The sequence below is a fragment of the Calypte anna genome, chromosome 1, assembly GCF_003957555.1.
Source record: "Calypte anna isolate BGI_N300 chromosome 1, bCalAnn1_v1.p, whole genome shotgun sequence".
NCBI lineage: Eukaryota > Metazoa > Chordata > Aves > Apodiformes > Trochilidae > Calypte > Calypte anna.
The window spans coordinates 49,067,688-49,138,661 of NC_044244.1; the positions used below are offsets into that span (position 1 = coordinate 49,067,688).

At 44.7% G+C, this 70,974-nt stretch overlaps 3 protein-coding genes across 3 annotated transcripts in view; 2 read left to right on the plus strand and 1 right to left on the minus strand.

The window, feature by feature from the left end:
* The first annotated feature begins 5,617 nt into the window (after nt 1-5,617).
* On the plus strand, nt 5,618-26,796 carry FAM234B (family with sequence similarity 234 member B). The gene is made up of 13 exons (XM_008497006.2): nt 5,618-5,782; nt 11,721-12,113; nt 13,036-13,134; nt 14,212-14,400; nt 15,846-15,976; nt 16,627-16,774; nt 17,101-17,242; nt 17,902-18,045; nt 21,447-21,528; nt 21,751-21,906; nt 22,505-22,622; nt 24,156-24,382; nt 24,782-26,796. Exons 1-13 carry the CDS (start codon nt 5,650-5,652, stop codon nt 24,785-24,787), a joined length of 1,968 nt encoding a protein of 655 aa, XP_008495228.2. The 5' UTR covers nt 5,618-5,649; the 3' UTR covers nt 24,788-26,796.
* Nucleotides 26,797-27,620: 824 nt separating this feature from the next.
* GSG1 (germ cell associated 1) lies at nt 27,621-40,218 on the minus strand. The gene is made up of 6 exons (XM_030458895.1): nt 40,128-40,218; nt 34,563-34,881; nt 32,030-32,077; nt 29,260-29,412; nt 29,025-29,136; nt 27,621-27,936 (listed from the first exon to the last, which is right to left on the minus strand). The coding sequence occupies exons 2-6, from the start codon at nt 34,879-34,881 to the stop codon at nt 27,621-27,623; spliced, it is 948 nt and encodes a 315-aa protein (XP_030314755.1). The 5' UTR covers nt 40,128-40,218.
* A 25,520-nt stretch (nt 40,219-65,738) lies between these two features.
* The window catches only part of EMP1 (epithelial membrane protein 1), a 15,788-nt gene continuing 10,552 nt past the window's right edge, over nt 65,739-70,974 (plus strand). Inside the window, exon 1 of the mRNA XM_008497017.2 lies at nt 65,739-65,877. The gene's annotated coding sequence lies outside the window, so the exon portion shown is untranslated. The remainder of the gene's footprint in view (nt 65,878-70,974) is intronic.

Consider the following 70,974-nt stretch of genomic DNA (forward strand, 5'->3'; position numbering starts at 1 on the left):
GCACTACCTTTTAGTCAGCCATTTAAACCCACTCAAGAGGGAAGTCCAGCTGAGACGACGGTGTGGGGCATCTGCTTCTCTGACACCAGAATCATGTGGTTTTGGCTGCTCCTGATGCCCCAGTCCTGCTGGCTCTGTGGCAGGGAAATTTATGAGAAGACTGCCCTCTCTATGGAGCCTTGCCACTGAAACAGCGGGACACTCATTTGCAAAGTTATAAAACACCAGCTTTCAAAAGCAGCCCTCAAAGTACAGGCTTAACACAGACCAGCCTCCGGAGGAACTGGAAACCTTTTTTTTCAGGGCTCAAACAAGCAAACAAAATGTCCAGGCAACCGGCAAATAACCCAAACAATCAACTGTCTCCAGCTGTTCTCCATTCAGCACACGGTGAACGCAGCCCTGTTATGCTGTCTTTGCAAGTTCCTGCAAACAGGAAATTAAATGCTGATGGTCAGTGTGAGGTGGGGACACCATATGGAGAAAAGCTCCAAGCAAGAACCTATGCATGGAATGGCATGGAAACACCCACTGAACAACCCTGATGGGGAATCCCACACAAGCACAGAACACACTCCCAAAACCCCGGTCCAAATCCAACCTGTGCTGCTGAAGGGTCACATCATGAGCCTTTTGGCTTTGCACAGGCAGTGTGCTACCTCAGCATGGCTCTCAGGCAGCAATGCACATCATGGAAATTCCCTATTCACTGTGCCTCCTCAGGGATTAGTAGGGCATGCAGGACAGGAGGGACCTGTACCAATTCCCTTCTCTGTATCCATCCGCATTCCCAATGGATGTGAAAAGAACTCTGCCCAGCTCACTCTCAACACCATGGGTGCTTTCAGATAGCAGCACCCACTGTAGCAAACTAAGCAGAGACTGGGAGCTTTAATAAAACCAACTAGCAAGAAATTCCCTTTTTTTTTGATGTTGCTGCCACATTTCTCAAACTGCTACTCCAGAGGACTCAGGCTGCAACATAGGTTTAGACTGGACATTGGGAAAAAGAATTTCACAGAAAGAGTGGTCAGGAATAGGCTGCCCAGGGAGGTGGTTGAGTCACCATCCCTGGATGTGTTTAAGGGTCATTTAGATGTGTTGTTGGGGGATATGGCCTGGGGGAGAACTTTGTAGAGTAGGGATGATGGTTGTACTCAATGATCCCAAGGGTCTTTTCCAACCTGAAAGATTCTGTGATTCTATGATCTCTGTAACTGTCTTGTAAGCAATTGCAAGGTGTTCACTCTGCTCTCCTGAGTGAGGACTGCTGCTTGCAGTCAGTTTTCTGAACTTGAGTAGCTTAATCATGAAGCTTGCTTGCAATATGAAAACAGGCTATTGCACATGTCTGTCTCTGGGTCTGTCAGGACACAAAACAGCTCTGAGACAGCAAAATACCCCTGGCAAGAATGATGTCTGCTGAACAAATTGTGCTTATTTCCCCAGCCCCTGGTTCAGCTTGCAGCCTTTGGGCAGGTGTGGATTTAGTAAGCTGAGGGAAAAAGGGGATTACACCTTCCCTGCAACACCCTGTGCCTTGCAGGGTGTTTGTACAATGGGCCATATGGGAGAGTGGCAGCTCTTAGTGTCTCCCCAGTGTTACCATTTGTGTCCATTTTGTTAATGGGGTTATGGCTCCATAACCCAGGCTGGTCATGGTTTTTTTCATCTTTATTGTTTTCAGTAAAGCTGTGTAGTTTAGTTTCCAGCCCATAAGTCTCTTCCTTATTCTCTTTCCTCTCCATCTCTGAGAAGGGAGAGAGGTAAATAAAGAGAATCTGTCATTTGTTTATTTGCTGGCCCAGCATTAAACCTTGACAAATTTACAGCAGATGCTGCCTCCCCTTGTGCATAACATAACCCTTTAGCATTTACCTTCTCCCTCTCTTAATTTATTGCTTCTCCATTTCACACACCACTTCCCTCCAGGCTCTCAGCCACAGGGCTCCCAGCATGTAGAACAACACTGAGACTGGAAGAGTGTCTAGAGAAGATGGACCCATCAGGAGTTTGGTTGGGGCAGCTCCCCACAGTTAACTCCCTCAAGTAACACATCCCATGCCTGTTCCTGTGATGAGACAGGAGCCAGGAAGAAATAAAAATGGGGAAAAAGAGAAGACAGCTGCAACCTAGTACAGGACTAGAGTGTGTTATTTGGGATTTCTGGACAAGGCAAGTGTCCCCACACGCTGTGCTCAGGGACATCACCCCTCTCCTTTTGTGGGGTGGGACAGTAAGAACTTACTGAAAGAGCTGATGCTGAAATGGTCACCTTATGGTGTGTCCCACCATTTTTGAGCCAAGCACAGCATCTCCTGCATTGGCCCTATTAGGCGGACCCTGAATATCACTACAAATTTGTGTAGGTCAGGGGATTATTATGTACTCATGCAGAGACTTCAACACATCAGCATTTCAAAGTGCATGAATTGGGCATCTAGCAGGACACAAAAGATTTACCTCAGGCAGGGTCTTCACCCTACACTGGACAGAAGGTGCCAGGGCTGGACAGAGAGGGCTTGCACAGGCTTATCAATGATGAGGGGCTGGTGAGTGCATATTGTTATACTTTTTGGCTTGTATAATTTTTCTCAATGGCCACACTGCCAACCCAAAACTCTCAGACTCCCAAGCTTGACCTCATGTATCTCATTTGTCAGTATCTGACTTTTTCAAGCTACTTTGGAAAAAAATTAATAAAATGAACAGCAATATTCACATAAATGAATGATTTATTTGCAACTTCATTTTCATTTTCACAGATTTTTCATTGATACTAGCCCACTTGACAGGCCCTATTTATATGCAAATCAGCTTACATTCACAATGTAAAGAATGAAAACTTCATTTCTCATGCTTTGCAAATTGTTACATCCCTCTGAACACTTTATTAATCATATGTTCCTCAAAAGCATCAATTTTCAACACAAATCCCTTGCCTTTGCTATCCCATAGCCTCAGAGAAATCTCAAGGCTTGGAGAATGAGTCCATTTTTGTGGGGATGGATGAAATTAAGAATGGGTTATGCAGATGTACAAAGGTTGTAAACTATGGGTTCTCACAGTGTATGTGTGAGTGCCAGATGCTAGAAGATCACAAATGAGTACACCAGATTTTCCTGACTCTGCTGCCATACCTTTGCTCCCAGCTCTAGTAGGTGCCAGAAGCATTTTCTTAGAAAGCCGTTCTGCTGGACAGCTCTTGTTCCTCTGTATCACAGGCTTTGCTAACTGCTACTTGAAAAGGATCCAGGGTCTACCCTGTAAATATTTACATGGATACAGGATTGTCACTGCTCTTAAATCAAAAAAGTGAAGGAGGGGAAATGACACAAGAAACAGAAGGAGTCTATTTAGAAAGACCTGGAAAGGAAAGAAAAATAACTACTCTGATGGCTTCTCTAGAGTTTGCCAACTGGAACTGCCTCCACAAGTTCTGTGCTCCCTGGAGGGTACTGATGTGAAGCCTCGTGACATAAAAAATCTCTCTGGTACAGAAAGCTTTTATATCAGAACTACTATCTTTCCTGTTCTTATGTAAAAGAATTCCCTTCACCAGCTGGACCATTTGGTGTCTCTTTTCTGGTCCTTCTTTACTGTTATTATTTAAAGAATTCCAGGACAGACCTGGATAGGAAAGGGTAAGAACATTCTTTGCAGGAACAGTGCCTGAAAGAGGGGAAAGCAGCATCAGATGATGAAGAAACAAGACGTCTTCCGTAGCCAAACTCTATTTAGCCAATACTCCTTTCTTTTCTCTGTGACAGTCATCTTTGAGAGTTCTCACACAAATAATGACTTCAATAAGTGGTGGTTTTAGATGGCCTGTGCATGGGCCTGGGAATCTGAAAGCTGGAGCCTTGTGGCTTTGAGGAAGCCACAAAACCCTCCTTTTTCCACTTCCCCATCGTGAGAAAGGGAGAGTACACTTGTTCATTTACCCCAGAAGGCTGTGGTAAAGACTGAGGACAGCTTTGGAAAACGCCCTGGCGGTCTTTTGCAATTACGCAAAAACCCCCAACATTGCAAAATAAAACAAAATCAACAAGTAAGATCTATAGAATCATAGAATTTTCAGGGTTGGAAGGGACCTTTAATATAATCTAGTTCTAACCTCCCTGCCATGGTCAGGGACACCTCCCTCTAGATCAGGTTGCTCAGAGCCACACCCAGCCTGGCCTTAAAAACTTCCAGGGATGGGACTTCCACCACCTCTTTAGGCAACCTGTTCCAGTGCCTCATCACCCTTATGGTGGAGAACTTCTTCCTAACATCTAATCTAAATCTACCCTCCTCTAGTTTGAATCCATTCCCCCTAGTCCTTTCATTACTTGACATCCTAAAAGTCCCTCATCAGCTTTCTTGTAGGACCTCTTCAGATACTGGAAGGCTACAATAAGGTCTCCTCAGAGCTTTTTCTTCTTCAGGTTGAACAACCCCAGTTCTCTCAGACTGTCTTCATAGAAGAGGTGCTCCAGCCCTCTGATCCTCCTCATGGCTCTTTTTTGGACATGCTGCAGCACATTCATGTCTTTCTTGTAATAGGGGCTCCAGAACTGGATGCAGTACTCCAGGTGGGGTCTCATGAGAGAAGAGTAGAGGGGGAGAATCACCTCCCCCAACCAGCTGGTCATGCTTCTCTTGATGCAGCCAAGGATCTGGTTGGCTTTCTGGGCTGCAAGTGTACACTGACAGTGCTTGGGATCGCCACAACCCAGATGCAGGACCTTGCACTTGGTCTTGTTGAAATTCATGAGGTTGGCATGGGCTCACCTCTCCAGCCTGTCAAAGTCCCTCTGGATGGCATCCCTTCCCTCCAGTGTGTCAGTGTCAGCCACACCACACAGCTTGGGGTCACCAGTGAACTTGCTGAGGGTGCACTCAATGCCATTGTCCATGTTGTTGACAAAGATGTTAAACAGGACTGGTCCCAACACTGATCCCTGTGGGACCCCTCTTGTCATTGGCCTCCACTTGAACATGGACATGTTGACAGACACCCTTTGGGTGTGGCCATCAAGCCATTTCTTAATCCAGCGAGTGATCCATCCACCAAACCCATATTTAATTTTTTTTTTCACAGAATCAGCCAGGTTGGAAAGGACTTCTGAGATCATCAAGTCAAACCCTTAATCCACTACCACTGTGGTTACTAGACCATGGCACTGAGTGCCATATTTTACCATCTTGTAGACCAGGATGTCATGCAGGACAATATCAGAGGCTTTGCTCAGGTCCAGGTAAATGACGTCGGTTGTTCTTCCCTTGTCTAGTGATGTTGGGACCTTTTCATAGAAGGCCAAAAGGTTTGTCAGGCACTATTTTCTCTTGGTGTTGATTACATCCAGTCACCTCTTCATTATTCTTCTGTTCCAGCAGTGCCTCCAGGAGGATCTGTTCCAAGATCTTACCGGGCACAGAGGTGAGACTGACCAGCCTATAGTTTCCTGGCTCTTCCTTCTTTCTCTTTTTGAAAATGAGGACTATGTTTCCCCTTTTTCAGTCAGTGGGCTGCCCATCCCGTGGCCCTCACCTGCAGCTCCCGGGGACGGGGACCCCCGGGGCTGCCTGGCACCACCCCTGCCCTTCTTCCTCTGCAGAGCCAGGGAAAAGAGGTCCTGAGGATGGAGCGAGGCGGCCCTCTCCATGAGCTTCACCTTGCAGAACTACAATTCCCAGCGTCCCGCGGGAAGGAGTGGGTCGAGGAGGGGGTGGCGCGCATGTCTACTGCGTCTCTCCAGCATGGCTACGGTGCTGTCCCGGGCGCTGAAGCTGCCGGGTAAGGGGGTCTGCACCTGCGGGAAGGCGAAAGCGATGGGACGGGCTGAGCCGGGACGGGCTGAGCCGGGGCACCCAGGTTCGGGCCTGGCCCCGGCGGGCGGGGAGGCACGGTTGCTGCTGTCTGTTGGCGGCGGGGTGCGTCGCTATGGTGATGCGGCGGTGTGGGGTGAGGCGCTGGGGGCACAGGGGGTGCGGGGGTCCCGGCGGTCTCTGCCCGGGTACCGTGGCGGAGGAACGGCTGTAGGGGATGGGGCAGCGCCTCGGGGTTTCGGGGGAGTCGTGTGTGGTGGCGGAGTGAGGGGGGTGCGCTTGGCCTGGCCGTGGCCCTGTGATAAGCCGCGCAGCAGAGGCAGGTGCCAGGTCCGTCCAGTCTGCGCAGAAGTGGGCACAGGGCTCTAGACAAGCGGTACCACTGCGAGAAGGCGTTAGCCCTTCTCTGATCCGCTCCTGCCTTGGTTTCACCTCCAAAAGCCAGGGCAGGAGTTTAGTCAGTGGCACTGTAGTTACCCAAGTAAATGTTTTAAGTCTGCCTACCACCTCAGCGTGCCTTCCAGCCAGATCTTCGGCGAGGTGAAAGGATACTCAAGCATAAGGGACTATTGTTTTGGGGAACCAGATCTTTCGAAAGATAAGGCAGCGAGCAGGAGGCCAAGAGCTATTCTCTTCAGTGAGGAGATTAAAAGGGAGTGAAAATACATTGCAAAACCAGATCTTGCGAGTGTGTTAGTTGCTGCTGGATGGACTGGAGACAGCGCCAATACCCCCGGCTGCACTAACCCAATGGGAAAATGCCTCGTTTCCCCATCAGACCACATCTTGCCTTTGAGACAAGAGCCATGGGACAGAGATAGAGCTCAGCTATGTGCTGCTGGGGAAGGGCTCCTTCCAAGCACCACACTTTTTATGGTCCCCAGCCTGTGAATCTGCATTCAATGAACAGGTTGCACTTTCCTCCGCCATTAGTCCATAAGATCACAGTTATGTATTCAGGGCCCTTCTTATCAGCTTTTAGTAGCCCATATCAGGAAACATTATTTTTTATTTTAGGTAGTGCCTGTTAGTTCTCATTCAAAGAAGATTTGTTTGCAAATCAATTAACTCCTGGTTATGTGTTTTCATTAATGAGAAGGGATACATTTTACATTAAGTTTGCTTGGGAAAACTGCTTACTAGTGGTTGTAAGTGTGTGTGTTGGAGTGTAACCACTGGAGGACTGCAATAACAAGTGCAGATTTCTTTTGAGACCTCTGCAACCAGCATGATCTATCTAACTGTTTTTCAGAGGCAGTAACTTGGAAAAGAGCACAGGTCTTGCAACTACAGTTAAGAAAGGAGTTCTTGCATCAGTCCTTAAGTTAAACTGCATATGTCATATCTTGTTGGTAACATTAGCACTTGAAAAATGCAGCTTTCAACAGCAATGAGAAAGCTGAAAGCCTATTGCCATAGCTGTTTTTTCCTTCTTTTTGTCACTAAATTAATTGCTTCAATATGTGGCAACTTCTCTCCCCAGGGTTAGAGATAAGTCTTCAGTAGTCAGTGGCTGGTGCCTGCCAGCTGGGGAAAAAAATCAAAACAAAAATAAATGGAACATGAAGTGAGAATAAGGGATACTGGAGCCAGTATGTCATCACTGGAATAGTGCAGTGAAAATTATACTCATCTGAAGTCCAAGAGTTGCTCATTTCACTCCAAAGTGAATGCAAAGAAAAGCCTTTCCAGTAAGTCAAAACCAGAAATAGGATTACGATTAATATCTTTCAAGCCATCAGCACTAGAAATTAGTATTTCAATATGAATGAAACATGATTCCAACACTGATCAACTCACAGATGCCGCCTTTCCAAATCATGTTCACATGATTCATCTTTTCTTCTGTGAGAGGTCATGTTCTTCTACAGCAATAGTTGAAAGAGCAACCTGTGCAAAAAGTATTACTAGGCAAATGCACAGGTGATTTTCAAAGTCATAAAGTGAGGTTTAGAGTCCAGTTGCCCTTGAAAGTTGCTACGTTTGGGGCATTCTCTCCTGCCCCTGAAAACTTTCCTCTTCAGTATTTGCTTTTTCTTCCAGTGGCTGCAAAAAATTAAATCCAGTGCAACATGACCAGTAACTTAGACACAGACCATAAGAAACAGTCCCTCAGACTGGTTGTAACCACAGGGCGCTGACTGGGAACCTCAGTTTTCTCTCTGTAGGCCTGGAAAAAAAGAGAATACAGTTACAGCAGGACATAGATAAACAACTTGTTTATATAGCTGTAGAAGAGAACACAGAACAGCAGGGAAACTGACTTTACTGACTTTGTCACTGTAAGGTTGATGCAAGGTTTATAGACCCGAAGAGACCCTATGCAAAAGACAGATAACAAGATGTGTGTTATAACAAGATCTGTTACATACACAAGAACCGCCCAGGGTAGGTCTGGAGTCCATTTTCTTCACTGCAGGGACTAATTTATCATGAAGGTTATTCAGTGATTATCATTCAGGAGATAGGGTGGGAGTTTAACCAAGAGGCCAACTCAGGTCATAGTGTTTCTACTTCCGTGATGGAAAGCTGAAAAGTGCATGGGAGTACAGAATTTTCTGGCAGCTGATCACTTGCAGCAGAAGCAGTTTTAGCTTTTTCATGATGGACAAACCATCTTTCCCCAAGCCGAGCCTTCTTGATGACCACCAGAAAGAGAAGAATTTGACGTCTTACACACTTACCAATAAATCCTAATGCTTTAAATGGTGTGAGAATGCTCTTGTTTTCACATGTAATTTACTGCAGTTTATGTGTCTCTTATTTATGTTTTTCTGTTTAAAAATAATTCAGGAATGATTAGTAGAAGCCAGGTGTGGTATCCCTCCTTCCCACAGCAGGTGACCTAAAACTCAGATGAAGAGTCATATTTCTTTTGCTCTCTCTCCTGCCTGGTGAATCGTGAGTTATGTATTCTCTGCGCTGCAGAACACTCTCTGGAGGCCAGGCTGAGCACATCCTCACCAGCCCTCCAGACATACTCCCCAAAATACCTACAGGTTGATTGTTACACCTCTCTCCAAACAGCATTTGAATCCCCTTGATATAAGATATGCAACTGGGTTTCCCACATGCTAGGTGAGTGCTCCAACAGCTGTTGTTATAGGGCAATGTCTTCCATCCTTTTGGTTTATAAAATTCCAGCAGGGCCTTTTATCCCTGACCTTACTGAGCAGCTGTGTCGTGTGAAAGTGCCAACTGAACATTGAAGAAGGATGGAGAGAAGGGATGCCAGTTCCAGCTTCCTGGTCAGGTTTGGACATGAAATAAGACTGAGCATATCTTTGCTCTATAGCTTTCCTGTAACTCAATAGATGCTTTCCTATGTAGGTCACTGAAAGATTTAAGTCATTACTGTATAGTAGCTGTTTTCTAGCCTCTGATCACTGGATTTGGATTCTTAACTGGTTCTCAGCAGGAAAGATGTTTCTGTTACGGATCATCTGTGCTGGTTGATACCACCACTGGTTTTCCCAACATCTCAATCCTAGCCAGTTCAAGGAGTGGGAGAGCCATAGTTTCAAGGTCCTTTCTGTCTTCTAGAGATCCAGAACAAATCTGTTTCAGTTAAAGCTCATTTCTGCCAATGTTTTTAGTAGCCCCAAGGATGAACAGCTGGTTAGTCTTTTGGGCTGACTGTCTAGAATTAAAATAATCACAGTATATCTGAAGTGTAAGTATGCTGTTGAGATGTTTTACTCAAAGAAGCAAACCAGTTTCCAAAATTGGGAGCAGTCTGGTTAACATAACTGCAGGACCGGCTTCCCAGGCTAAATACCATTTACTCTTGGGCCAGCAGCTTTTCATACCACTCTGACCTGGCTTGAACTGGCACATCTGGAGCTGTAGTGAGAAGCTGCAAATAGACTGCTGTCAAAAGCTCTCTGGAATTTCTTGTTTTCACTGAGTACTCTTCAGCAATTTGTCAGCACAACCTACTGTGTAGACATCTGGGAAATTCACACTTCCCTGTCACTGCAATCTCTGAGCAGCTAGCTGTGTGCCACTGACATTGGTGGCCTTCCGTGCTGCTCACGGAATGGAACCAAGGTTATTAAGGCTTCCTGAAAAGTCCACACTTTGAATACACATTTAGGGCAGATTTATGTGAAACAATGCAGTGTCTCACAGGGACACACTGGACTGTCCCATAGGAATGTAGTATCTTTTAGAGGGGTGCTCTGCCTCCCCAAGGAGCAGCTTTTTGGGAATGTGTATGTGCACCAGGTTCTTTTGACATGAGTCTTTTGTAGACACCTTCAAAAAGCAAGAATCTGGTTTAGATATGTGCTCTCTTTGGGTATCTTTGTTTCCTTCTGTTTGGTGTGGGTGGATTGTCCTTGCTGCTCTACTTAGTGTGGTGCGTTTGGCCTTTAGTGGGATTGACAGTTTTTCTTAAATCCTAAAATTGTCACAGAACACCATTTATAAGTGGTACAGGAAGCAGAAGTGAAGGTCTTCTCACAGGGCAACAAGTGAGGAAGAAATGAGATCCACATTCCACAAAATAGGTTCTACATGAAGCAAAATAGGTGTGTTGCACGAACTAAATACTACACTATGTCTGTAAGTGTGAGTCTGACATTATTAGGAAAACCAGAGGTAAGGCATGGTATCTTATGCAGGAAGAATAATAATGAAAGCCCTTAAATTTCCACCCTGTAAAGCCTTCCAATCATGTTGGTGTCTGAGAGCAGTTACAGCTTGTGTACTTTTAGGTATTATTTATGTCTTGCCTGTGTTGCTTCCAGCATCTTTGAGCACAACTTGGCTCCTGTCTCTGGGTCTGCTTTAGGCAAAGGGAAATGAGGCAGATATCTGGGATATCAAAATACTGCTTTCAAATAGGAGAGAAGGAAATAGACCGAGACCCTGCAGACGTTGGAACAGTGGCCATGGCTCCATGCCCAGCCTGGTGGCACAGGGCAGCTCCCTGAGACGTGATCCTCCACTCGTAGCTCAGGGCTGTAAGTCTGCGTGATCTTCCTGGCTCCCCTAAACAGATGGCCCTGGCCTCATGCCAGCGTCTACAACTGGGCTCGGCACCTGCCCTCATCATGCTCCCTGTGGCTGTCTAGGACTTCTGGGAGAAGTCATCCATGTGCCTGGCATCTGTGGGGCAGACACCTAGAGCTAAGGTACTTTGTCCTACCACCACCTGAAGGCATCAATGCTAAGTTACCTGTCTTGGGCAAGGCCAGGCACAACCTGTGGCTGGAACAGCTTGAACAATGCTGTTCACCATTGTTTCCTACTGCATGCGCTGGAGCACTCCCTCTCGCAATGCAAAGAAGGTGGTGTCTTACTGAGGTAGTCCTGATCTCTTTTGACACCAGCATGTTGCTGGCCGAAAGGGACATACTGGAAGGCAGCAGTGCTGCTTGGACCAGGTAGAAGGAGCAGGGGGAAAATGAGCTGCAGAGGGTGAAACCCTCAGAGTGCAAATGGTTTGTGTTGGGATTAGAGGTTGGCAAATGCTAAAGGAATTCAGAGTCTGAAGTCAAGAGAGTGATGCAGCTTAGGTATTCAGAGCGTTAAGCAAGACTTTATGTCGGTATGTCCCGTTACCAAGCAAAAAGTGTTAGAATTACATCAGCCATGATTTCCATTTATATTTACATGCATGCATAAATGTTTGTATATTAATATACATAGCTTTATATATATATGTCTCTCTCGCTCTCTATATATATACACACACTTTTGTCTTGGACAAATTAAATGTGGACATCTTTTCTCCAGCAGCTTCTACTCTGAAACATGGACAGACCCTGCCTTTTCTCTCACACCTCCTACTTGCTTCTGTGAAAAATCTAGGTTGTGATGTGCTGCCTCCACTGCAGCCTTTTGTCCACTGCAAAAAGTTAGGGTCCCATGATTTATTGTCTCTCTATTATTTTCCTCAGGAAAGAAAAGCCCAGACCTTGGGGAATATGATCCCCTCACTCAGGCTGACAGTGATGAAAGTGAAGATGACCTGGTACTCAACATCCAGAAGAACGGGGGGGTCAAGAATGGGAAGAGCCCCCCGGAGGAGGTGCAAGACCCTGACTCTGATTTGGAGGTTGGGATGACAAAGCAGCATACGACAGAGAGTGCACCCGAGGGTTATCCTGCAGAGACAGCTGGAAGTTTGGAGCAAAAGGCTCCTTCTTCCCTTATGCCTTACCTGCGCACAGCTATCTTTTTGCTCACTGTGGTGATCTCGATGATTCTTGTGCTGGTGTGCGCGTTTCTAATTCCCTGTCCCCCTAGAGACTTGCATAACACCTGGAACCGCAACCTAGGTCAGGGAGCAGGTGAGAAAGCCCCAGGAACAACATCTGGCATGGGGGAGGTGGCAGCTCCAAAGCTGGGCATCAACGGGAGAGACCTATCTGGGAGAGCCAGTTCAGAGCAGAGGCCCTTCCTCACCACTGCAGATGCTCCGAGGTAATAGACAGGGGCCTGTATCCTGCTCACTCTTCAACCTGAGGCCTGTGAAATCTGGCATCAATAGATGACAGCACCACAAAATCTTGGGTCTGTCAACACCAAAAAACATTTTGACTCTTCCAAGCCTGCTTTTTTGACCAAATGGTGCACTCTGTTCCAAATGAATATGGCCTATCCCACTTGAAAACTTAGCGCCCCACTCTCTGTATCCTGAGTTTTAGCAGCACCTTCATGCTGGAATGTGTGGATGTGTTGAGGAGGAGAGGGACAGAAATCTTTGTGTCTCCTAACTGGCTTAACTAACCTTATTTCTTTTGTCTTGTCCTGCTTGAATCCATGAATCAACATTCACAAGCTTTTGTCATTCTGTACCAACCACTGGTAGTGTTTCTAAAGTATCTCCCATTCTGACCTCTGCAGTAAAGTAACAGTGGTTTGTGAAATTATGTCTGCCAGGTCTAGATATGTCTCTCCCTCCTAGCTTTCTGCCCCTGGCTTCTAAACTTTTATAACATATGTGGCTCCCGAATCACCACAAAAAGTGAGGTGGGAAGCAGGCATCTTGTTCTGTTGGCCCCTTCATTTTTCCCTTTCCTTTCTCTAACCCAGATGCTATATTTTTGCCTTTCTATGCAGTGGTGGGAGCTGAGTGGCGCTTCCCTAGTAGATTCAGTGAGGCTTGGCTGTCCACGAGTCTCTTTTCTGGGCCAGCCTCCCACTGGTGTTGAGACTGGGCTGGGTGGCCTTTTTTGACAACAGTGCTGTCAATCTGTGTGACTGTTGCAGGTGGTGTGTTATCCCCACTGGAGCTGTGTGATGTGAATGGTGATGGGCTCCCTGATATTCTCATTGTCTTCACTGCCCTGATGAACGCTAGTGTCATGGGTAAGCACCGTAGTTCCTTTCCATTCTTCTTTCAATACTTCTCAGTACAGACCTTTGTAGTTTTGTCTTATGCACAGGAAGAGTTCTTGCCACTGCAAGTCCACTGCATTGCTCTTTCCAGAGTTCCTTAAAATGTCTGATGTGCCTGTGCTTTGTCATGATGCTCATATTTTTTATTGCAAGCCTGTGCTACCATACTTGTTGGGTCAGCATCATCTGTTTCCCCTTATCTAGGCAAATCCATCTTTTTGGTCAAGTATTTGTACAGACTTGCTTTTGGGGCACAGATGAAGCGATCAGAAAGCTACTTGCTCTGCAAATAGCAATTGGAAATAAGAGTGTGTTTTTTCCCACCTTCACAAAAGAGCTGTGTAACTACCTCTATTTTATAGGAACAGAGGTGGAAGCATGAAGAAAGTAAGCAGCTTGACAAAGGCCACAGATGAGATTCAGTGGTAGAATCTTTACTCCGGTCCAATGTCCTGGCCACTACCAAGGATAGCTGTTAACAAGAGCAGTGATGGCAGAGCTGACTGTTGAAACATTCTCATTCTTCTGAGCTATCCTGTTGCTTGCCAACAGGAGGCATTATAGATTTATTTTTTTTTTGAGCAGCTGTAGGTTGGTGTTTCAGGAGACACCCTCACCTTTCTGCCTTTTTCTTCAAGTCACTTCATGTACTTGCCAGGCTCCAAATTGTTAATTCACAGAAAATAGACTAGCCGATGGTGGGGAAGCTACTATTCCTGACTATTTTGCAGATATCATCCTGCTTCTTCCTCTTAGCTACTTTTGCTTTTTCTTTTAACCCTCACACCCCTCAGGTAACATAGCAGCATCCTGCTTATACTGCCCACTGTTATACAGGAGCTACCAGGTTCAGTGACTTCCTATTGCATTGGGATCTCTGCAGGCAGAGAGACTTAGGCATGGGGTAGGATTTGACCTTTGCTTTCAGGCTAGCTTGAGCCACTCAACTCTAAGAGGTAGAGCTGGGACTCAAGCATGAAGACCAAAGGCAGCATGAGCACAGCCTCTGATGCCAAGGGATTTCACTCTCTTTCCTGCCTCTTCCAGGTGTCTCCAGGCCCTCTGTAACAGTGGTGGCCCTTTCTGGTATGAATGGTAGCACCTTGTGGTCCATCCAGCTTCCAGAGGAGACTCGAAGTGTGCACTGCAAAGGGCTGTCACTGGGGGCACCTACAGATCCTGTCTGCCTTGTTACAGGAACATCAAAATTCCTCAGCCTTTTCAGTGCCTCCACAGGTACAGTTAACTACCAGCATATTAGAAATATGCTTTTTTTTGTTTTCTTTAAAGGACTAATAAGCATGTATGATTCTGTACTATCCCTTCATGGTGGATGTTTCTTAGTGACACACAGGAAGGACTCAAAACACCAATGAGTTTCTAGTTACACAGGGGAAGAGAATCTAAACCATTGCTGCTCCATGACAGCATCTTCATCCTATCATCTCAGAACATTTCAAAGTGTTAATCTTATCCTGCAGCATCCCCCTGACATAAACGACATTGAGCTGAGCACTGTTCTTGGAGAAGTTATGTAATGACAGGCACTACAGCCTAGAAACCTTCTTGAGAAATTAGGCCCACAGAAGAATTGATTAGCTGTGAATCTTGCATTTTTAATCATTTGATCATTTGCACCTCCATTCTCTGATTGCTGTTTGTTCTACCACATTAATTCTCTGGCAACAGTATTCATAGATAGGCATAGAGATGTTTTTAGAATCAGAACGGAGAATAGAGAGGTACAAGAAAGCTTTCATTTCAATGACAGATGTGGTCAGTGAGCAGCAACCCTTATCTTTCAGATGCTTTTAGGGACCAGATTACTTGCACAGTGTTTGCATGGTCAGGGCCATAGGCTGTCTCCATTACCAGAAGCAGTAGGGTTATTAACGTGCACAAGTGTTTGCAGGTCTGGTCTGTGGTTTCCTTTGTCATGAAGGAGCAAAGCCCATCTTACAAAGCAGAAGCAGCAAAAAGGTGTTTTTAAACTATGACTCAAAAAGCAGAAGCACTGGCAAAAGAAGCATGGAAAAGTAAAAGTCTTTGTGAAATAGCCTGGAATTTCATTTTGCCTTTTTTTGTGAGGTTGTCCAATTTGAAAAACAGGTCTTAGTGAGTTTCCAGTTGCATCTGTACTGGATTGCTGAATATTTTGACATCACATCTGCTAACATGCTTTCACTGTGAGGTGGAGTGAGCATGCCATGCTAGAGTGGCTATTTGCTTCTGGGAATTTAACCGAGTCACAAATTTGCACTCTGACTATCAGAATTGCCCATCTGTTCCCTTTCCTGGCATCTACCTGCAGGCTTTACTGTTGGCTGAGAAAAACAACTGCTGTCCTGCTGAGCAGCACTCTCATTTAGGTTCTCCTTCCAAGAGTGAGCCTCAAATATTCCTGCAGTTTCAGGAATTTTGGGAGGCTCAGGTCTTTCTAGAGATATTAAAGAAGAAGCACAGCAGGACTTGAGGCATGACTCAAAGACAGCCTAAAGAAATGCTGGGGCAGGAACTTTGCTTCCTACTGCAGCTTGTCCCAGTTTGTAGGCTTGTCTTTCCTTTTCTCAGAGAATGAGGGAAACAATTTGCTCCATCCTTGAAGAAGGTTTTGTGGAACCCTCTCTGCATACCTGCTGGTTCCCAAGTGCTGCAGGTCTCTAATCCTGTTTTTTCCACAGGCAAGACCATCTGGACACTGAACCCCATCCACCTTTCAAGTGGGATCCTGGCTGCACCAGCTGCAACTCTTCCAGATGTAGATGGAGATGGGATTAGGGACATTGTTATTCTTGCTCTCAAAGAGACACAGGTACAGCATATCCCTGCTCAGGGTTTCAAATAACCTTGCCTACCTAGAGGAAAAACAGGGAGCCTAGTGTGGAAAGGCTATACCAGGAGCTACAGAAGCACCTAATTTTCATTCCCTTGGATTTCTCTGAAAAGCAAACTTTTTCAATAGGTCAGAGCAGTGAGATCAAGCAATAGTTACACTGCCTGCATTTCTTGTCAGCTGGGAATGAACAGAATTGTCATTATTTATCCTTGGCTAAGACTTGAGAATTGCTTGTTCAGGAAAAGCTGGGTTTGAAGTGAGTGTTAAGCATCAGTGTAGTGAGCCATGTTGAGATAGATCACTGGAGGAAGGAGCATTCAGTGTATCCAAAAGAAATACTTGTGGAATTAATTCACATGCATATTTTCTCTATGCTTCTCCCTCCCCACAATTCTATCATTAATGTTGTTATGGTAGTCCCTTCCATTTCTGAGGCATATGCAGTCAAAAGAAAAGCATGCATGTTAGACTCCCAGGATGCAAAACTGAACAAAGAGACTACTAGCTGGACCTTGCTATGGGGAAAGAGAGCAATGGAGCTTCATGCTGGTTGTGACCAGAGAAGATTCTGATAGCACAAGTGCCAGAGAGAACTGCTAAAAATCCCAACATCTCTCTTTTTACAGCCTGATGTGTTTTTCATCTTGGTGTCAGGAAAGACTGGGGCTGCTTTGGGTGGGCCTGTGAAGTACAGCACCAATGGAGAAGGGAAGGTGATTGGCCCCCAAGTCCACATCACCAGTCGGGGAGCCATCTACATCCTGTTTGGTTTTGGTAAGATTCACCTTACCTCTCCAGCACTTTACCTTGCTGACAAACCATTCATTTTACCATTGAAAGGGCCCAGATCATCCCTGAGATATCTCTACTGTGCCTTCTACTGTAAAAGCTAGGAGTAAACGACATGAGGATGAGTCTCACTGCCATAGTGTGGAAAAGTGTCAGAATACCATGGAACACCTTGGAGTCATGCCAGAGAAGTTCTGGCTGTGGGCATTTCTTTGCCTTCTGCCACAATTACAGTGGTCCCAGGGACCCCTTCATGCTGCTAGGGAGTTAACTTTTGCAGGAAGGATTCTTTATCTTTCTTTTCCTGGCAGGTAATGTTCAAGCAGTTGCCCTGAGGGATATCTTTACCCAAGCCAGAAACCGGGACAGCTTCCCTGCAATGCTGCAGCAAGAAGAGCCAGAGTGGGAAAAGCGCAGATCTGTCAACCTGTCAGAACTCATTGACATTTACAGGTAGGAGATGGACTTGTCATCTGGCTTCTGCTGAGACAGGAAAGAGAGAGTAGACATCTGTTAGTGCTCCTAGAGATGATCCCTTCTGCTTCAATACTGTCCTTCTTTTCATTGTCCAGTGGATAACAGCACTCTGGGGAACCCATTGTTTCCTCCCTGTCCCAGTGTCCTACCAAAAGAAGTACAGAGTGTGGTAAAAGGGAGTCATTTGCTGCTTCTCCTCCTTGCTCCTTTCTTCCCTATGCATACCTTGAGGAAAAAGGAGAAAAAAAAAAAAAGGTGTTCCAAACTAATGAAGTCCCTTTGGGAATCTCATTCTGTGTACAGAATTGTGGGCCTGGATTTCTCAACACCTTTTTCTTCACTGCCAGACTGGGGTCAAGGTCAGCTTGGGTAGGAAAAAAGGAAGGGAACAAATGTGGACCCCCAGACTGTATGCTTTTTATAGTAATTCAAGGTTCTCTGAAGACCCCACACCTGAATTTAGCCCACTTGAAGGAGGAACCCCCAGAGGAAACTGAGGTCCACTGGGGAAACGATGGGCTTCTGCAGGAATAATTAAAATCTTAGGCAGGATGAGTTGCCATGTGGACAGGAAGTTTGTGCTGAGATGTGCAGATACAAGCCTCACAATCCCCTCTGTTTTCTCTCTGTCCCAGTGGTGGGGTTGACTTCCTGCAGATGATAAAGACACCCGACATAAACTGCAGCAACCTGCTCATCACAACCAAAGAGGGCTTGATCCTACTTCGGGGACAGGACCTAGAGCCCCACTGGACCCTGGAACTGCAGAACATCAGCAGGTTAAATACTGGGAACATTTTTCTGTCCTATTTCTTCCTGTGCCGTTTGCTGCCTTTCACTTGTAAGCTTGCATGCTCCTTAGAATGTCTGCAGAGAAATCTAAGAGCTGGAGTTGTGCAGATGCCTGGATGAGCAAGTGAGGAGGGCAGGGGGAGGCAAAAACAGAAGGTTAGAAACCTGAACTGTATGCTTGTGAGTGATCACAAATAAGGGGCCTGATTCAGGTACCCAGCACTGATGGCACAGGAATGTCATGGCACTGGAATTCAGGGTGTTACTGGTGTGTGATCCAGCCCACCTTCCATCCAGGTCTGCCACTTGCTAGCCCAGTGGAGAGGAAAAGCTGTGTTAGTGATGTGAAATATTTAGAGGAGTGGTCTGACTATGACCCATGGAACTTAAAAGTTCCTTGAAAACTGAAAATGAGCCCTCTGATGGCAGTCAGCATGACATCTATACTGAATGTAAACCTTAAAATAATACTTCTTGTCCTCTAGTTTCACACATGGAAATTAAGTAATTTGCCAGATCTTGTAAATTTAACCAGAAATTTCGGCTTGCCAGTATTAAATATTTGCAAAGGGCAGTTGGGTGCAGTTGAACAAAATGGTATTGGAAACAAATTGCTTGTTCTGCTATTTAGAGGAAAGGAAGCAGCTCTCAGCTCAGTGTTAGCTGATAAGAGCATTTACAGGAAGAAGGCGTTGGAACTCAATTAGGCAAAAAAAAAAAATCAGATTTCAGCTAGATTTGACATCAAGATAATGCCCACATTCTTGAGGGTTGATGGGTGACATGAGCAATAGCATCAGGAATGGCTAGTTGCTAGCTGATCATGCTATGGGGAAAGGAGATGAACTGAAAGTGTTTTGGTCTCAGAGTGCAGTTTTTTGGATGTGTCTGGGGTCTATTTTAAAGTGTGGGTACTGACTGAACAAAGGCAGTTCATAGATGCTATAAAATCTGTTATACACAAGAAATTTCTGAATGGACCTACTAATGAATTGGAGAATCTCTGTTGAGTTCAAATCAAGAAAAATTGAAAACTGCTTTACCTGTTCCATTCCCAGAATCACACTATGGCTGAGGTTGCCTAGTCCAACCTACCTGCTCAGACAGGCTCAGCTAGAGCAAATCTGTCAGGGCAGCATGCTTTCAGGTTTTAAATATCTCCAAGGATGGAAACTCCACAACCTCTCTGGGCAGCTAGTATTCCAGGCTGCTTCACTGCAGCCCTGTTTTTTCTGGTTCTGTAACCTCCCGAGGGACAGAGTACAACATGTACAGGAGTTACCGTACAGGCACTGAAATTAAAACAATTCTTGTTCAAGACCACTGTCCCAGATTGCCTGTTTTCTCAGAGTTAAGAGAGATGAAATCTGGTAGACTGAACATGTTGCAGACAAGCATTTATTTAAGAGGCTATTTTTTTTTAGGACTTAAGAGAACTTCTGCTTAAGCAACACAGGCTGGGGGGTGTTCATGGGTGTCACCACAGAGTCAAGCAGACCTAAACCCAGTTCCTGATCAGACAAAGTTTATAGAGCCAACTGAGACCTCCCCTTTTCCTGGGCAAACCTGCCCCAAGGACACCACTCAAGCCAGGCAGACTGAGTCCAGCCCTTAGGGAACAGTCTTGAAAAAAACAAACTGGATGCTGCGGATGTGCTGCATTTCCAGATAGCTTCTGACACGATCCCTGGAAAACCATAAAGGAGAACCAGTAGTCATAAAACAAGGGCGAAGTTCAGAGACCATGAAATTGAGTAAGCGGTTGAAAATTGTGTTTTAAGTGGATGTTTCAGATGGGAGAGGATTAATAGCAGGTTGCAGTGGGGATTACTGTTGGGCAGGAATAATTACTAGCCTTCTGGTTCAATCCCCCTCCAGGGGATTTTTCAGTTGATTGGTAGCATCTAAAATACTTATGTCTGTGCATTCAGCTTGTTGGATCTGCTGCTGACTGTAACCCATAAGTGACATAAGAAGAGGCATCTTAGGAAGTGTTTTAAGTTTGTGTCCATAGGATAGAACTACCTACTACTTCCTGCTGCTACTGGAGAGCTCTGGAGATTTAGGAGTGTCCCCTGATACTGCCTTGAGTGTATTAGTTCTGGTTGTGAAAGGAGTCTTTAAAGTGAATGAATTTTTTTGATGTAGGAAGTATAAATGGTCAAGCCACATCTGTACTGTGGTATTGCTGTTCAGGAACCATTGTGGTGTGCATGTTTTAAAGGGGAGGCTGGAAAAATCAGAGAAAAGGGCTGGAAAAACTATATAAGCATAAAAGATTTAAGCAGTGGGTTTATATGGTCAAAGTGAAGCCCAAGAAGTGAATTAATATGTGTGTGTAAGTAAATGAGAGCTAACAGGCATTTTAATTTTGCCATAGCAAGAACAAGTGCCTTGGAGCAAAAGCCATTCGTGTTCAAGAAAATGAAAATGAAGGCATGTTTCTTTATGTGACATTGATCATTAGAACTGACTGTCACGAGAAGTGATGAATTCATCTCAACTTTGTATTTCCATAGCAAGCCCCATGGCTGGTAGATCTCAGCAGAGTCAGCTTACTGATACATGGTTAATTGTGTGAAATACAGCAATCTGTCATAAACAAGAGGAGGGTGCATGTATTCTGATGATCCTGCCTTGCCATTAAGTCTCTGATTCTGTGAATTTTGAGTTGTTTGTGCTTATTTAGAACTCTATGTCTAGCTGTGGAGAATTTAAGGAAGACAGAGATAAGACTCTGAAAGCCAAAGGCAAGCAAGATGGCTAGAAAACAGCTATAATGAGAAATATTCAAGTAATAGTGCTATGTCATCCAGAAGGGAAAAGAGGAGATAGGACTTCATTTAAACTGCTGAAGTTATAAAAAGGATTGTAAAACTGCCCGCAGTAAGAAAACAAAAGTTTCATGGGCTAATATTAATGGTGAGTATATTAAGAGCCATTTCACACAGCTAAAGCATCCTGGGAAATACACTTTCAGCAGCAGGTCAGATGTGCCAATGCCCTTTGAAAGGGTTGGGTAGGTTTTTATGATCACAGCAAAACTGTACAGGTTCTCATGATAGGGAAAGACTAATACAAAGTCATGTGACAAGGTGGTAAATAGATGTCTACACGGCCCAGTAAAGGATGTCCCCTAACATAGCCAGTTCTGAAGAATGGCTAAAAAGCACCATGGGCAGTTTGATAATTTTTCACTTTTCTGATCCACCAACAAATTGTTCCTTACAGTCAAAATAGTTCTGAGTAGATAAGAGATCTTTTTTAGCACAGCAGATCCTACCTTTTTAAGAGGCAGAATGGAGGATGAAAGATAGTGTGCTGCCTCCATCTGAAATCTGCTGGTTTTCTACCATCAGGCTGAGTGTTTGTTTTTCCAAATTTGCAGCCAGCCTGTACCAGGTTACTTCACTGCTGACCAAACTCTGGACTTCATGCTGCAAGCACAGACCGGAGATGGGAACAAAAAGGTAAAATAGGTGAAGGCAAGGAGGGCAGTGGCAGCACATGAGTGAGGGAGTTTGGGGAGAAAGGGACAATTATTCCCTGCTCCTCACTCTTTCTGTGCCTAACACTCATCACTGTGTGGCCACAGGCATGAAAGGGAACTGCACGGGCCTGCCACTGCAAGGGGGTTGTCTGTGAGCCCATACCTGGACATCAGTTAACACTGCATCTCTCCCTGACTTGAGGTGGTGGTGATAGATGGCAAATCAGGTCTTCCTATTTGGAACCAGCAACTCCCATGGCAGAAGCAACAACTTGATGCACTGACAGTCATGACTTTGGACAAGAAGTCTGTTTTTCTCTTCTGGGCAGATGAAGCACAGCCTGTGTTACAAAGTTCGGTGAGCAGTTATCCTTTCTTCACTTTGAGGTTTCTCTATGAGGCACGTGTAGTCTTTGTCTTTTTTTCCTAATGTAACAGAACTTTAAACCTGCTGTATAAGAAGGCTGTCAGGAACATCTTTTTTCTTGCTTTGACAGTTTGACTTTTCTGAGCCTGAGCATGGGAGTTTTTGTATGCAAATTCTTCACCAGAGAGCTTTCTGGACAGAAAGTTCACATCCACAAAACCAAAATTTTCTGCACTAATGTAATTTTCTTCTGTAACACTGAGATACTTTTACTGCAGGTACTCCTAACCGCAGAGTGCTTCTTCTTTGCATGCAGGCACACAGGTCAACATGGAGACTTCCAGACTGTAACTCTGCATATTAAGCTAGCTTTGACAGAGCCAGATCTCAACCTCAGCAAACAGAAGTTGTGGAGCAAATACTGTTTTAGGAAAAAAAACAAAACTGCAGGATTTCACCTCTGTGAAACCACAGAGCTTTTGATCCTCTGATTCGTGTGAAGACAGTGCAGTGTCAGAAAATTTCTGTGTTTCTTTAGCAAAGTTAGAGTCCTCTTTACTACTGCTACTTCTGTCCTTCATCCCACCAGCAACCTGGTCCCAGACCTGAGCGCCCAGGGCTACACCACCTGTATCTCCTCCATCCTGTTTTTCCTACAGTCCTTTTGGACCTCACTAATGCAACAGACAAAGTCATCACTTCAGCAGGTGAGTACAAATGGAGGAGAAACTACCTAGACTAAAAGAAATATGGAAGGAGAGGTAGCTGTGAGAAACAATGGAGTGTAGTTGTGCTTTTAAAGGTAGCACCTGGGGTCCACCCACATAGGCCAACAATGGGAAATAAGATTTATCTGAAGGAAGGTCTTGTCAAACCCCTACTTTCAGATAAAAGACTGAATGTGCAAGTTCAACGTGCAAGTTGTGTGCACATTTTTAAACAAGGAAAGGTCTGACTTTGATTTTACATCAGAGAAGTCCCTTGGCTTTCCGTGGACATTTTTATGATTTAAGACACTGCATGAAAAATCACTATGGAATTTCCCTCTATCACCTTGGGTACACTTCTACCTTCGTTGGCCATCTTCTGCTCTCTGGAAGAGCAACTCTGATGCTTCTTCCTCCTTATCCAGGGAAGGGCAATGAGGCTCATTAAGGGCCTGGTGCACAAGTCCTATGAGGAGTGGCTGAGGGAGATGGGGTTGTTTAGTCTAAAGAGGAGGCTGAGAGGAGACCTTATTACACTCTACAACTAACTCGAGGTTGGAGTAAGGAGGGAAGCAGCCTCTTCTTCTTAGTGAACAGTGATAGGACCAGAGGAAATGGATGGAAGCTGCACCAGGAGAGGTTTAGGCTGGATGTTAGGAAATATTTTTTATCCAAGAGGCTTGTCAGGCATTGGAATGGCCTGCTGAGAACAGTGGTGGAGTCACCATCCCTGGAGGTATTTAAGAGGTGTTTGGACCTGGTCCTTAAGGACATGGTTTAGTAGTTAGTTTATGGTGTTGTTCAAAGGTTGGACTGGATGATCTTGGAGGTCTCTTCCAACCTAAAACATTCTGTGATTATTTTTGAAAAGAGGAATGACAAACGTTTAAGCCTGTGTTTTCAGCGAAACAGGTCTGGATTTAACATCTATACAAGATTTTACAATCCCTGTTGGATATCTTTCTTCTTTCTAAAGCAGGTCAACTAGCAGCTAGTCTGTTAAGCATGGCACCTCTGGGATAAAAGATCAGTTCATTCAGCACAAGAGCAGTAGGCCAAGAAGCATAGAAAAGCTGCTACATAGTAATACATCTAATTGGATGTGTATCAAAATCACATGTAGGTCAAGAATGAATAGAATACAATTTTTAGAAGTTGTTTTTTTTTTAAGAAATTGGCCTTTCTGAGGTATGTGCATATCATTCTGTGGTGACTGTAGTGAACTGACTTGCCTGTGCTTTACCTGTTTCCCCTTCCGTAAAGGTAAAACAATAACTGCTGAGAGATGTGGGAAGGAAACTTTGAAAGTGAATTGTGTTGATGAAATACATGCATCTCCTGTGTTAAGCTCAATAACATAACTGGGACCAAACCTTTCATTTTCCCTGAGTAAGATACATGCAATTGTAAAATCAGACAGAATATACCATTGGTCCAGTAGATGTTTTGACTGAGTAAAGACTAAGGTTTCTTTTGGAAGAGATGTGTAATCACTCCTCACCAGTATTTTCTCTCCCTTTTCTGTTGGACCAGTTGGAATTAATGATCTCCAGAAGGATGCATTTTACATCACTGTGACAACAACTGCAACCTCTGAAAAGCAGCCAGGATTTCTCTCAGTCAGCAAGCTGGGCCTTAAGTGGGCCATGATGAGTCAAGGTCGAATGGTCTGGCTGAAGGACAACACCACTCCTAAAATCAGCCGTGGAGAAGTGAGGCGATTTCTTGCCCGTGTGAAATTTGTTGACTTTCCTCAGAAGGTGAGATTGGGCAGAAATCCCTAATGAAATCCAGTCCTTTAAAACGTCTGATCTCTTCCCTTCAGACATCGTTAGGTGTTCTTTGGGATGCAGAGAGACTGCAAGATGACTGCCTGACCCTTTGGGCACAAGCTGAACATATTGTGAGGCCCATTTGTACTTTGCTAGTTGGACAAGGAGGGGGATCTTAGAAAGAACCAGGGACTGATGTTCATCAGGGACTGACAGACTCACAGAGGGAACAGAAGGGTGGGACAGAGATAACTTGTTTTGACATGGGTCAATGAGCCCTCTGTATAGTGGTGGTTCAGCTGCTGACCTGTGAATTGCTGCTTTTCTCTACCAGACTGGATGATAATAGGTTTTGGCTTTAATTTTTGTTTACCTTTCCTTCTCCAGCTCTAGCCTGGTGGTTCCTCAGATTTTGGTTGGACCTGTGGCCTGTATACAGGAAGCTGCTCTGTGAATCTTCAGGAAAACTGCTGTGTGGAGGGAATAGGGACTAAAAACACTTCCCTTTTCTTCACCTCTCTTGGGAATGCTGCTGGAGGCAGATTTGTCCTTGGCAGATCTGTCCTGTATGAGAGGAATCTTGTTCAGCTTCTCCTCCTCCATATGCTGTTCTTGTATGCTTCCTTCCAGGTAACACAGATGGTAGAATTTAGAATTTATATATATATATATGTATCAATTGATACCATATATATATGTTTTCTATGTTTAATTTATGAATGAGATTTACAACACTCCTTTTTGTGTACAAACAGTATTCCCAGGCAGCCAAACAAGCTCTAGGCCTAGAGTGGGCCATGATGACTCAAGACAAATTGTGTGGCTAAAGGATACCACTTGCTTTCATCTTTGTAGTCTGGGGGAGAAGCCTCTGCCTGGCTCTTGCAGGCTTAGTCTTGTCTACACTATTCCTGCACTCTTAGCCATCTTCTCCTTTCTGTCTCCAAACTCACAAACTAGTTCTTTGCCTGAATTACCTGATCCAGAGAAAGATGGTCCCCACAGCATTTGCCACCCCTTGCACTTGTATTTCTTTTCCCCTGATCCCAGATTCAGGACAAGTTTATGTGGGTGTCATATACATAAGTGAAATGTTCACATCTTACTTCTATCCATCCCTAATCTTCCCCAAATGTAACATCACACTTCAGTCCAATGGGCTGTCTTCCTTTTGAAATGCATCACAGACCTTTCTGGCTAGATTCCCTGCAGATGCCCAACAGCACTGTAAAGATCACTCTAGATCCTGTTGCAGTGAAGCTGATTCTCACACCACTGCTTCAGGGTTCTGAGGCAGAACTGGAAAGCTTTTCTGTGCATTTTGCCTCTGCCCTGGGCTCAACTTTACCATTCCCTTGCCAGTCCAGCCCTTTGTGCAGTTCCAGAAGGAACAGACAACCCTTAGGGCATATTTGCTCACAGTACATTTAGTGCTTTCAACTCTGCCTCTGAATGTGCCATCAGTGTCCTGTGTTGTAGTTTCAGAGCATCTATATGAATTTGCTTGTCACCGAAGTTACCATATAAAAAGCTAACACTTCCTTGCCCCAGCAGTTTCCCGCAGTGCAGGGCAACAGCATAGGAACTATTTTCCAAGCATAGGAACTGTTTTCCCAGCATTTTTCAAAGTGTGGCCTTTGACATTAAGCAAAGCCAGGCTGTAATGAGGATTGCAAAGGACTCTTCTGTCCTCCTGCTGACACATGTCCTTTCAGCCTGCCCACACTTCCCTGTGAGTGATGAGGTGATGGCAGGACTTTGACCCTCCCTCCAGATGGGAACATCTACTATGGGTTTGTTTTCATGGGCTCTTGGCACCTCTCCTTGCTCTTATCATCCTCTCTTTTTTCTGTCCCTGCATCTCCATATTAAGCTTCCAGAATAGCCCTTCAGGATTAGCTGCAAGCCTCAAGGCTGGTCCTTAGGCCCTGCTCTCTTACTGTCAGAGCCTGTGAACAGTTTGTATATGTGTAATGGTATTTTAGTGTAAATAGCTTTGTATATATTAGCACAACTGTAGCAAGGGCTCTAGGCCTGGTGTTTTTCTCCAGACAGGGATTAGTGTTTATAATACATAGTTAATACAGCTGCATAATAGGAAGTGAAAATGTGAGGACCAGGAACATATGAGGTTTAAACAGGAGTGCTCCTTCCCTCCTGTCTAGCCACCACCTTGCTGGGAAAGGTGAAGTGGCTCTTCCCTGAAGTAGTTATTCTCCTGAAGTTCTTTCTGGGAGAACTGACATTCTGGTGCAGTGACATTAGCTCCCCCAATAATGTGAATTCACTATGCCTGCACATACCCACGTCCCCACTGTGAATAAAGAGTCTGTCTGTATATTGTTGGGAAAATGTATTTGAACTGTGAACTGCAGTGGAGCAAATAAATACTGTGTACAGCATCAGTGTGTCATGTGAACCAGTATTTCACCTTTGAGAGATTATAAGTTTGCTTGATTTGTGGATTGTTTGCAATATTTTTACAATGGGGGAAAGGGGACAAATGAAGAGAAACAAATTAAAAAGCAAAAGCCAAGCCAAGGATTTTTAAAGGTTGTAGAGAAGCACAGTAGAAAGAGACAGACAGGAAGGTGCCTCGAAATGGGAGATGTGGGGGGGGGAAAAGCAAGAAGGGAGCATGTGGGAGTCATTACAGATAGGAAAGAGGAAGAGAGAGATGTCTGAAAGCAACCCCCCTCCCTGCTGCAGCATCACTTTTAATCTGGGGGCAGGAAGAAGATGAGGTTGGGCCTGGAAAGAAAGAATAAATAGAGTATTCAGAGAGGATTACAGCAAATCAATATGAGCACCAATGCCCTTCAACATAGCACTGAACCAGGGGGGTTGCTGGAAGGCCAATATGACACCACTCAAAAGAGGCCCAGCACTGCCATTTGCCAGCTGGATGGTGCTGTCTATTCTCAGGTGTAGTGCTGCTGAGATTAGGACAGATTTCTCAACTTTGTCTGAAAGCACTTGGAGACAGCTGGCACAAACATATCCTTCCAAATTCACCCTTCCCAGCTGAGGACACTCATCAAATTGTGATCAAGGAGGACCCACCCTGCTGCAATTGGCACTGAAGTTGACCTGGCTCAGTTTACAACCTTCGCACTCTAAACAGTAGAGGAAGGAAGAGCTCCCCAAGAACTTGCTAACCATGGTCCTAGTGTTTGGTTAAGAGCTCTCGTGCCTTCTAGACCCCACTACTCTGTCCCTGCAACACTCAACAGCAATCCTCCCCAATTGTCTGTGCCAAAACCTCATCCATTTCCAGCTCTGGTTCCCGCTTTAGCACTTTCTGCTGCAGCTCGGAGTAGAAGTCGATTCCCTCAGAGACTGAATGGAGAGGCCTGTTTTGGGGCTCGTAGTAGCTGCTTATTTGCTTCTGTATGAAGCACTGGTGGTGCTGAGGTTGATTCATAAAGCTCCCATCATAGCCCTTGATGTGGGTCCTTTTGAACTCCAGCACTGTCTTGGTGTAGGTGTTGAGAGTGGTGACAGCAGAGGCCATGCAGCAGGTGAAGGAGACCCAGGCCATGCTACAAGAGAGACACAAGAATAGCACATGCTGTGAAAAGCCAAATGGGGTAAGGATTTGAACTGTATATATCATGATGCACCCTGATTTGCCAGGCAGAAGCTTGCCAGGCATGGATGTGAACTAGAACAATGAAGGCTCATAACATTACAATTCTTAGGGGTTACCCCACCACAAGATCCTTTGTAGATTGGTGGGGTAAATCTGGTCATCCCCATCCCAGGGAAGGTAGAGATATAAGGAAAATCTAAAAAAAGCAGCAAGAAAGTCTTGGAAAGAAAGAACTGGTCAGAACAGGACAGCACATTTTGGAAGCAAGTTCTGCATTGTAGGGCGGCTCAGTGTCTTCCTGGACATGAGGCATGTCCATGAGCATAACGAGATGGCTGTGCTGACATTTGATGTCCACAGCTGGCTCATGGTGTTGAAGTCATAAGAATCGATGTGATCATTGTCAGTATTGCGCTGCAAATTAACCCTGTGCTTTCCATGGGCACTTGTAAAGCTCATCCAACTCTTTTTCAGTTGGCATATCAGCTGAGGTGAACTTCCTTCACCTCTAGAGAAACAAACCCTGAACCACTTGCTTTTTGCAGCTGCTCTTCATGGCTACAGTGTCCATATCTCTAAACATGTGCCTAGGCTTGATGCTGTAGGAATAGGCCCTTTGGACATTGGTTAGTGTTGCCAAACCAGGATGGAGCTTACTGAAACTGCAGAAAAAAAAAGCATGCTTGAGAGCATCATCACAGTTGTGACACTGATCTCTGCACACAGGGAAGAGCTGAGACCAAACAGGGCAAACCAGCACAGGGACAAACCTATTTAGTCAGCAGGGCTGAAGGCACTTGTTTAGGTGTGACCCCATTGTTTTGCCAGTCCTTGGTAGCTATTCATTTGAGTGACTCAGCAACTATGTATTAAATCAGGGGATGAGGCAAGGAAAGGTGACTAGCAGTAGCAGAATATGGTACACTGGTCTTTGGAAGCACAGAAGGTCAAGAAGGGAGAATGTGAGGTTTTACAGGGTGCAGCATGGCCGGAGCCCAAAGGGCCAGGGAGGTGAAGATGCCTTCAGAGCTCACATACTAGAAAGCCCAGCCGTAGTCCCATGAGTGAGGTCTCCAGTCCTCTGGTCCTAGATTAACTGTTGCCTGAAAGACCTGACTGTACATCATGTGTGCCACCATCCCAAGGAGACCTGGACACAAAAGATGAGAAAGCAAAAAAGTTACAGCAGGAGCCAGAGCTGCATACTTCAGCCTTGTGTGAGATAGGAGGGTTTCCTGCTGCTGTGATTCCAAGCCTGCAGAAACACACTTACCTGACAGCACTGAGGAGACAGCAGCAAAGGCATTGAGCTTCAGCCCACAGACAGGATTGCTAGTATGCAGCATTTCCACCATCAGGAGGATGAAGCTGATGAGCAGCAAGCTGATGTACAGCATCTCTGAGCCCAGTGACAGCCACAAGATTCCTGCCATCAATGAAAGACCTCTCATATCAGTACAGGATGGCTTGTTTGAAGAAGGGTACTCCCTCTTCTCAAGCCAATACTGAAAGGATGTCCTTTCGAAAGAAGGAAAACAACAAGCACCCAAAAGCAATCCCCCCAGTGTATGAGCAAGGGCTCAAAGGATTCTGAAGGGTACAGAGAAGATGGCTGGCCTGGCACTGCAGAAGCTGAGAGGAACTAAAATAGCTGACTGTAAACAAACCAGCATTATTCAAAACACCAGGGAAGAAGCTATGGGGAGATAGGCAAGGGGGAAGCTGTTGAGTTTTAGTACAAGACATAGTGGTCATATGTCCATGAACACACCTGAGCTGAACTTTGGAAGGTTCTTACCCATTAGTATAGCGACATTCAGAGGAGGCTTATAACAACGACTTTTAACCTGAGACTCAACTGGTTAAGAAAAGAAGTGTATGGTTCACTTGCAGTGGTGACAGGGACCTGGCTTCTGGATTTCAAGAGAAAGGCCTTGCAGGCCTTTATTCCTTGAGGTGGATATTCAGCTAGCACAATAACACTGACTGCTCACTCTGCTGCTTGAACATAGTACAGGGACTTTCGTGCTGGGATTATCAGTGGGATATAAGTCACATCACAGTCCTTAGCTGAGCTCACTGTGCAGTAGGACTTGGAGGAGAATGAGAAAGGACCCTCTGTAATGCTGAGCTGTGGAAGAGCACAGGATTCACTGAGGAAGAAATATTAATCTGACAAATGAGACAGCACTCTGAATGCTACTGTTGGCAACTATTAATGGCTGTAGAGGAGACATTCAGCTGGGGTAAAGGAGTGTGAAGAAAACCCTCATTAACATGGAGCTGACTTGACTCCTCAACATCATTAGTGCCATAGAGTCATCCAGGTCTTTAGCAGGAATTGATGAGCTGCATTCCTTGCTCAAATGAGCTGGCTTGCTTGCTGCAGCACCATCAGGCAGACTATTTCATCAGAGGCCAGACTGCTGAAAGTGTCTTGGAGGCTGCAGGCACCACACACCCAGGCACATCTCTGAGCCTTTTTCTACACGAGTCCAGCCTCTAACATGCATGCTGTGCAGTCTGGTTTGGTAGTGCTGCCTGTACACACCCAGCTCAGCAATCAGCAGTTACACCACCTTCTTCTGGGCTGGCCCAACTATGTAATGGCAGCTGTGCTGGAGGTCAAGGTCATCTTAAAGTGATGCAATATGCAGGAAGGGATGAAAATAGACGATAGAGCTTTTAAGACCACAGTGTCACTAGGAGTATCATGCTTAAGCTTGCAGAGACCCTCCAATTAATTTCTAAAAAGCCCAATGTCTTACAGAACATGACATCAATATTAGGCTGCAATTAGACAAGCAGCAGCAGTAGGAGGGGTGTGAGCGGGGGCAGACAGAAAGATTTATAAAGACACATAATGTGGTTGCATAAACCTCCTTTCTCAGGAAAACAGTCTATAAGCAAGACATTGGAAACAACAGAGCCAGAGACCTGGGCAGGGAATGAACCACAAGAAGGTGAGAAAGCAGAAAAATGCATTGCTGCCCTCTGTTTATTTTGCAGTAAATGCAAGAGTTGTTTGGTCAATGCACTTAAGTAATTAGTTTTATGGTGGAGATCTGCATGACTTCAAAATAATCTTGTAACACCAGCAGTATTTGAATGGTGTGAGTACTGTTTCCCAAAAGAGTAAGCAGGGGATGTTTTTCTACCCTCTTGTTGTGCCAAGAATGGCCTGGGTTAATCGGCACAGTGTTGCCACTTGCACTGGAACCCTCACATCACTATATAAAAGCAGGTCAGTGAGTGTTTTTAGAAGAAGGAAAACAAGGCAGAAAAAGATGAGCTCCCCAAAAGTACTTATCTTCCTGCCGGCTGTAGCTATTCCCCAATGTTTCTTCCAGCCCTTGCTCTCATGGCTTGAATGCTGACACAGACACTGTGCCCCAGGCCTTTCTCTTCACACATGAGCATCGTCTGAAATGAGTTGCCTCCAGTCTCTATCTCAGGAAACAGCTAACAAGCTCACACCATATGAAAAGCTTTCAGAAAGTAAAATCTCCATTCTGTTTGCACACATACTTTCAGGTATATTGAAGTTATTCCCAAGGGAGTTTGAAACATCTGACAATGACAGGAGGGGTAAGCTCTCAAACCCTGGTATTCTATTTTCAAGGAGGCAAGGACTTCACCCTAAAAGTGTAACTTTTGGATGTCCGGATCACTGTCAACAAGTAAGAGGTGATTCAGCCTCCAGAGTCACCCTGTTAGACCCCAAAACTGAGGAACTGCCCTCATGTGGCATCATCCCCTTTCCGCTGACTACAGCCAGACAACAAGCTCAGACTGAGCACTTTCTAGATGAGACAAATCCCACTACATATGAGAGGGGTCTGAGGTTTCCAGCACTGACCTCAGAGATGGCACTGGTTTAGGCAAGCATCTGGGAGGAAATCTTTTCTCTTCCAGAGACCATGGGGCCAGGATTTCATGCCTGGCTCTCTGAAGACCCACACTGTTGGTCTCATGCAGGTGAAATTTTAAAGGTCTCCCATCCCAAGCAGGTTCATGGGGCAGATACAGGGATTTGCCCTTACCTCTCTCTGCGGGTGGTGAAAGCTCAATGAAGCTACGGCATTTCTCCTCTGAAACAAACAAAAAAATGGTATTAGTTTGCAAAATAATGGAAGGTATGTAAGGGAAAATAAAATCTTTACATTTCACTCTCTTTTCACTTCATATGGCTCCAGTCATCCCTGAGTCCATATTTTCTCACCTCTGCTCTTTCTGACCATCTCTCCACACAGTGGAGGCAAGGTAGGGGAAGTCAATGGCCTTTCCAGGAAAAAAAAAAAAAAATCAGCATTTTGTAAATCTTATGAGCCTCTGATGAATATAAAAATCTGTTGCTACCAATTTACAACAGGACACATAAAACAGGTCAGGCCAGTTAAGGATGTAGCTTATAACAGACTGCAGACCCACCACTTCTGCTGAGGATATGAATTCCCACTCACCCGAGTCTCAGCAGATCACTTCTAGCACTGCCTCCCAAAGAAGAAAGTAGGAAAAAAATCTTCCCAAGTGAAATCCTGTGTGACAGAGATGCAAGTCTCCTGTTCCAGAGCATCACACAGAAATATGGTCGTCTGTCCTCACATTTTAGGCATGCTATTTGGACAAATGATGTTCATATTTGCTTTGGCTTTTTATGTTGACCAGATGTGAACTATTGTCTCAGCTGTGGGTCCATCATTATTATCTGTAAATCTCTCTTACTGCATATTGCATTGCTGCATCTGAGGGTCCTCTCCTCTATTTGGCACAGCATTTTCTCCCAGTAGTATCAGCCTGCTGCTTTTCATGTGAGAAACTCATTTTCTTAATTTCTATCTCCGGTTTTAATCTCTCCCAATCTCCTGTATTACTTCTGTCATCCACAGCTCTCAGGACACTACTCAGTTCAGTGCCATCTGCAGTCCTCATTAACTCGTGGTTTGCTACTTCACCTAGAACTTTAATGAGGTTATTCAGTAATGCCTCATCTAAACTGATCCTGAGATTAGCCTGAATAATGAAATCCTTTCTCTAGCTCAACTCAAACTCCTTTTGCTCACAGTAGCCCCTTTTTTTGCTGTTGTCTAAACACTTATTTTGAAGACCACCAGCAGTGGATGGGCTGTACTTGATTCACAGGGGACTGAGGTGATGTGCTCTGCTCCAGCTTCCACTGCAATCCAGATCTAACAAGCTCTCTGTCTTCCTTCAGGCATTGGGGTTATTCCAGGACTGCCCACTGGCCAGACATGTCTTTCAGAGAAACCTGTCAAGGGATGTAGTCCCATTCCCATAAGCACTATGGAAACATACTCCAGCCCCACCCACTCCCAAACAAACACATGTCCTTCTGCAGAATGTCTGGAAATGCTCATAATGAAGCATCCCTTTCATTTGGACGTGAGAGTTTCAAGCACATTCCCTCCTTGTCCCACCCCACTTCCGTCTGCTTCTGTTCACCAGTTCTTTATTTTCAAACTCTGGAACAAGAGATAAGAAAATGAGAAATTCTATACTGGAATGAGGGTTTAGTTAAAGAGGGTAAGATGTTTATACTTGGGTAGAGCTTGAAGAAAGGGTGGTGGCCTGAGGGGAATGGGCCTGATGAAAGCCACTTTCATCAGTGTGTCTTGAGATACAAATCTCCTGGTTGTCCACTTTTCGGGTCAGTTCTGATCTCTGATGTGTGTGCCATGCTGGAAAGAGCATCTGTGCACTGCCAAGCATCCACTTGTGCTGGCAGGACACAGGTTTCAGCAGAAGGACCCAAGTGGGCAGGAACAAGTCAAGGGTGAACAGAGGCATCAAAAGAGTGTGCTACAGGCTGCATGACCAGCCCCTGGCACTTCAGAGTTTACAGCTCCTGTCCCACATGGTCAAAAATCACAAGTGAAACCTGTCACAATATCACGAAAACAACTAAAAAATGTAAAATAATGCAGCTCTAATCCTCAAGTCAATTTGCCTCGTAGCCTTAGTTCTTTTGGGCTCAGATCCTCCAGGTTTTTTAATGTGCCTCTAAGGCAGTATTTCTCTTTCTCTTTTAACTTTTTTTTTATTAAGAAAAGGTTCGTCCCTGCTCAATTCACAAAACCTCTCAGTTTGGTGATTTAAGGAGAACAGCAGCTGGTGCAGCCCTCACAGTGATGGCTATAAGTTGACAATGCTGCATAAAATCACCACACTTAGACTTCTGAGGGGACATGCACAAATCTGCCCTGGAGTGCACAAAGTAAGCTGTGCATAGGAGATATGGGAAAAAGGAAAGGAGGCTTGCTCCGATTCACATCAGGATGACTGACACCTTCACAAAGTTATCACCACCACCACTTGCACCTACCAGCCCCTATTCCAGACCAAAGAGCACACCAGAGACAATCTCTCTTATCTCCTTTGTTTATCCCAAGGAAAGACTGGAAATATATTAACTATGGCAATACACAGGGCTGATGCCATCTAAGAAAATGAAGATGGCTTTTCTACCAAGTGTTGTCAGATTCCTGCCTTTTATTTCCAAAAACTTCAAGAGTAAATACAAGGGTGGAAGCTGTGGCTGCCTGGGCAAGACGCTACCTGGCCCTTCCAAGCTCTCTTCACAGGAAAGCCACATCCCTGTGTGGAAGTATCTGAAGGCAAAGCGGTCATCCCCGGTCTCCCAGCTGTAGTGCACCACATCCTGGTATGAAACATTGCTAGCACCTTCATCAGGTGGCATGGGGACACGGATGCACTTGGTGGTTTTGGTCTTCCCACACAAAGGCTTGGGCACCTTCTGGGTTCCGGTGCACCAGTAGCTGCCAAGCAAGGCAGTGGTGGAGAGACTGAGAGCCAGGAGGTTCAGGATGACAGCCAGAAAAGCACGGCTCCATGGCAGTCCCTTCAGCAGCTCCATCTGCAATACACAAATGGGAGGAAGGGTCACACCAGCCATTTGTTCCACCTTGCCTTACAAATCCCAGCTCTCCTCAGTGTGCACCTGTGGGGAGGGGATAGAAGTACTCTGCCCTTACAACATCCCGACCATTCACCAGCCTGGAAGAATCATTTCCTGGCACCCAGGGCAGTGAAGCACTAGGTCAGCTTCAACCATTTCAAAGCGCTCTGAATATCAGTACTGGAGACAATAGGATGACACAGTATACAGAGCAAGGGTGAGTGCATGAGCACAATGATAAGGACATCATATTTCCTTCATCTCATTGAGGGAGGGAAAAGCTGTTAACCAACTTCCCCAAATAACGTGTATTGTCTTTAGACAGGACATGATGGATGCTCTGTCCAACTAAATCTGAATTCTTGCTGCCAAGTGTCCCAAAATACTTTTTCAAACAGTTCATTACTGCACATAAGGAGGTAGGGAGTGTGTTGATTTCACAGTGATGAAAGGCAGGAAAATGTTCCTGGTTCACTGAAGGTCACACATCAAAGCAGTGACCTGCTCTAAACAGACATTCAACTACCCAGACCCAGCAGCTCAAGTTCAAACCCCAAAGCAACACCTCCCACCTGAAAAAACACTGCTCTGAACATCAGAAATGTGGTAGCGTAGTGGGATAACAGTGTCTCTGCTCTCATACAAAGTGGCAAACCCTTTTTTTTCAGAGCAAACATTACCACAAACACTCTCCCCAGTTTCATCTCATCAGAAAAAGAAATTCAGAAAGCAGTTTATGTACCAGGGTCCTGTTGTCTTTCTCACTCAGAGGGAGGCTAAAGATTCTATGCTTCCTGCAAAACCTTGCATTGACTCTGAGAACCCAAACTAACCACTCCATGGACTGATTAGATGTCATCTACCCACACATCAACTTTCATGTAATCAACACATTCCTCTTCCCACATGGCACTCCCTATGTTTGGCACAACTTCAACCAGATACTCCCACCTTCTCCTATTTATGGCTCTCAAAATCTATTTGTCCATGAATAGATCCAGTTTGCACAAACATTGGCTGCTGCTGGTCCTCCTCACAGAACCAATGCTGAAAGTGTGAGGAAGGGCCAGCATACTGTGGACAACACTATAAATAAAGAATAGAAGACTGAGCTTTGCATTGTTTCTGACTGCACCACAGCCCAAAGTGGTGCAGTTGAAAGTATTTGCTCTACTAACCAGCAGGCCCAGAATCGAGGTCAATATAGATGATGCTGAAGCTTCTCCTGAAAGGCAGAACTTGGTTAGCATGTCAACACACAGAAAACAGTGCCTGATTGAGAACACTCTTGTTGAAGTCAAGAAAATATCCAGCTCCCAAAAAAATTCCAGGATTGTCTTAGGCTCTGGCTTCTTTCATCTCTCCTCCAGTGCATTTCTTTCTTTCATCAATGGAGATACTGCACCCTGGAGATGGTAACATCTCAGTGATACCATAACTAACTACCATGTTCTGAAGGCATGTTGATATCACCGTCTTCAAAGAGCAGATACTTGCTAGGAACACTTCATTATGTGAAAGTTTCTAGCTCAGGTCAGTGGCAAATTCCTTACTGAAAGTTTATTTGAGTGGAAAATTTGGCTGAAATGAAATATGATTGAAAAGGAAGCTTTAGATAAAATTGCTCTCCTCAAAGTCATGATTTTTTATTGGAAAATAGAAACCTTAAGCACACAGATTCTTTCAGTTTTTCACAAATGCTTGATTATAAGATTTTCTGACACCTGGTTTCAGTTTGATTATGCTTCTATTTAAAAAAACCCAAAACTTTCCACTCCCAATACTGACAAAACTATTTTTTCTAATTTAAATTTTCAACAGAAGATTTCTAATTTAAATCTTTCAATAGAAAATATTCTTTCCAGGTAATATAATAGAAAATAGTGAATGTAATAGTATTTATAGAGTCATAAAATTTCAGAACAAGTAATAAGGAAAAGGCAAAAAAATATGAGGAATTAATTAATCAGAAGAAGGAACTGGATCAAGGATGCAGAGGACTCAGGGAATGAGAAGCAAATCTGAACTTGTCCTTCATGAAGATACTGTCAGAAAAATTTCTCTCCATAAAAGCCAAGCACTTACTGACAGTAATTGACCACAGTACCATGATAGCCCCAAAAGGAAAAAGAGTGGAATTTACCTTGCCAGCAAGTCCTTGAAGTCCTGTTAATTTGGAGGAGCTATACAGAAATGAGACTCACACTTTGCTATTTTGCTCATCTCTAGATCCTCCAAGAAACCAAATCGCTTCAAACCCCCCTACACTTTTGTCTCCTCCCTTCCTCCCCCACCTCCCCCACAAATCATCATTAAATGCTGTCCCTCAAGGCAGCAGCTGTTTTGTGGAAAGTGGTCATTTTATAATCCACAATGCAATCACAGCACAGCTGTTCTGGGAGATTATACTGGAAGTGATTGGTGCTGTGCACTGGGATTAAGTACAAAAGGGTGACCTGTGTTGACTAAGTAGAAAGTTTCTGTACAACACAGAATGACCTCAGCCATCTCCATGCAGTGGCTGTTTCTGAGCTTGTATGGAGGGAGCTGCCAGTTCTCTGGCCAGTGCTTCAGGAGATGAGTGACAGAAGCTCAGAAGCCACCAGCACCCTTAGCTTCAGGTCACTTCTTGCCCTATGCACAGTCTCAGCAGAATAACAAAGACCATAAGATCCCAGACCTGAGATACATCTTCCCAGGCAGCCCTGCCAGATGTAGAAAGGGGAGAAGAAAACTATAGGGAGAGGAAAGTTTATGTGAGTGAGCCTATTTCATAGACTGATCAATTCAGACCCTAAAAAGACATCAACCCATTTCTCCCCATGGGTATTGGAGATTTTAATGACAAAAGGAGCCCCTTATCAGAAAGGGTTGTTGAGTGGCATGATGGCATCACTACCATGACAGAGGTATGTGAAACAGTGACAAGTCAATTAAGATTGAAAGGATGGGAGCATGGGGAAAACTTTCAATGTCCCTCATAGTGGCAGCTTTTACCAAAGCTCAAAGTTCACCAAGAATCCCAGCTCCTAGCAGCTTCACATCATCTGAATTTGGAATGCTAGTAAGGAGAGGCAGAAAGATTCACACTCACCCATAGTCCCCTCTGAGCTCTTGTCCTGAAAGTTTATGCCCCTATACCTGATGGTGCTGATAAAACCTGTTTGATATCACAACGAAAAGTAGGATCGGCATCACCTCAGGAGAACAAGCAGTCATTAGAGGGCATGGAGCAGCACCCCCTTGAACCAAACTGCAAGGAAGAGGAGCAACACAAAGGAAAGCACCCCACCTGACCCACAGATGCCCAATGCCAAACTGGTGTGGCTTCCACCACCACTGAGAGGGAGCAAGATCAATTCCCTGCATGCCTGCACTGCTGCTCTGCCGTGATGGAGGAAACCAGTGGTCCATCTGCTCTCATTCCCTGCATTCCACATCAGAGATCAGAGGCTGTGGGAGGTGGGTGTAGGACCAATGCTGGATGGGACATCCCCTGCATAGAACAGGCAGCAGGCAGAGCCCACAGGATCACGGTCCTGTATGTGGGCTGTGACATGTCATGGGCTCCTGACCCTTCCTGCCCTTAGCAGAACAGTTGCTAGCTCTGCAGTTATTTTAACCATACTCACACATAAGCTCTTCTAATATAGATAATAATTTCTAAGACAGGCTAACTGAAAGCAATGTTAAATGTTTCTGTGCTCCATGGACTGTCTGCAAGTTTTTTATTGATAAAAAGGTTCTGTTTGAGAGAGATGTACTTAATTTACTGAAACAGGTACAATAACAGCTGGTGCTGTTTAAAGTAAGAGTGGTAATTCTTACTTTTTTCATTGTTTAATCTCTCTGCAATTGGACTCATTAATTTTGGCTTCTAAATGCTTAGTAAACAAACGTCTGGTATTCAGGCTCAAGAATAGATAAAAGTCCATTTCTCTACTGATAATCCTTTATGTTGACATGTTCTGAATTTTAAGCTCTATGAGACTCTCATTAAAATTCAGGATGCTATGTCAGTTCCTAAAGCTGGGATCACAGCACACGTACTGATGAAATGAGACTGAATTAGATTTATACAGATAAGAATTCAGATTTAAAAGTAAATTTTTATAAATATGTTTTGGTTTTAAAAAGAGACATGTATCAGACAATATTCTAAGTAATGGCAAATATTTATCCTTCCAGAAGATGGCAATCTTTCTCTAGTCTTCTTTTTGAGAGTCTGCTGCTCACGTGTGCTGGGGGGAAACAAGATCCAAGTTGAGACTTCTGTTCCTTCCCTTTAAGTTTTTTCCTCTTTCAACCTTCCTCTTTTTTCCATTTCTATGAATACAACCTCTTTACCTCACCTGGGCACATCGAGGGGTTCAAGTTATCTTTGTGTTATCTGAGCCTGGGGAGGCTTCTGGAATTACTGGAGAAATTAAAAGGGAGGAAAGAATGGAGAAGCTCAGCAGAGCATTTGCTTCATCTACCATGCATAGAACTACTCTTTCTAATACATTTTCCAGTATTTTGTCAAATAGCAAACTGACTTTTGTAAAGCGTTCCCATCCTCAGATTATTGCACACAGCTCATAGAACACCAACACCAGAATGCATTTCCTTATGTTCAACAAACTTCCCTTAGAAAATTTTAGGAGCTTGAGGTTTTGGGGTTGCTTTTTTTTTAGTGGTTTGTTTGTTGTTTTAAATCTCCATTCCAACCCTTCCTTAATCTGACCAACTGCAGACAGGAAAACCAAGCTGTATCTGTTTTTCTCCCTACTGTGCCTTCCAGTTTTCTCCTCTTCATATCTGATATTTCCCACCATAACTTGGCTTGGCTAGGGGTTTTGGATGTCTCCTTCTCTTTGAACTCAGCAGCAGACAGTCCCTGGTGACTCATTTAAAGTTCGCCCATTGAAGTGAATGCCTATAGCAGTTGATTTCCTGTGCAATCAGCCAAGTGCTTGGCTTATAGAAACAAAAAAAGGAAACTAAATGCAAAATACAATCTTAGCACAAACACCTTAACAGAGATTGCTAGCTCTATAAAACCTAGGGCATTTACAACTGATGCATTTTTATTCGAGCTGTAACACACACATAACTTGGGTACATCCTGCTCTGAAGTGACTCTCCAAACTCCCCAGAATGTTCATGGAAAAAAAGGGTGAGGAACCCTTGTCAGATGGGGCCCCAAAATTGCAATACTTAACTGGTAGCTCTCAAGAGGCACACAGCTCTTCACAGCCCTCCATGCAGCAATCCTCCCCAGGGATATCAGGAATCAAATTCTGTCCTGACATTGGCTCTCTAGTTCTCCTGAAGAGGAAGAGAGGAGGAAGAATGGCTATTTACACCCATAACCGCTCTGTGAAACCTGGACTAAGAGTGGCGCATACTCACCCTTCATTCCACACATTCCTTGCACATGACACTTCCCACCGCTCCTTGTTTTGCTGTTTTTACAGGAAGACCATCCAGTGCTGCAGTCCCCTCGCTGCCACACAGAAAGCAGGGTGTCTCCGAGTGGCAGTGATACTGAGCGAGCCAGACTTCTCAAACACAGTGACAGACTGCAAATGCCAGATTTCTCCCTGAGCTCTGAATAATTCCACTCAGATTGTAACCTTTATTTAGCTGTTTGCGTGATGCATTAACTCTTGCTCTGCAAATGACCTAACCAGGCATATTTTTCTAGTCTAAGCACATTTAAAGGTGAATTCTGTTTTTAAACTTGAACAGCTTAGATTGCCAAACAAAAGGGCTGTGGCAAAGCAGCAACAAAGATTGAACTGGAATAAGTAAATGCATCTGAAAGACGAGCAAAACAAGTTTGCAGTCAGTTTTGACCTATTTTTCTCCCTTACTTTTTTTCTTCTTCTTCTTCTCCAAACAAGTCTTACTTGGCTGGATTTTTTTTTTTAAATCTTTTTCGCTATCGATCAGTCAAAAACCCTACAGAAAGAAGACATGAAAAGAAAAAAATCAAATGCCATAGCAGAAAATTTGAGGACTCACTAGAGATTCCATGCTTCAATGCTGGATAATTAGATATGAAATGCTTCAATATCTAGATAAACAACATAAGACTATTTAAAGGGAGTTGCTTTTTACAGAATACTCAGTCTTTAAGTGTGTTCATCTGCTCACACAGGAAAAAAAAAATTTATAAAATGTATCTAACCATAAATTGGAAGCCGATGAGGAAAAGACAACATTTTATAGACAACATTTTATATAGATCTATAAGGATATTAAAGAGGAGCCCGTCTAGGAAAGGGTCCATACAACCCCCCAAGCAGATAAATGCTTACCTTATCCACTGCTCACTATCCCCATCTGCTCTTCTCAAGCATCCAGTGACATATTACAAGGTGATCCACTATTGCTTTCTCTCTGACTGAACATGAAGCAGACAAGAAATTCTGTAAGATCTGACCAGATGCTTTGAAATATACCTTCATTTTACTGACGGCTTAGTTCTTTCTGAGCTGGCTAAGTCATCACTGTACATTCTACCAGCCACAGGATTGGCAGGGCATCCACTTCTGCAGAATGCAACTTCATAATTTGGTAGTCCTCTTTATGAAAACTGCTGCCAGTTTTACATCCACCACTTATGGGATCTCAGTCTGTTACTCCACAGAATGACAGACACACAGACTCAATGGTTGTCACAGGCTCATGGTTTTTTGTTGGTTGTAATTTTTTTTTCTTTCTTTCTCATCAAGAGGGACCATTACAACAACACAGTCTGGTCTTGGATGTAACAGAACCTGAGGAACCTCATACAATCATTCTAGCAATACACCGAGTTTTATACAACTAACAAGTATTGACTGTGCAACAGAATATGATGGAAAACCCATCACATCCTTAGAAAAGTTATTCCAGTTCTTAATTAACCTCATTCTTAAATTTTTTCATTTTATTTATAAGCACGGTGTCTGCTTTAGTTTTCCACCCGCATCTGACTGCTCCAACACACAAATAAATAGCCATTGAAATTATTTCCTAAAAATGGTATTGTAAGAGTCATAAATCAATGAATTTCATGAGAGGCACACAGTGTGATCTAACAAACTGGCTGACAGCCCAAATTCCTGGTTCTGTACTTGGCTCTGACATGTAATTTTCCCCTCCTGTTGGCCAAGTCATTAGTGGTGAGTTTACACTGCAGTCAAAGCAGTGGCAGTGATGAGGAGTAAACATTCAGTGCATTGAGTGTTGGTAGGAATTTTGTTCTGGCAGCATGGAGCACAACGAAGGGTAGAAACCTCAGTCCAGAAATGAAGTCGAGTAAGTTGTGTGTAACTCCACACTGCCGTAGCTGAACTGATAGTTCAAAACTAGTTCGTGTTTCCTCACACTATAAAGCTGAGTTTTCATAGTCATTCCCACAGATGCAAATCTACAGCATGGCTGATCCTTGTTGATGTTGGAATCAGCACAAAGCTAGTAGAAAAGAGACACACTGTTTTGATAATGACAAAACCCAAGGATCTAAAATTAATCTGTGCCAAGAGTATATAACATATGCAGGTGATCTTGGCATCAAATAAATGTTTAAGTTTAAGAGCAAAAAAAAAAAAAAAAAAAGAGAAATTGAAACAGTATGCTTGAACCACACTGCGCTTTCATTTCATGTATGTAAATGCACAAGTCAAAGCTATAGTTCTTTGTTTCAGTTGATTTTTTTTCCCCCCTTTCACATTGCTAAATCTGAATAAGCAGAAATAGAGGAAGCCTCCAGAGATTTTGTAGTCACCCCTTCTGCATCAATACAAACTAGGCACCCTGAAGACTCTCAAGTCTACTGTTAACATTTTCTGCAAGGCAGAGACTACTCCATCCTTGATTGGAGTCAGTACATTCCCTTGTAATATCTTGATTCCAACCAAATCACAACATCCAACACAAAACTTCTCCCTCTCTACTATGGTCTCCATCCCACATATGAATTGTTTACTCACGTGCATTGTCCCCCTGAGGCCATAGGAACTACATGGTTTACTAAAGTTATACTTACGTGCTAGTATTTGAGGAACCAGTGCTTCAAAGGAAGACTCTAAGTTAGCAGGAGAGGTTTGGAAATCAAAAAGAGTGAGTAAGTCAGAGAGTTAGCTTTTTTGAGGTGAGGCGTGGGAGGTGTTTTCGTTCTTTAGCTATTAAAAACTCCCTGCTTTGGCAAGAAAAAAAAAAAAAAAGAGAGAGAAAACTGGGAGGGGAAGGATTAATGAATAAAGAAGTAAAGAAGAAGCATGGCAAAAGGTGTAGCAACCAGGGTGGACAAGAGGCACCATTGAGTTTCTCAAGCTGTCTTGCCTGATGGCGAAAAGAGAGCACAAGTCAAGAGAAGCCAAGGTCTAATACACTGCTCTAAAGGGAGTAATAAAACCAGCTTTCTTTACAGCGCTGAGCAGAGAGGTTGTTTCAATGGGTGCTTTGAAAACAATGGTGCTTGATATTATAATTGCATCTTTTATCTTTCTGTGCATCCTGGTAATTATCCAGGATTGAGGGCATCTCCTTTTTTTCCTAGATTTAATGAGAATTTAAGATCTTTTCCCATTCCTTCTTGGCATTTTGGAACTATGGCCTCATGGATGGTCCTGCTGTCACACACCATCCCTGCTGCTCATGCTTCCCATTACCTCCTCACGCTGCAGTGGGCAGCACAGAGGGGTTGCCTGTGAATTGGGGAGGGGATGGTTTGGGACAGAGCAGTGGTGACAAAATGTTGGATCCCAACCCTGCACGTTGGAGGCTTGGAGGCAGTGATGGGAGGAGGTGATGCTGGGAGGAGGCAGTGCCGGGAGCGGGTGGCGGTGTCACCGCAGGCACCAGGCAGATGCAACCCGTGCGTGCCGTGGTCGGGGAGCTGCAGGGTAGCCAGGCTTCCCTACATGTCCTGGGGAAAGGGAGGGACCCTGCTGGTGGAAACGGAAACAAGAAATATTTTGGAGACAGCCAGAAGAGAACTCGGGCGTATCCCTCTCCTCTGCTGGATTTTTTTTTGTTTGTTTGGTTTGGGGTTTTTTTTAGGTTTTTTGGTTGTTTTTCTTTTTTTTCTTTTTTTTTTCTTTTTTTTTTCTTTTTTTTTTTTTTTTTTTTTTTTGTGGATATTTTGTTTGCTTGTTTTAATCTTTTGCTTTTAAATTTATTTTCTTTCTCCTCCTCCACTCTCCATACCTCCCTGCTTCCTCACAGCCACGTTTCCATTTGCCTGGGCAACCCCAGTCCCATACACAGAGCAGGGACATCATTTCCCCAGGATGGCCCTGACCACAAGCAGAAGGAGTCCAGGAGCAGTGACATCACCTTGGGCCAGTGGAGACCAGAGAAAGGTGACCCTGGAACCACAGCCAGGCCCTTTGTGCAGTGTAGGGTAACTTGGGCCTTAAGCACAAAATCATGTGCTTATATTTCCATCAGGCCCAGAGTCAAAAATAAATAAATAAATAAATAAATAAATAAAGCAACTGTCCTTCCTGGCCTCTGATATTTTTTTCTGAGTAGGCTCAAGCTGCAGTTACTCAAAGCCTCATTATTTAGCCAAATTTGGGAGGGATTTTGTAATAGATGGCTGAAGACATGTTCCTGACAGAAAAAAATTGTGAATCATTTTAAAGCAAGACACTGCTTAGAGGGTGTTTTTTTTAAATGAAAAGATTTTATTTTTTCTAAGTATGGATAATTCAGAATATTTCTCTGCCAGCCTTGTTCTCTGAAACAGCAAAGTAGTTTTCACTGAAATTAAAAGCAAAACAAACAAAAAATGAACCCAATAAAACATCTGAAGCAGATGTGAGCTTGATGTTGGCTCCAAGTTTGGTGAAGTCAAAAGCAACCAAAGCCAAACCTTGTGATGGGATGCGTCAAGTGACTATTGTAATAAAGAGGCAATGCTACTAGCAATGTCTTCTGTGTTCTGCACCTCCATTAACATGCTAATCTCAACATTAGTTTTTCTCAGCTAGCCAAGGATTATAGTTGCTGAGCTTCCCAACTAAGTGCTAAGCGTTGTGGCTAAACAGCTGAATGAACAAGAATTATTTGCCATCACCTGAACAGAGTAAGCATGAAGGAAGGAGAACATTTGGCCCATGTGTTACCATGGGCAGAGTTTAGAGAAATTAGGTCAGGCACAGCAGAAAGAAAACTTCCAAATCTTCTTCCAAACAGTGAAAAGTAGCTGAATGTGGAACAGTCTCTCATGGAAAGTAAAGGATGCTTATTTCTTAAATCATGCACAGCCAGACTGGATAATGCAGTGGAAAATGTAAGGAAGGAACTGGGTTGGGCTAGAATGTGAGAAGATGGACCGGATGAGCTAGCAAGATTTCCCCATTTCTCATTTCTACATTTTTTTTTTTTTTAATTTGGCTGCAGTTTGTATTGCTGAAATTCCGTCACATGAGTTACAGAATCTCTGAGTGAGGCAGAAGACAGAGCTGGAGAGAGAGAGGTGGGTGTGTTTCCTGGATGACAAGAAAAAAAAATCCTGCAGCCTGGCAGAGGCTGTAGAACTAGAAAGACTGGCTGGACAATACAGGAGGGAAAACAGCTTGGAGGGGCTGCTCACACCAAGCTGATGCATGTGCAGGGGAGATACAGTGAGGACACCAAGGTTGGTGGTAAAGAGGACAGCTTTGAGAGAGCTGTGACCTTACTGAAGCATGCTGTGATCACTCATGGTCACTCTTCAGCACTGGGAAAGAAGTGGGAATGCTCATTTCTAGCTCTGCATGACTCTCTCCTGCTAGTTTTCACCAAAGAATTTTCAAGGTAGCAGAACATTTGATGAATGAAGCTTCTCTTCCGCCCTCCTTCCTTTTAAAGCAAGAGTTTTGTGGTTTACTTCACTTTTAAATCAGCCTTCAGAGTGCTGAATAAAAACATTTGCAGAGATTGCAAAGCTGGGCTTTTACTACTTCATTAATACAGTGCTGGACACAACAAACATCCTTAATTGCTCTCATCAGTCCTCACAACTTTACCAGTGCACCACAATCGTGACCTTCAAAATCCTTAAGTATTCCAGCACATGACTGGATGCAGTCACCAGTCAGTTGCTCCTCTTTCATGAGTTTCAAAGCACACCTGTGCCCTTTACCACCCATGGTAAATCCCTTTGTGTTGCAATCCCAAGGAAGCCCTAGGGCTCTACCAATGGACACCTGAAGTCCAACCTGTATTGGACAATCCTCAGTCAGCCCTAGGAAATTCTGTCTTCCCTACTGTACCACACACATGCTTTCCTTTTCCAGACTTGGAACACTTCCTGGCTGGAGCTAACACAATAGTCCAGGATAACACCTCCTTCTGCAATAGTCATGCTCCAACTCTGTAATGTCAGTGTTGGAGTGCAATACTGCTAAGGTTCCCAACAAAATAATTCTGGAATTTACTGGTGCTTCTTTCCACCCACAGTCTCTTACAGACCTCAAATACACGCTTCACATCTTTGACAGAGCAGATCTGTTGTTCCCATCTCTTCATAAACTAGACTGCATTAAATAATTATTAAATAAAAATTAAAATCTAAAAGGATTTGAGTTTCTCCACAATCCTTTATAGGTACTTTTACATCTGGTTTAACCCCTGTGTTGAAGATCCAGAGACTCTTCTTTTAAAAGCTCAAATGGGGTCCTCAAGAAGCTTTGAGATCATCTAGGACAGAAAAGCTACTCAAGTCTTTTTGTTATTGCTAAAGAAAAAAGCTGTAGGTCATAGATCAAATGCATGCACCTAGTGCACAAGGTGTCCCAGACAGCACCAGCTGCTGCCTTGGGGATGTGTCCTGGCAAGCGGAGGCGGTTCCTGGTGTCAGAGGAACCATACGTCCTGTCTGGCTTTCTTTACTGTTTCTTAATGAGAAGATTCTTGTACTATTCCCTCACCACCTCCTTACTCCCAGCCTTTCACTGGGGCCCTAACTCAGACACCCAACTCTCTAGCACACAACCAACATGTACAGCCAGAGAAAGGGAATTTACGCTTGCAGACTCTCAGCCAGCTTGTTCCATCACTGCTTGGAAAATGGCCATAGCTTGGAATGTCTATGTCCACCCCCAAAAAGCTACTGTGCCTTTTTTCTGAGCCCCCAAAATCCCTATCAGCTACTAGATTATGTGTAGGCACTGAGACCTCCCCCAGAATAGAGCAGCAGGGAGTACAGGGAGTGCCAGTGCCACTGCCATCCCCTGTCCCAGAGGCAGAGAGATTTTATCAAGTGCTTTCCGCAGGGCTTAGGCCTCCTAGCAATCACGATGGAGAATGAGTCCCTTCTCAGTCACTCAGAGGTTCTCATAGAGCCTTTCCCTGTAGTGATCACACTCTCCAGGGATACAGGTGCAGCTGCTGGACACTGCAGATACCTGCTCTGACCCTGTGCACAGCACTCTCCTTGGAGCTCCCTCCTGCTCACACTCAGGCTGTTGTTTCTCTTACATCTCTGCTTCTTTTTTAGGTGACATCCAATCTGGGCTGAAAGACTTCAAATGACAAGGAAGTTACTAGCCCTGAACTGTCTCACTGGCTAACCAACCTCACAGGTTGGAGAGCACACCTGATTTCTGGATGACCTTCAACTTCCGACTACCTTCAGCTAAGGTGACTTGTGTCTTAGCAAGCTAAGCAGCCCAGGCCATGGACTCAAGCCCTGACATGCAGTTTCCTGCATTGTCATACTGTTACTACGCTTCATGGCAAGTTTTGTCTTGTGGTAGCTGGTACTCTCCTAACAAAAGCAGGGTTGAGTCTGGCACCAAAGGTGAGGGCATCGTTCCCAGAAAGTTATTTGGGCAAGGCTACCTTATTTGGGGGAGAAGAAATTTTATTTAGAGGGATGCTGTGCGGCTTGACCTGAGGTTTAGAGAACTGGCCCAGTGTTGGCTTATTTACTAGGTTAGGTGTAACCTAGATTTCAACTAGCTTTACTGCCAGCATTGTTTACTATTAGAAATCTCTCTCCCAAGTGAAGTATTTGTAGATAGTGATTAAGCCAATTCTTAACTTTGTCTTATATAAACTACATTTTGATTCCTTTCCAGTTTTCGGCATCCTTTGTGAAATACAAACAGGAAAACAGAAGACTGTATTCCATTAGGATGTCACCAGCCATGACTGTGTTCCAGGTCTTTGCCAGCTTCCCTTCCCTTTCTGAGAACAGCACAAGGGAAAAGTCCTCCTGTTCTCCACTGTGTACTGCATTTCCAGGGTCAGACATCCTGCAGATGTGGGCCAATTGGATAACACTTATCTGATCCCTGACATGAGCTCTCAGGGGACCCAAGGTTTAAAGGGTGCAAAGTTACCCTTTTGCTGCTCAGCTTAGACACAGAGGTTAGTGGGACTGAAAAAATGAAAATGTCCTGCTTGCTATTCTACTTCTGTATTTAAGACTGATGCCTTTCCTAATCTGTTGGTTTTTTTAGCTTAAAGATTAATTACTTTGATGCCCATATCCTTTGTAGGAGCACTGTGTTCCAGGAAATTTTCTCCAATGTCCCTGGTGCATCCCACATACTCATTTTCCTACAAGAAGTTAGCTGTGGCATTTCATTATTTAAATGCACTTGAGATCCATCTCTGCCTTTGAAGTTTCAGCTGATCTTGCTTTGTTGCCCTCCCTGCTATTATTTATGTGATATGCAAATATGCCAGCGATGAAATTTTCTGGTAAATAGGTTCTGTACCATCAGGCTAAAACTTGGGACCCCACTAGAAGCACTTGCTGATAACAGGTTTCCCCCCCATCAGGTATTTTCTGAAGTCCAACCATTGATAAGCTTTCAAGCCATGCAACAGAGATAGTTATCTTTGCCTTTAACCCTGCCATCCACAAAAAGGTTTCTGTATCACAGCCCATAGATTTCTACATGCCACAGTCTTGATCATTATGTCATAATGCAAAAATAACTGTACTACAAATGAAAGGATGGTTTTGTATGTAAGATATTGCTCTTCAACACAGTTCCAAGCCCAGCTGTACAGGTCTAAAGTGCTGCCCCTCTGCCACTCTCCCTCTCATCCCTACGAGCACAGCAAGGCTGGATCATTTCTGTTTGCAGGAATGTTGGTGACACCAAACCAGGGAGTCACTCTAGGGAACTCGGTGACAGAAGTTAAATGAGCACGTAGACAGTGTCACCCTGTCACTACACCCACACTAATGACTTGGGGACACACTGATGCAAGCACTTCACTCTTGCAAAATGAACATTACAGAGTTTCAGCCTGACCAGCTCTCTGGGGTGACACAGCTGTCACTGTGCCTCAGCACAATTGTCACCACCTTGCTAGGCAACCATCACAACATGGTGATGGCTTGTCAAGGCAGGAAGGGTCACAAGGCCAAAGCTTCAGCAGCAATCTCCAGAACCTCTTTTGCAGAGCTCCCCTTGGCTGGGTAGCTGAGAAAACAGGTACCTCCAGCAAGAGGTTTTCACAGGGGTAATTAAAAAATACAAAAAAAGGGAAAACAAAAGCCTCAGCCTGCTTTGCAAGCACACGTGTACTTTGTAACAATGAAGTTGAATTTCCTAGCCATATGAATGAGTTTTACTCTGTGTCTGACCCTTTTCCCCCTTCCTCCAGGCAAATACTGCACTCTGAGTCAGGGGCAAAGGTGTGAAATCCAGCCCTGCTGGAAAACACCATACCTGCCACACTGGGAGCTTATTGTCAGCACAAAGACTTCCCCTTGAAAAATGACTGGCAACCTCTAGTGGGGCACTGCTGCTTAGAGAGACAAGACCTGGCCTTCAGCAGAAACCTAGGTGGCATTAAGTGCTGAGCACCAGATAAAGCTAAGAAAGCAAGAAACTTATTGTGCTAACCCTTATCTCCAGAAACACCTTTGACATGTAGAATGTTTGTTCACTGTGATTACCTGGGTGGAGAGGTTACTGTTGCTTGAATTATTTACTTTTAAAACCACAGTTATTTGCCTCCACCCTTCTCATGCTGCCCTGTGCACCCCACCACTAACACACCTTATCCTAACTGGGGAACACCGGGAAGGGCTGTACAGAGCCCTAGAAGGATGGCTCCTTGGCCAGCTGACAAGAGACAGAGATGTCCACTGGGACCAGTCATCAACACAAATGAGCAAAAACACCTTTACCTGCCTCTGCTATAGGTGCTACTGGGCAGAGAAGGCCCAGAGGGTACAAGTAAAACAAGATCAAGCCTGGTAGAAAGGCTTCACCTTTCTCTGCCTCTGCCAGATCAGAGGCTGGGGTGTTTGAAGGCTTTACAGACCTCATGCACAGTACGGATGTGTTCCCTCCCATCCCTGCTAGTGAGTAGATCTGTCTCTCTGCTCCTTAATGCCCTGTGCTTTTCTACTGCTCTTTACCAGCTGCCCAAAAGGAAAAAGCAGCAGAACTGAATGGAAAAGCATGGTTTTGGATATCCTGGTGATTCTGCCATCACTACTACAGTGACAAGAAACACCTTTGAGTGCAGAAGGCAGATGGAAAATCAGTACTGGATTACTTTTCAGAAGGAATTTGTGTTCCCTGAGGTCACTGACACCATGCTCGCTGTTTTTTTTTTTTTTATGGTGCAGGGTCACACCCATAGTCTTCATCCCAGCCAAAGCAAGTTCATTCCCTGGCTTGCAGTGTGTTCTTCTGTGTCCAGTCCAGTTTTATAGACCAGAACTGATAGGCTAAGCTTCTATTACTGGGTGTCCCTTGGGAAGCTATTCCATACACCAACAGAAGTCAGTTGCTAGCATAGATTTCCTGATATTCAACTGAAAATTTCCTTTCATTCGAACTCTTTCCATTACTCCAGCTATTTTCTTTTGTATCTTCTCCCTTCAGCAGCATGTTCTACTTGCCTTCATCTTTCTAAGACACGATTTCATCACTGTGTGTGCAAGCCCAGTTTTTCAAAAGAACTGCCAGTCCCAGCCCTGCCCTGCTCAAGTTCACACCCCTGTCAAAAGGCAGCACACCTCTTGTGATGCTGGGAGTAAGAGCCAGAGTTTCCAAAGTGATAAGAAACTGCAAATTGAGAGTAGTATTTGGAAGCAGCAGCTGTGACCATACCCACAGCAGGCAAACAGCCTATACTCCTACTGTGACAGGACTGGCTGCCTCCAGAGGCAGATCTTACTGCTCCTGGTGACAGCCATGTGGTCACCATCAACAGAATAACCAAGGTTGGAAGGTCAGCAACACATCTCTAGAAATAGTCCCCAAAGTATCCAAATTGAAGAGCACACAAATAGAAGATGGTTTTCTTCCAGAACAACCCTTGGACTCTGTTAACGGGGACCCACATCTCTGTCTTGGCCCCACTAGTGATCACTGATGCATTGCAGCATTACATTTACCTCTAAGGACAGTGGTGGCTCATTGTACTTCTGGACAACACCTAGCACATTGAGGCTGTAGCTTCTCATTGCCATAGTGTAGATAACAGTAATAATCATTAGTAAGAGTATGGTTTGTTTTTTCCTTGGACTGTTAGAATAAGGTGTCAATAAGAGGACTGAGCACTGTACTTGTATTTCATACCAGTGCAAATTTAATCCCAGTGCTACCAAGGTATTTCTTTGGGTATATAAAGCCTTAGGGACACTTTAGCTCTAGGCACAAGCAGCCATTCTCCAAAACACGTCTATTCCAGATATCCTGGTGATTGTATCATACACAGAATAATTCTAGCTCAATAAAAGGAAGAAAAAAAAAGTCTCTTATTCTCCAGAGCTACTAACCCCTTGTTTCCTCAGCAGTCTTCTCAGGGAAAAAGTTACGGTGTGTGAGTCAAACTGAGGCAGTGTGTAGGTTCAACATGGCCTAGATACATGCAGGCCATTACATTACATTACATTACAGCCTAGAAAGCTAAATTGAGTCAGACAGGTCCCTATAAAATGTATCATGGTTTAAGTTACTCTTGTTCGGTGGTTTACTACAATCCTTTCAGCCTGACCAGTGCCTGTAGTAGTAAGAAGTGACTCAGGGCAGCATAAACAGTATCCTGCAATAGTTAACTTTGAAAAACCTGAACGGATGGATGACTTTAATCTCTCAGGGGTTGAGAACAAAGAAATTGATACAGCCCTTTTATAACATATTCCCTCACCTCCTGAGTGCACGTAGATACACATACATCTTTTCTTCTCAGAAGAAGGCTCACTTACTTTATGAATAAAAATGCAACAGAAGACCACAAATGGTTCCCAAATAGAAGAACATGGCCTCTCTAGTGTGCTCAGATTTGCAGTACAAGAAGGAACATTGAGGTCGATGTTTCCAGGCACACAGACATACAATATGAGTGCAACACTACCTTGGAGTGACACCAGAAGTTCAGCTAATTGGACCCATTGAGGTCCCAGAGACCCAACACAGCGTGAAACACCCCAGGCTGTTGTGCAGCCAGACCAGTGAACTCACCCAGCAAAAAGACGCGTTGTGGAGTGTGGGAAGCCATGGGCAGTCACCAGAACATAAAAGCAGACAGAACCCCAGGATATCTCCCCATACCTTTTTATTTATTTATTTATTTATTTATTTATTTTAACTTTTTTCTTCCTTTTCTTTCTTTTTTCTTTCTTTTCTTCTTTGTTTCCTTTTTCTCTCTTTTTCTTTTTTTTTTCTTCTTTTCTTTTTTCTTTTTTATCTTTTAACTTTTTTTCTTTTTTCCTTTTCTTTTTTCCTTCTTTTCTTTTTTCTTTTTCTTTTCCTTTCTTTTTCTTTTTTCTTTTTTCTCTTATTCTCTTTCTTCTCATTTTCCTTTTTTCCTTTTCTTTTTCTTCTCTTTTTTCTCTTTTTACTTTTTTCTTTTTTCTTTTTTCCTTTTCCTTTTCTTTTTTTATCTTTCTCTTTTTCTTTTAATTGTTTTGTGGTTTTGGGTTTTTTTTTCTATTTTAGGGGAAAGACACATCTGTTTCCTCTGTGCCAGGCCTTAAAAAACAGACCAGCAGCTTAATGATATTTGTCCTCTCAGTCATGACTGGGGCACTTACAACAATGATGAGTGGGGTTGCTAGTATTGTAAAGCAATCTCATAACACAGTCATAGATGGGAGCCTATGAAGGCTAAGAAAAGGCAGAGAAAACAAGTAAATCTCTGTTTCAAGGTATTTATCAGGGAATTACAAATTATCCACCTTCCAGGCAACCCGGAGTCAGATTACAGAAATTTACTCCAGGTGGGCAGGGAGTATGCAAGAAACCTTAAGTTTTATTCTTCATTAGTGGAAAAGGCAGTAGGACCTTGGGTGTGTCGCTGTACAGACAAAAAGCATCTCACAGGCCACCGTTTGGATGTTTCAGACAAAATCAGTTGTGGGTGTTGGAATCTACCCAGTGCCTCAGACAGCTTCATTTAACTGTTGCTGGGCATGTTTAACCCTTCAAAAGAATAAAGTCCCTGCTTTGAATTGCTTCCAAAACGGGTATTTGGAGACTTCAAAACTAGGAAGCTGTAAACCCAAATAGCAATTGCCTCGTGGGAAAGAAAATCTGAAATCTTGAAGCCTGGCACTTGCAAAAGGACATGGGTGTCACAGACTTCTTGGTGGACTCCCCTTGCAAAGCCCCCTTCTGCCATGTCTGCAGAGTGTTTAGACAGAAGGTTTCATGGGTTGGATTTCAAAGCAAGGAATGTCAGAAGAGATCTTCCAGCTGAGAATGGCCTCCAGATGTGGATTTTTCTTCACCAGGGCTGGGGGAGGGGATGAGAATGCTTTGCCTTTGTCTCATAAAATTAAACGGAAAAACATTGTCTACTGAGGAGAGTGAGCGGGCGGAGAAGGTGGAGTCAGAAACTGGGCAGAACAGAACTGGGGAAAAAAAAAGCAGAACCACAGCTGAAATGGTTCAGTACACATATCTTAAAAGCAGCAGTCTCTGAGTAGCGGTCTCAGTCATTAAATGATATGTCAGACATCAGCAATCAAGGCATTCAAAATGGAAAGGGCTGGATAAACCAAAACAGTTATTTTTTTTTGCAGGAAGTATATTTCCCCCCCCCCCCCCCCCCTGAACTTTGATAGAATCTTACTGTGTGAAACGCCCCCAAGAGAGGGTGTGGCCAGGACTACTTGCCGGTTGAAACTGATAAACCACAACCAATATGTTTCTCTTACCAGCACCCCACAGTCCTGGACTTGTAGCTAGTTATCTTTTCCTTTGCAAAGATTGCCTGTGGACAGTTTATACCTCCTTCCAGCTTATTCATGCAAAATTATTCTCCTCAATTGAAATTCAGCCTCAAGCAACAAATCAGTGCAAGCTGGAAAGATCAGCATCCCTGGGGACAAATTTTACTCTCAGTTATTTCTGCAAATGTTTTACTCATAGTTGCAAATAGGCAGAATCCAGATTTCATTGCTGATACGGAACTTAGCATTTCCTGCTTGGACAGGTGTAACTGTTTGAATCAGAGAGCCAGAGGATATTTACTGCTCATCCAGCAAGGGAAGACACTGTCTCTCTTCTGTCTCCTAATGTATAAGGACGCCTACCGCCATAAAAAAGCTAATAGGGAAGACAATGCTTTTCTCATTTTAAAATCATGACCACAATGTTTGCTTCCTTATTCCCTATTTCTGTTTTATAGCATGACCTAGCGCACCAGTGGAAAGTACATTAGGCATGGCTATAAGAGATGTCAGCTCTCCATCTGGAAGATTGCAGTCTTCTCCAGCTCACTGGTTCACTGTCCACTTCTTCCTGTGAATCTCACCAGCTGTCATATAATAATTTGGAAATAACTGTACGGAAAAAAAAGTTACTAAAAATTTAATATAAGCTGTACTAGCCCAGACTGAGGTACCAATATCTTTTCTCTAGCAGTCACTGGTTATTAAAGAAAGAAGCATAAGAAACACAGGAAATATAAACAACATCCCAGTAGACTTGCTCACCTCCCATCGACCTGCTGTCCTAAAGAACACTTCTGATGTAAACGTAGCATCTCTGTTACTGAATGTAATAGTCAACAAAGATGTGCCCAGCCTCTTCATGCATTGTCTTCCATCAGCAGCATGTGGCAATGCGTTCCATTATTCCTCGATGCCTATGTGGAAAAGTCCATATCTTGTTTGTTTTAAAACTGTTGCCTAGCCATTTTATCAGGTGCCATTAGTTTTTGTGATATGGGACTGCATGAATACTAGTTCTCTGTTGACATTCTCCATACCATTTTTTATTCCTTTTCAGGCGTCTCTTTGCCAAGATCAACAAGTCTGTGCTTGCCGAGAAACTATCTCCTACTTCTGATAATTGTTGATGTCCTCTCTATTCTTACTAGGTTTTCTATATGCTCTTCAAAGAAGTACCCAGAAGCACTCCCAACTTTCAGACTTTCAGCAGACCATGAAGTACACAGAGATGTAATCATGTTCTTTGTTTCTTCTATACTCATTCCTAGCATTTCTGTTTGGCTTTTTGACCTCTGTGGAGCCTTGAGAGAGTGCTTTCAGCAGGCTGTCGGCAATGAATCCAAGATCTTTTTCTCTGCTGGCAGCAGCCGACTTGGAGCAGTACAGCCAGGCCATTTTCTTCCTTGTGGAATTCCCTTGCATTTGCTGCCACTGGATTTCATCTGCCAGGGAGTGCCCAGCCACTCAGTGCCAGGACATTCTCTGCAGCCCTTTGCAGTCAGTTTTATTTTGCCTCGCTGGAATAACTGTGGGCCACAAGTGAACTGCTAATTTGCTGCTCACGTTCCTCTCCAGACCATGACAAGTGTGTTGAATAACACTAGTGTTAGCACAGAGCCCTGTGAGGTCCTTCTGATGAGCTCTTTGTCGAGATTGACCATCTGAAGTGCTCAGGTTGACGCTTGTTTTCTTATTTGTGAAACCATTTGGCAGAGCTCTCCACAGCCAGGGTTCACCTTTGAGAAGGGTCCAACACACAGGACTGCATGGCACCAGCCTTCTAGAGATGCAGTGTGCTCAGACAGCAGGTATGTGAGCACAATCTCTGTGATAACTAGACCTAATTGCTTGAATACCCTGGACCTTAAATCTAGCAAATCCAGGGTTCAAATAAACTGGACACAGATGCTTGTTTTTTTCTGTGTTACTGAGTTGCGTGGGAAAGCTGTCATTTTTCACATCACTGTCGGATACAGAGCACATCTGCACCATCCCACTGCAGCTCCTCCCATCCCTTGACTTGTATCATTCCTGATACATCCCTTCCCTTTCTCTATAGGGCTAGGGACAGCAGACAAGGATGCCTTGGGCAAGTTTCACCAGCTGTTAACAAGGCTGCATTGCAGAAGGATCCTTCTTGAGCCATCCATCAAGAGCAGGATGGATCTGAAAACTGATCAGTGGGCCAAGTGTGGGCACAGCACTCCCTCCACTCCCCTCTTCCAAACCACAGGCTCTCTGAGACAGGATACCACCCTGATATCCGCTCCTGATACACCCCAGCTCCTCCACATCCAGGCCCTCAGACTCCTCCAAAAAGCATTCTGACCTGCAAACTACATCTACTCCTCACTTTGCAGTTGTAATTAACCTCATAGTCATGTGGCCCATGGTTTCAGGTGCCACACTGTCTCCAGGGTGAGAGGGGCCACCTTTGGGGGAAAGCAAATAGGAAAATATCCCAGGCATGAAAATGCTTCTGTGGTTCTTGAGACAGGAATTTCTCTCACACCCATACCCTCCCCACTATTCCTCCCCATTGCATGGTGCAGCTGAAAGCCAGCAGCAGCAACAGCAGCAAGTTTAGTCACTCCACCACCTGGGTATCGATTACACCTGCAGGTGGAAACCAAGTTATCAAAAACACGGTGTCAGCTTTGCTAGAGGATTCTCCTTGACTCCCAGTTTGGGCTTGGTGCTGGTCCTCACTCTGCTGCATATCAGCATCCTAGCTCTTCCCATGACAGTATGGGAGGTGTTTATTCAGGCAGAGATATTTCACTTCATATGTATTCAGCCTTCATGAAGGCAGAGAAATTCCAGAGCTGTTTTCCTGAGCGTTGTTGAGCAACCCAACACCACTGACAGCCGGGACAGGCAGAAAACAACAGCTTCTTTGTGTCTGGGTCAAACCCTCCCATTACTTGTTCCTGCCTACTGACATTTCCCTAGATGGCAAAAGGATTTTTAAATTATAGTGACAGGCTGCTCTTTCTTTTGATAAAAACTCAGCTTTACAAATAGTACATGGTGCCCAGCAAGGCATCAGCTGAGCAGCAGCCTGCCCTCAGAAACTGTTCTCCTGAGAGGAGAAACCTTCACAGAGATCCCGTGACTCTGCCTCTCCGCTCAGTGACTATTTCCAGGCATTTTTCAGAGGGGGACAGTCCACACCCAGTGGACACACACATGAGCAGCATCTGCTGCTGCTGGGACGGTCTCAGCTGCCTGCTAGCATGGAGAGTGGGCCAATCAGCAGTTGCTCCCTGTGTTAGTGTTGGGTGGGGTGAGCTTCCAGCAAAGAGAAAGGCTGGGAATTCATGTCTCTAACACATGCACATATCCTGCTCCTCCGAAAAGAGACAGCAGAGACAGCAGTAAAACCCCTCTGAGAGATGGAGATGCACATCAGCTACCAAAGACTTTGCAGCTTCCATTTTTCATTTATGTTTCCATCATGCCTTCATTTTGCAACTATTTATTTTGATAGCTGTTTTATCCAGAGTTAGCTTTCAGAGCTCCACCATGCTCACTCTTTGGCCCATGGCATGGGGACATGACCTCTACAGTGAGCCATGAAGGTGACAGCACTGTACTGGAACCAGTGGGTGGATGGCAGCACAAGGAACTTCCACAAGCATTAGTGCAGCTCCCAGGCTTTCACTGCCCCTGGTCAGAGCTGGTCTGCTTAGCTGCGCCACTGCTCCTGAGTCACAGAGAGCCCATCTTTGCCATAAAACTTGAAGATCAGTGCCTCCCTTTCCCTCCACCCTGATCACTTTTTTTTTTTAACAGAGAAAAGGACTCCATAGTCATCCAGATGGAGCTGCTGCTGATGCCTGGCAAGAATAGCTCTTCTACAACTTGTCCGTGAAGCAGAAATGCCTCTTACCCCATCTCCTGTAGAAAACATCATCAGCTTAAGGAATACAGCCATTTGCAAGAGCTGTAACTCAAGTACCACTTAGGAATCCTAATACGTGTCTTGCTGCCTCAAGCCACACTAATTGTTAGCCATTAATAATTAGCCATACTAATACAAATGGGATGTTGAGGGGCCTGTCACCCTGTCTGCACATTGCTCACCCCAACACACATAGCAGCACTATGAAGAGGATCAGACCTCACAGACTCTGTGATTCTGACCCTGCAGGCAGAAGGCTTTTCCCCTGCTCTTCTGGAAGTGATGAAGATGATGGTCCCCCTTGTTTGTCTGTGTTTCATCGTGACCCATTAAATTCATAATTCATACTGAACCCAGCCACCACAAAGATATTCTTGCAGGTTATTCAGCCTGTGCCACATTTTACTCAGTTTCACCTCTAGTACAATTAGGACCAGTATTATAAAGTTGACACACGCTCTTGCATATCTCAGGAGATGTAACATTTGTTCTTAGCAAGACAGTACCTACAGTTCTGGGGTTACTTTTAAGCCTCAGTCCAAGGTTCAAAAATACTCTCAAATAGTCACTGTCTCCTAAGCATTTATTCAGTTCACCTCCAAGAGTTTTTATTCTTCACCTGGAAGCACTCTTTACTAGTCTGTCACATCCTTTGCTTCAATTCATTTACTCTCATTTTTTGTCTGGTTGATCATATATGTCACAGGGATTGTGCTGCCCAGCCACACCTCCGAAATTGTAGAAATAATTTTGTGTCATTAAGATCTTTTGCTGAGTTTTGTTCTGAACTCACAAAGCATCACCCTTTATAAGCACATTTAAGTCAAAAAGCCCAGGCTTTTAATTCTTTATGATACTTAATCATTCTCATAGCTGATGTGGTGAATGCTTCCTTTCTCCTCCCCTTGTCTAGCTCATGTCCTCCCTCATGCCCCCAGCATGGAGCTTTACAGGATCATGATGCCTCTGACTTCGACCAGTATGGAGTTACCATACTGGTGCAGACGTCCATGTAATTCCTCAGTCTCACAGTACTTTTGGGACTACAGCAAAGCATTGCCTACTTCTTGGCACAGGATTTGAGATAAAGCCTCTCAACAATGAGAACCTTCAACTTTTCCTGTCATTACCATTGATAGGGCTGCTCCAGGGCTCTGGAGAATATGTCTCTGAGATTGGTGGATGTGAGAGCGACATTGGCATCTGAAGAGCTCTAGATGGCATTCATACTGACCACCTTCTCCCCCACTAAGTGATATATTACGTTGCAAGATCCTCTCCTGCTGTCTTCTGCTAAGTTGCTTACAGCTTTATTTCTCTTGAAAGTTCCAAAGGCTCCCGCCCTCTGAATAGCTAACTTTGGTTTTATTTTCCCCCAGATAATAGGTTTGCATTTTTCCAGTTTGAATCTTGTGTTATTATTTCCTGTCTATATCCTGCTTCAAACACAAGGGAGCCACGAAAGTGGTGACTGTAGATTAACAAAAGGAGAAGGAATGGAGTCATGACATTTTTTATGTTCGTGAATGTATGAGGCACAGAAAAGGAGTGGTTTTGTGTACAAGGGGAAGCAAAGCATAACTTGTTTTCCCTCTCAAAAGACCAGTGGACAGCTGGCAAGAAGCAAGGGAGCAGGTGACAAGGAAGAAGAGCTTAGTTCAATGCTCAGTCTCTTTACCACCAGTCAATGTGGTGGCACCGCTTCAAGCCCTGATTCAAAATCAGAAAGGCTGCCATGAAGCCGATGCGAGTTGTTCCAGTTCTGCACTGCTGCAAATAAACTCAGAAGCTGGCTCATCGTGTGACATGTGTAGATGTTTCCTCTTTCAGAAGGGAACCATGGGTCTGCAGGCACAGGAATCATTTCCCTCATGGTCAGGGGATGAAAAAGCAAAGCTAGAGATCATCTCCTCCCTTCTGCCATGCATCAGCAACAGGAGGAAGAGGAATTCCCAGCCTCCTGACAGCCCTCTGCACTTTGCTCAGGGACTTGGAGCTTGGAGACATTTTTCCTTGTTGGCTGCCATCAGCCATGGCATCCATCCCTCTCTGCTTTTCCTTGAACCTGTCGATTTTCAGCCTGTCTCCTACCTCAGCTACACTTCCCTGTCCTTCTCCTTCCTCCACACTGTGCACTGAGATTGGAGCTTTTCCTCTTCCACCAACCCTTACCCCAACTGAGAGACTAGTACAGGTACCACTGCTCTCCCCCCTCCCCCCCCCTCAGCAAATCTTCCCTTCAGTTTCTCTTTCAGTTTATCTGAGTAAGTGATCTGCCTGCTCGGTTTGTTCATACACCAGGTCCTTTGCAGTCTCTGCCATTTATCTTCCAAGTCTAGCACTCTCTCTCCCTTCCTACATATGTGTAGTGACTGTGACAATGCAACATTACTTAAATGCATCATGAGATTAAAAAAAAAAGAAAGCAAGATATAGCAGAGTGTAAGAATCAAGTACAATTAGCCTTCATGTACCCTCCAAACCCTATTTCTGGCTGTAGAAGGAGATCCTACAGCTTTCTCAAGATACCAGCATTGACTCTGAGAGGAAAGTCTAGCAATCCTTGAGTAGAATGAACACATGCAAGCAGCCCATGAGAGCAGCAGGTGAATCGAAAAATTTCACTTGCCCTTGCCTCAGCTTCTTAGCCAAGGTCTATTCCTTCATCCAATGACACAGTTGCAGTCCAGACTGCAGGGCAGTCATGAAATTAACTCCCTTTGTCAGCACTGAATGAAAGAGAACAATAAGGCACTGTCAGCTCATCCCATTTCTTGGTGCTTGCAGGATTTTATTTTACTCCTTTAACATGGTAAAACCTGTCAGTGAAGCAATCAGCAGTGTGTACTGCACAATACAGCAGCCACAGAAGGCAGAAGTAGAAATGAGCCAGGAGCAGAAGAAAGCAATAAAGAAAACCTCTTTGGCTGCCAGAGTAGATGAGAGAGTCCTTCATGTGAAGTTGGAGAATACCACGAGCCACTACCTCTTTGATGTGGAATAGGAGAGGTTCCTGGGGAAAGTGACAGCTCAGATGGATCTGCCAGGGCAGAGGTAACATTTGCACATATACAAGCAAATGTCTTCATCTCAGCTGTTTTCACTGGGAAAAAATAAAAACATCAGAGACTAGGGTAGAGGTTGAAGTAAGGGAAAATGAGATAGGGAGTGCGGTTCCCCCACACTCATAAAACAGGGGAAGATCACCTCATTTCAGATGGCTCTCACTATGCTTCCTTTTGTGCCAAAGCATGGAAAAAAGTTACATTTTCCTATATTCAGGTCTCTATTCCCAGCAGCAACCAGGTCATGCTTCCTCTTCTAGGTGTTTAGAACCTCAGCCTGAGGATCACATTCAGTCCACCCAACAACTCAAGGGATTTCTGGGCCAACTAGTCCTCTCAGAACTAGTCCAAACTCCTCAGAGGATTCATAATCCATCCTCATCTCCCTTTCCAATATGAGAGCAAAATGTGTAGTCCAAATCATCTGGTAGAACAAAATTAAGTTCTAATCACTATGCAAATTATTGTAGGAATTGTCTCCTTATTTCACACACAGATTAATTTTTTATTCCTTTTAATTCAATTTTTATTTTATTTTTATTTTATTATATTGTTAAGAAACAAGGAAAGTTCTGGGGCTTCCCAGATGTTGTAGGTGGGATGCAGGGAATGCATTCTGGCATAGAACCCACTCACAATGGTCGTCTTGCAGAGAACTAGTGCAGTTCTTGCCTGATAAATCTTTGTGACAAACCATTCCTACATAAATACTATAAATCCAGGGCATTTTCAACTCTGTACCTGTCACTCACTTTCAAAAGATCAGACAGTCTGGCAGTCCTGACTGTTTTTTTTAAAAAACAGTTGCAGCTGTTTCTGCAGTTGTTTTTTTGTTTTACTATTTATTTTGCATAGTTTTCCAGAGTACTTGGAGCAGAGATCATCCCTGCCAACAACAAAAAAAAAAAACCAAAACCAAAACCAAACCAAAACCCATACTGTGCACAGGAAGAGCTACATCTCTTCAGTGTTGACTGCAATTCACTCTGTTCTTGTACCACAAAGCTTGTAAAGTCAGCTTCCCTGAGTACTGGAAGTCTAGCAGTCCTTGGGGGGACAGGAACACGACAAAACACATTAGAGAAATAACCAAAACCATAAAGGTGTGACTTCTAATATCTGCTTCCTCAGAACAACTGAGTGAAGCTATAAATAAGGGAACCATTGCCCTTTCCTTTCCTCTCCAGTGGATGAATGCTCACATTTGAATCCCTGCAAGGTCAAGCATGACAAATGCACTTCATCATATGTCTCTGTGATGTATGGTATGTCTCTGCAACTTACTGTGTCACATGGATAACCCCGGGATACACAGACAAACACATCAGTTACACCACTACAGAACAGTATGAAACTTGTTGGTTTCTATTTTTTTTAAACCCACATGTTAGCTCAGACTCAACCCCGCCTTCTCCGTGTCATGACAAGCAGAGAAATAGCAAACACCATGGAGCATATAATTTTCACTTGTCCTGCTAGCAGCCAGTAGGATGCTGAACAGAGTAAAGAGCACATGTAAGAGAAAGGAAAGAGTTTAAGTGTCTTTAGGTAGAAAGTCATGCTGCTTAGGGTGGGGTGGGCTTAATATGCAATGTGTGTCTGCAGATAGCTGTCCAGAAAATTATGTCCAAATAGCATATGTTGAATTCCTGCTGAATTTGCACTTGAAAATATCCCAGAGAGCATGGGAACTGAGCTATAGACTTCTCCCAAGCATAGATTCTGGCATTTGAAGAAAGTGCAGTGACCATGGCCCATTCCCCCTGGCATCTCCCTCTCTAGAAGCAATCTGTTCTGGATGTCTCCAGCTGAGGCAGGCCACGCCTCTCCCAGCCCTCCTAACTACCCATCCCATCTCCCACTCCTTATCATCTATTCCTCCTTTGATCTGGGCTTGTTAAAGCTTTGTGTTTGTGTTGCCCAATGTCACTGTGGATGCTCATCTTGTTACACCAATGGCTACTCTTCAAACACAATAGTGATGTCTGGAAGTGTGTGGGGCATGGCAAAACAAGCAGGCATAGGAGCAGCTGCGAGCTGTTTGTTTGGGAAGAGCTTCAGTGAAGGCATGGTGTGCATGGGAAAGCTACACCCTCTCACTGCCTGTGGAAATGCCAGTCCAGATTCCCATAGCTTAAGTTCTCATGGTTTTGAGCTGACCACCTCCTATTAGTTGGTTATAGGAATTCAGGAAAGTCTGTGAAATGAGTGGTGCTTGAGTCAAGTGACACCACAGACTATGGTGTGGAGATCTTAGGCAATTCAACCTTAGTGTGTCAAACTGGCAGCATGCTCAAGAATTTTGGTCCTATGATGAGATTTTTCACGTCATGGGTTTTCTATTGCAACCTGCCTTGTGAAAACCACACACCCTAAAGGGAGAAATTGCCAGAGGCACACGGAAGGACCAGCTTCTCCTCTGGATGGGTGGATACACCTGGTTATCTGTCACACACATAAAGGCTTATTGAGCTAATGCTTCATTCACAGAAAAACAGCTGCAGAAAACATGACAAATCTTACCAGCTTGAAATGTTCTCCTACCTTTATGTATTGGCAGGAAATTCTCCCACTTCTAACCCATCGCCTTGTCCAGATGCTAGATGGAAATATCCCAAAGAGCTACCAGTCTTCTCAGTGGGAGCTGAGCTCTCCCTTCACCTCATTGTATGATGACATTAGGAGGGTTTCTTCACTTGCCCCCAGCCACCACTGCTCATATACAGGAGCAGCAATCTGCACCTTTGCTTACTTGACACTCGCCGTTTCCCCCTCTCATACCTGGCTTGACAGGTATAGCAACAGGGATGAAGCCAATTGCTGGCAGGGTACCTATGCTCTTCTGGGGCCACAGTCACAGCCTATGTGGCCTGTCTGGTTGCTTTTCTTTACTCTACTGGCTGGGCACCAACATTTCCAGATGGAGAGCTAAGAAGTAACTCCCCCTTGGGCAAGCTGACACTGCAGAACCCCACTGCCTGCCTGCAAAGCCTCTGATGTTAGCCAGTGCCTGACACAGCCACACAGCCTATGGAGCAATATGTACCAAATGAGTTTGCTCGCTCTGGTCAAATGCTTTGCCAGTCACAGGTCACTCCATAGCTATCTTCTTAGGGGGCTCCACTGTTGTTGCCCCATGTGAGTGCATTTTAGATGCAGGTGTTTTGGCTGCTGGGTCTCACAGAAGTAATTCTGAGAGTGGGCAATCACTTATGAACTTGGGGCAGAAGATGCTCCACCACAGGTGAACTATGGGCCAATGAGTCTGCTTTGGGGTGGTGCACTCCAGTATTTTATGTGCAGTTGGGCATCCCTCACTCCAATAAACTGCTGGGAAAACAGGAAAGGGCAAATGGGCAGTGCAGTTCAAGGCAAGTACCAGCTCCTCCTGCATGGTAAGCAAATGTATTTTCTTTTCCTTGGATATTGTCTTTATAAATATGACCAAGAAGCATGTCCTTACCCATATTTATTAAATGCAGTTAGGCTTACTCCATCCTCAGGGAACAAAAATTTGTCTATTTTCCATCAGTCGTGAAACTCCCATGGGACTGTCTGGGTACAATGTACTGTCCCACCACATGTGCTATCTTTGCTGCTGTTCTGTCCACATCTCTGGTTTTAAGCAGGTTGCTATAGTCTAAAATTAGACCTGACACATATCAATAGCACCAGGGAGAAAGAATAATTTGAAAAACAGTGTAGACTTCAAAGAGCACTAGCTTTGTCTTTCAAATAAAGGCAATCCAGTGTCCTCTTTATTAAAGTGGTAAAGGCCTTTGCCAGGTAATTTATCAGTATCTGCTTATCTCTTCCTGAATCTCTGAAAAGGCAGATTCCTTGCAGTAGCAGATCACCAACTCTATCACAATATGAAACTCATTTTAATCCAGATGCTTTCGGACAAAGCTCTTCCCCCTTTACCCACATCTCAAGCACATCCCCACTCAATCTTGCCTATGGCATCCACAAGACAACTACATCAGTCAGTTTTCTGCAAATATAAAGGATCTATTTTTAGAAGTCTTTAAGAGGACAAGAAATGCTGACCTCAGAAAACTCTGAATCACAAATTCCTTATTTCATCTTCCTTGCCTGCTCTCTCTTAGTGGAAACAAGCCACCACCATCTGGCCATCTTTCTCCAAAGCCACCACCAGGCCAGAGCTGCATTTTTAACACCTCTGCTCCTTGGTATATTCCCAAAATTTTCATCCGTGCCAACCCCAGAGGCTCAGTTTATATTCCTTCACTCTGCCAACTTTGGTGATGTCTCTCTGAGCAGACCGGGAGGGGATGCCATGACTCACCCAGACTCCCCATACCCCCTGCCAACCAGCTTTTTGTTTGTTTGAGTGATTGTATTGCTGAAGTCCCGTTGCCACATTTGTAACTATACATTTTTCTTTTTATGACAACCAGAAGTTCATTTTTATAAACAGATGCTGTTGTGGGCCTCTATTACTCAGCTGGAACAGCGTCAGTCGTTTTTCCAGGCTGCGGTCTCGGTACTGCACACTGAGTCAGACGCAGCCCTGCACAGATTTCTTTGAATCGCTGGTTTCCTCCCAGTGACTCTTGACGCCCTGCCAGCAAAGCAGGGCGTAGCTCATTAATTTTTTTTTTTCTTTTTTTTTTTTTTTTTTTTTTTTTTTTTTCTGCCTCTCTTTAAAGCCAGACTGATTCATAGTAACTCCTTTAAAACAGTGGAAAGACACCACCCTCCCGCACCACCGGAGGAAACTTAAACCACCACCAGGTCACTCCCCTTCACTACAGCTCAGCGCTTCAGGACATCAGCACAAGCAGCCCAGCACACTCCTGCTCCCACAGGTGCCAGGACCGGTCCCAGCCCACACGGTAAGAGCTGCTCTCGAAAATCCTCAGCAACTTTTCTCCCTCACTGGCGGCTGCTCCCCTTACCCAGCACCTCCAGTTTGTTTTTCTTCCTTTGCTCTGCCACTTCTCTTCAACTTTGCATGAGTTTGCTCCGGGTCACATCTTTCAAAGCTTTTGCTTTGAAATCCAGCTGCATTACACGGCAAAGGAACACTGCAAGCTGCCCCGGTTGCAACTGTAGAGTGCTGGCAGCAGAGATGTTATTTTCACCTCCAGGGCATTCACCCTGCTTTTTCACCCTGGGTGCCCAACTTGGGCCAGCCCGGGTGTACCAGCTCCAGGGCACTTTCAGATCAGCATTGTTTACAAACGTGGGAAAACGCCTGCTCCAAATTAGGGCTGCTGGTTCAGCATTTCTGGCTCTCCCTTGTATTTTTCTGCCTGTCTCTCCCCCCTCCATTGGTAGTTTGCCAAGCTTTAATTTAAAACAGCAATGATCATTCCAAGGGAAGTTTGAGGGGCCCCAAGGGTGCAGGCTTTGGGGTACAGTGGGGAGGAGCTCACTTTTTCTGTTGGGGTCCTGACTTCTGAGGCTGAAGTCGAGCCCCAGCTCTTAAGCAAAGCCACATGATGGGTAGAAATGCGCGCTATGCCTTCCTTGGCATCTCAGACCCTGGAGCAGGGAGCACAGAGAGGCAAATTGAGGAAGCTGATGGATGTGCTAAGAGCAGCATGGGCTGCACGGTGAGGTGTGATGAGGGGAAGCACTGATGGGAAGTGTAGGATTGCAAAAAACAATTTTCCCTACTCACCTGCCTTTTGCCATGAAACCTCCCCCTCCCTCTCCTCCTTCACCAGTTCTCTTACTTCATCTGCTGTGGTTTGTATCCTGCGGTCAAACCCCTGAACTATTTTTGAGGTCTGAGAAAGGGAGAGAAGCAACTCAGTTTGTTGGCACCAGGCTTTGGTTCCTGTTGCAGGAACCCAGCCCGCCCCTGCATGGTTTCATAGAGCTGAGAAAGATTAAAACAGTATTTAGCCCAGTCCTGCTGGGAATGGTTGGGGCTCAGGCTGGTGCTGTGGACAGTTATTATGTGAATGGCCAAGAAGCTGAGCTGACCTTAATTTTGTAGCTGAAGGGTGAATTCTGTGAATTCTGAGATCCCCTCTGGTCTTCTTGCTGGAAGCTCAGTTTTGCAGGGGTGCCTCCTGCCTGAGACATAGATGTGTTTGAGTGGAAGGGAAGCTGACTGAGGTAGCAAGTGTTTCCAGAGCAGTCAGCAATCAGTCTGGGTAGAAAGCATTTCTGGAAGTTGCCATTTACAGTGATTAACAATGAAATCAGTTTAAATAAATAGATTTAAAAATATGGCCACAGAGCAAATTTCACTTAAAGGCTTTGGAATTCCTCAAGGCACCTGTGAGAGCAGCTTTGCCCAGGAACTGCCCACGTGACATTTCTGGACAGAGTGAGATTCTTTTCTGAGGGAGCTGGGCATGAAGTAAAAACTTGGAACTCATTACCTATTGTTCCTATGATAACAGGGGTTTAATTCAGCTGAAGGCCTCCACCCAGCCCACCTCACATAGTTGCCAAACCTGGGGACTGTGTGCACTGTAAGACTGTGGGCTTAAAAGTGGCTTGGGAATCAGCATAGGAAATGGATCAAAACTGAGGTATCTTACTAGCACTAACACTGCAGTGCCTTGGAAGTATACCCTGAAATGCAGCTCCTCCATGCAAGGCACTGCACGCCCACCTAAAAAGTTCCTCCTAAAGGCTCCCTGGAAGACACCCTCCTGCCCCCCTTGGCTATGACAAACCATTCAGACACGTGTCACAGTCTGAGCCATTCATCCAGCCTGCCCTGGTGTGAGAGCTGGACATCTCCACTGGGCACACCCCATCCCAAGGTAGACATCTGAGAGAGATGGAGTCGAACCACACCCAAGGACACATTCATGGAGGACAGACTTGGGATCTGGTGGAGAAACACCCAATTTTGGAGTGGGTGCCTCAGAGCTGCAGGGTTATTAGTACTCTCCAGTGCCCTGCTGAGGACAAAGAGTGCTGGGCTTGGAAAACCAGCCCAGCTGGCCTAGCCGGTGGTCTTTGAGTTTTGCAGTGAGAGAGTAATGCAAGTGCATGCAGCAATTACTGTTCGGTGGCCTGGGGTGGAGCAGGGATTTTATTTTGAAACAGTTCTGGGAGATCTGCTGATAATAGCTGGTGGTTTTTCAGTTAAAAACCCACCTCAGGGGCCTTGTCTATAAGGAGATGGGGGAGATTTGCTGCAAGCACGAATCCTTCCCTCTGTCACCTTCCCAGCTGCAAGGCTGGCACGTGGCACTCAGCCTGCACCTGCATGAGATTCCCCAGCAAAAGCAGAAGGGGTGGGTGGGGCACAGCCCTTCTTCCTTAGCCCTGCCCACTACCACGGGGCTTCACAAGCCCCAGCAGCGCCCCCCCAGCAGCCATGATACCCTTTTTATGATACACTTCCACTTGCTTACCAACCCAGCTCTATTCAGCTGCTGGACAGGTGCTCTCTTCACTGAGTGCTACACCCAGAGGTGAAAGGGGAGACGCCTGATGTCAAACTGGAGTTTGCCCTGGGATACTCAAATGCCCCACAAGGCAAGAGATAGCACTACTAGATCCATTTTATCTCAAGGGGCTCCTGTGCCTGTGCCCTTCAGCAGGGAGGTGACCCTGCTGTCACCCAGCACAACACAGGCTGCAGGGTGTGGCACTCCCCCTTTTTTTTTTTTTACTCCATTCTCCTGGAAAAAAAAAAAAGTAATAAAAAAGGACTGAAGAATGATATTTCCTTAACCTTCCTTCAAGAAAGAGAAAAGAAGGAGAGCCAGTGGTGCTCTTTTACACATCCAAAAGGGAGGGCCAAAGAAGGAAATCTTTTATCTCCCATCAGAAGATGGATCCTTAGTACTTCATGGGTCTTTTCTGCTGAGGCAAAGCAGTGAGCACAGAAACTGAGGTTCTTCTCTGTGGCCCTGCTCTTTTGACAGCCTCTGCCAGAACTGATAACTAACTGGTAACCACAGTGCTGTAATACTAGTCCTGTACAAATGTGCTGAAGCACCAGATCAAATGTGACCATGAAGATCCTCTGTCAGAGCCAGTCTGCACCCAGTCATCCTACCAGATGACACAGGGTCCAGCAGCAGTTCCCCATATCATTTGCCCAGAGGGAAGTCTGGAGTGCCTCCTTTCTTGAGTCGCTTTCTGCTGTTACAGCTGCTGGGAGGGCAGCAAAGCAGCACATCTGGGGGCTGCAATCTGGAGCCTGGTTTTTTCAAACCTCATTGGGAGACTTTTGGAAAGCACCTCCTGAGTTAAAACAGCTGGACAATGAACAAAGGAAATCCTTGCCAAATTTGCAGCTCTATGCACCCTCCTCCTCCTTAACTGTTTGCAGCAGGGCAGAGAATACAGGGAAGCCCCTCTCTGAGCAAGACCAAATTGAGCCCATGCCTTGTCATGGCAGGGAAGGACAGGCTAGGACAACTCAGCTCCAGACCCCACAGTTCTCCAACCTCATAATTCAAATGTATCCCATTTTTGTATGAAAACCAATGTGTACTGCAGGCATGGGGGGACACCCACAAGGAGAGTCCAAGGACAGGTCCTGGGCTAGGTCATCCCCAGCCCTGCAGAGAAACGTGATGAACTCTGAGGACTGGAGTGGCTGACGGCTGATGAGCAGTGACTCATGCTGAAGGCTTAGCTCTTCCAACATGGGGACACCTGGAATTACATTTGGATTGGAGGGAATCCAAGGTGAGGGCCTTTGCTGTCCTTTTGCCCTCACAGGGCAGAGTCTGCTCAAGGAGGGGAGTTGTGAAAGCAGCTGCCACGGCTGGGTCCAGTGTCCGCATTCTTCTCATTCCTGAGAGATATCTCCCCTGTGGGCCTCAGCAATCCTCTGGAAAGGACCCTGAGAGCCATGGGAGCAAGAGCTGGAGCAGGCTGGTCAGTGGGTTGCTGAAGACCAGCTCTGGAAACATGTATTACTGCTGAAGGAAGCTGGGCTCTGCGACAGGCAGTGGTCATGCCAGCTCAAGCAGGTGATCTAACCTGCCTACTAGGTGGCCTCCAGCAGATGCAGCCAGTCCAGTGTGGTGTGCCTCAACAAGGGGAGTTCCTGATACCTCATGGACAGCCATTTACACATGTGTAAAAGGAGCTAGAAAGACCTTAATAGTGTTCTGCCAATACATTCAAATCACAGGTGTTAGAAGCCCCATGAAAGCCAGACGGGGCATTTTACCTCAGGGTCACCTTTACCTCACCCTGTGCAGAGCACTGACTAACTCCAGGCTGCACAGCATCCTCTTGCTTGTGCTTTATTCTCATGCTCCTACTCCCTGCAGTCCATCACTCATGCACTATGGGCTGAAAGAAGGAGCTATCACACAATTTTGCAATTTAATCCTGCACAGTATTTTCTAAGCTGGCTAGCAGGAACAAGGGCACCTGGAGGCAGACTGATCCAAATGCTAGGGCTCTTTAGATACCTGAGTCAAATTGACCTTGGTGTTTCATAGGCTGTACTGGCATGTTCAGAGGTTTAGCAGTCTTGAGAGGGATGCTATCTGATAAGAAGCCATTTCTTTTTCAGTTACCCTCCCTTAGAAAACAAAAAGAATGATGTTTACAAAACTGTCTATATAAATCAGAGAACTGGAGTTTTAATTTTAAAATGCAGCCAGAAGCACAACTGATGTGGGCTCTATGGACCTTCCACTTCTATCTAAAGGCTGTGGCAAGGAGGAAGAGCAGGAGGTCCCACCAGAAATTGTCTGTGCTCTTTTGCTTACACCACAGTGTAACCTGAACCTTTCCTGTCCAATGGTTTCTCCCGAGTGGGCCCTGTCAGTGTCAAAGCCACACAGACAGATACACGAACCCATTAGGAAGCCACTCATGAACATGCACACAGGCACAGGCTCACACACAGGGTTCAGTTCCACTCACAGGGAAGCCCCAGGTGCATTCTCCCATTCATAGAGGGAGCCACGCAGGGCTGCAGATGCACACCCTTACACATACCACGTCATCACCCAGATCATCAGTCCTCCCACAAACATTTCTCA

What these genes read in the sequence shown, in the direction of transcription:
- FAM234B (XM_008497006.2), top strand. Translation starts at nt 5,650, where the DNA reads ATGAGCTTCACCTTGCAGAACTACAATTCCCAGCGTCCCGCGGGAAGG. An exon ending in TTGCTCTCAAAGAGACACAG is followed by an intron (nt 15,977 to 16,626) that starts GTACAGCATATC and finishes CTCTTTTTACAG; the next exon opens with CCTGATGTGTTTTTCATCTT. An exon ending in GAACTCATTGACATTTACAG is followed by an intron (nt 17,243 to 17,901) that starts GTAGGAGATGGA and finishes TCTCTGTCCCAG; the next exon opens with TGGTGGGGTTGACTTCCTGC.
- GSG1 (XM_030458895.1), bottom strand. Translation starts at nt 34,881, where the DNA reads ATGGAGCTGCTGAAGGGACTGCCATGGAGCCGTGCTTTTCTGGCTGTC. An exon ending in AGAGAGCTTGGAAGGGCCAG is followed by an intron (nt 32,078 to 34,562) that starts GTAGCGTCTTGC and finishes TGTTTGTTTCAG; the next exon opens with AGGAGAAATGCCGTAGCTTC. An exon ending in TTCACCACCCGCAGAGAGAG is followed by an intron (nt 29,413 to 32,029) that starts GTAAGGGCAAAT and finishes CATTGATGGCAG; the next exon opens with GAATCTTGTGGCTGTCACTG.